The 72,089-nt window shown below is 42.9% G+C and overlaps 1 protein-coding gene and 1 long non-coding RNA gene across 4 annotated transcripts; one reads left to right on the plus strand and one right to left on the minus strand.

Annotated features, from left to right (window-relative positions):
- Positions 1-11,552: 11,552 nt before the first annotated feature.
- Positions 11,553-49,911, plus strand: LOC120517312. Its single transcript, XR_005631020.1, has 4 exons — positions 11,553-11,616; positions 25,634-25,783; positions 30,425-30,532; positions 49,646-49,911. It is a non-coding gene; the product is annotated as an uncharacterized LOC120517312 (long non-coding RNA).
- A 16,048-nt stretch (positions 49,912-65,959) lies between these two features.
- On the minus strand, positions 65,960-68,385 carry LOC120517200. 3 transcript variants are annotated; one of them, XM_039739372.1, is made up of 6 exons: positions 68,342-68,385; positions 68,223-68,258; positions 68,111-68,140; positions 67,724-67,768; positions 66,990-67,052; positions 65,960-66,884 (listed from the first exon to the last, which is right to left on the minus strand). In XM_039739372.1, exons 1-6 carry the CDS (start codon positions 68,358-68,360, stop codon positions 66,271-66,273), a joined length of 807 nt encoding a protein of 268 aa, XP_039595306.1. In that variant the 5' UTR covers positions 68,361-68,385; the 3' UTR covers positions 65,960-66,270. The 3 variants fall into 3 exon arrangements, with proteins under 3 accessions (XP_039595306.1, XP_039595313.1, XP_039595309.1); XM_039739379.1 differs by lacking the exons at positions 67,724-67,768; positions 68,111-68,140; XM_039739375.1 differs by lacking the exons at positions 67,724-67,768; positions 68,111-68,140; positions 68,223-68,258; positions 68,342-68,385 and adding an exon at positions 67,536-67,639.
- Between the last annotated feature and the right edge of the window lie 3,704 nt (positions 68,386-72,089).

Here is a 72,089-nt window from a genome sequence, read left to right on the forward strand (position 1 = left end):
AATCAAATTAATATATTGAACAATTATTATAAAAGTAAAGTTGAATAAATTGGACTCTGCAGCTGCATGAATAAAAAAAAAAACAAAAACTGAGTATGTATTCAGGTAAAATACCACTTCCAGGTGGTGGATTTGGCCCAAAAGTTAATACAGATCTACAATTTTGGTGTAACAACCACATGACGAATTTCATCCATCTATCTTGTAGCGTTTTTGAGTTATTGTGTTTACACACACACACAGACGCACACACACACACACACACACACACACACACACACACAGATATAATTCCAAAAAATGGTATTTTTGGACTCGGAGGTCTATAACGTCAAGATTCAATAAAATAACAAAGTCAGATATTTTCATGATTTCTATACTTTCTCTATACTTTGTATACAAGAAACTAAAAACGATTTCTCCTGTGCGAAGTGGCAGGTGAATTGCTGTCAACAAAAAGCAGTCACCTAAGAAATAAACTGAAACGTTATTCACTTGTGATTTCTCTGTCCATATGGTAAAGTTTTTGTTGACCAGCACATTCCAATTTCAGCCGTTTGAATTACATCTTGATATGCAACAAGAGCAAAGAAAGGCGGCACGTAAATCGCTTTCTATTTCACATGCTTTACGCGCCCGCATTCAGCTCGCTCTGTCTCTGCAAATGCTGTGTGGACACCTGTCCTCTGTCACCAGCCATTGTCCACTGGATGAATACATGCGGGCAGCTCGTGGTGGATGACTTTCTGTTTTACAGTTAAAACGTACAAGGGTTAAAGAGTAATGGCAAGAATATTCATTCAAAACTGAAAACTAAAAAATTTTAGTACATTATTATTATATTTCAGTTAGTCTTTACAGCTACTTTAATAGTTTCATTTAGTTTTAGTTTTTCATTTCGATTTTGTTAATTGTTTTATTTCAGTGTTACGAAAATGTTTTTTTAATAATAGTTTCAGTTTTGATTTTAGTTTTTGTTAACTATAATAACCTTGGACTGGAGTGCCCCCTGACTGCTCAGCACAGCACCTGCACCAGCCTCCTTTCTGATTGTCACACTTCGGTCACCTCACTCCTCATTTCCTAGTGGTTCCTAGGGTCCCTGCAGACCTTTGCCTAAAAGGACCATAAAGCAGACAAATAAAACACATTCCCCCCGTTGGACTATTAGGTGCTGCAATGGCAAGGCGTCCTATCCAGTCCTTCGCTCTGCAGTGCCCCTGATGAATGCTAGGCTGATCTTTCACTCCATTACAAAGGAGAAATTTAGAGTCACCATCCCACTTAACTATCATGACTTTAAAATGTGAGAGAAAATAGCAGTACCTGGAGAAGAAGCCACATGGACTTGATGGGAACATGCTGGTGTGAAGGAGATCTGAACCGCACTGAGCACTGACCTTTCATTTTTTAATGATGTTGATCATCTTCCTTACTTTTGAGGGATTTTATATTATTATTATTATTATTACTATGTTCATTTGATTTTGGAAATCTGTGTCATCTCTTAAATCCATCAATCAATCCAGCAATGCTCCTTGATTATAACGCCTTTTGCGTCTGTAAAGCTCCTAACACCCTCCTTACACCCCTAACAAGGAGGCATGTCAAAATTACCTTTTATTACAAATACTAAACAGTGAAAGGAAGTGGTAGTGGAGTCATATTTTCACATCTTCAAATGTCACCAATGCCGCCCTCCTGCAAGAAATTCTAAGCCACTGAGCTCAGCTGCTGACAAGTGATGAATGGAGACATGCCGGTGCTCTTTGTGGCTCTACTGGCAGGTAAGTGTTTCTCTGGACAATTTGTCATTCTTGGGGGGACTTTAAAGCATGAGAGTGTGACACGAGCTGAGTACTTAAGGAGGTTAGGGAGTACTGATATAAGCCCTTGACATATGTAGTGGGCTAGAATTCAGTATTCTATGTGTTCTGTGTGTTGCTTCGTGTAATGAGCTGGAAACTAGCGTTTTAAAGAAAAGGCAGAAAAATCTGCTCCAGGTTATTGTTGATGGTCATCTGATTAAGTATCTCATCCACACACAATGTGGTGATAACAGAACTGTCTGCTACCTCTGGTCACAATACCATCGTTGCCAAAGTAAATGTGTCTACACTATTTGTTCTAGAGGAGGAAATTTGGCTTGCACCATTGTTTCACTGATTTCCAATGTGGATCTATGCAGAAATTGAAGCATTTATATATTTCTGGTAAAATTAGAATAAAAATTAGAATAGAATAAACAGAGAAGTCTGGTCTGAGACTCGGGACTGCTGCCTGTTTCTTTTATGCTTTGCACCATATTGCTGTGGCTGTGCCCTGTAGCTACAGTGGACTGTACCTGGCCCAGGTTCTCCTAGACCGTGACGCCGGTAACACATATATTTTTAGGAAGTCACTGTGTACTGGGGACAATTGGAAGGACTGAAAAATGGCAAATATTACCCTATCATATAAAACTGTTGAACAGGCAGATCCAAGCAATTAAAGGCCAGTAAGCTTAAAATGCATCACAGAAAAATTAATGGAAGTAATTATTGAGGAGAAGTTTCAGCAGCACATGGCAATGACAGGAGTTATTAGGAACAGTCAGCGTGGGGACAGAAGAGGGAGGTCATGTTTTACCAAGATGCTGGAATTCTGTGAGGAGAAACAAAAGGATACTACCAGAGTGGTGGAGAAGATGAGATTATTTCATGGGAAAGCCTGGGAAAGGAGCTATATAAATAAAATGTACTATCCAACCCGTGGTGTAGCATACACCGCATAATCACGCCGCTTTTTTAATGGTTTTTAAGCACATTGGAAAAAAATGAACATTTGAAATATCCGTAATTTAATAAACCACCAAGAAAAGTAACATTGCAACAATGCACGCTACGAACCAACATACAATTGTCCGTGACTGAAAACTGGAGGACCGCCATCACGCCTTCTCCTCCCACAGCGTATTGCCTGCTCATGTGCCCACCCCCAACTCCTTACCTGAGTCGCTTTTGTCTGTGGTACAGTCTACATGCACCTCTGAGACACGTTGACTTTTCATTGTTCTTTGTGGTTCCGGCTGCTTTTCTATGTATAATCCACCAAGTCACCCAACCATGGTAGTAGCGAGGGGGAGTTGTGTACAAAGGGCAGGGACATAATCAGTGCGAGCGTATGACCCACACGTACTGGGAATTCCTCGTTCATGGGGAACAATTGCAAGCCCCGGTCTTCATCATGAATGGGGTTTAATGGCCTACCCATGCCTCTCGGTGCCAGGTAGACACAGGTTGATCCATTCAGTGTAGCGCACATGCAGTACCCGACATACAAGGGCATCACAGACCTGTTATTGCTCAATCTCATGTGGCTGAAAGCCACTTGTTCCTCTAAGAATTTGGACGCCGACCGCTCTTGGGTCACGTAACTATTTAGCAGGCGGGAGTCTTATTCTTTTTCGGAATTAACCAGCCAAATCGTTCCACCAACTAAGAACGGCCATGCACCACCACCCACAGAATCGAGAAAGAGCTGTCAATCTGTCAATCCTCTCTGTGTCCGGGCCGGGTGAGGTTTCCCGTGTTGAGTCAAATTAAGCCGCAGGCTCCACTCCTGGTGGTGCCCTTCCATCAATTCCTTTAAGTTTCAGCTTTGCAACCTTACTCCCCCCTGAACCCAAAGACTTTGGTTACCTGGTTGGCTGCCCGGCGGGTCATGGGAATGACACCGCCGGATCGCCAGTCGGCATTGTTTATGGTCGGAACTATGACGGTATGTGACCCTCCGACTTTCGTTCTTGATTAATGAAAACATTCTTGGCAAATGCTTTCTCTCTCGCTCAAATTGTTGGCGGGCATGGCTCTGTCGTGCGTGTGCCATGGTCGGCTGCTTAGTGAATTGTTGGTGGGCAGGGCTCTCTCTTGCGTGTGTCTTGTTTGCCATGAACAGTGAATTCTTAGAGTTGGTGGGCATGGCTCTGTGAGTTGTCATCGTATCCCATGATCTTAGCGTTGGTAGATGTTGGTGGGTGGGGCTCCTTGAGTTGGCAGGCGGGGCTCTGTCTTGTGTCTTGCCTGCCCATGATCGGCTGCTTTAGTGAATTATATACAGTATATATTATTATTATTATTATTATTATTATTATTATTATCTGGACTTTTAAAAGACCTTTGATAAGGTGCCACATGAGAGGTTGATCAGCAAACTAAAAGAAGTGGAAGTTCATGGTGTGGAGTGTAGAAGGGTGCAGAATTGGCTCAGACACAGGAAGCAAAAGGTGATGGTGTGAGGAACCTCATCAGAACTGGCTGATGTTAAGAGCGGTGTCAGTGCTGGGTCCGCTGCTATTTTTATTACAGTAATCCCTCCTCAATCGTGGGGGTTGCATTCCAGACCCCCCCGCTATAGGTGAAAATCCACGAAGTAAAAACCATATGTTCATATTGTTATTTTTATATATTTTAAGCCCTTATAAACTCTCCCACACTGTTTATAAATATTCCCTGCACAGTTATACACCATGAACCCTTTGTATTCTCTTATATATTAGGTAAGATTCATTGAAATTATGTATGTAAACACACTGTTTATATACAGTAAAACCTAAATATTATTTTAAAGATATTGAGTGTCTCCGATAGAACATATGTTACAGCCATTACGATAGACAGGCCACCAGCAATAAATATGTACAATGCAAGAAAAATAGTATACAGTAAATGTGTGTACAGTGACACTAAACGCACATACATGTACTAAGTACTGCAAGTAGAAAATTAATTATGGTTACTCCCCAACAATGACACGATGACTTGTCCGATAACGATGACTTTAATTTTACTGCACAACAAAGGAGAGCATTACAGCTTTTCTAAAGGAGCCTCTTCAGGTGACTGTGTAGCACCGCCGTTGTTCTTCTTCCGGCAGTCTTCAATCCAAATTCCTAAAGCAGATTCCATCCGGACTACCGCCTTATTACATCCACTCACAACTTGTTTTGCACCCTGGTTAAAAGGACACTGTGGCCGTAGATCTTATATTCCTTTCCTAGTTTTTAAATAAAAAAAATTTTGTAGCCTCATTGATGCCGTCATGGCGTCCTACAGTGATGTTGCTTTTCTCTTCCTTCAACATATCCAAAACTTTTACCTTTTCGGGAATCATTAACATCTTCCGTTGGCCCCTGGGCATGGCCCCTGAAGCAGTAGCAGGAGCAGATCGTTTTGGTGCCACAATGAAGGGCTTGACTACGCACAAAGATAAACACAAAACAGCACAAAAGTTAACTCTTTACACAGCAAAACATGTTGATGCTGAATGAGCGAGACGAGACTTTCTGGTTAACGCCGCGGAATCGAATTCGCCGCTCCGTTGCTGAGCCATTCAGCACACAGGAACTTAACTGCATGCTCTGATTGGTTAGCTTGTCAGCCATCCGCCAATAGCGTCCCTTGTATGAAATCAACTGGGCAAACCAACTGAGGAAGCATGTACCAGAAGTAAAAAGACCCATTGTCTGCAGAACCCGTGAAGCAGCGAAAAATCCACGTTATATATTTAGATATGCTTACATATAAAATCCGCGATAGAATGAAGCCGCGAAAGTCGAAGCGCGATATAGCGAGGGATTACTGTATATAGAAATGATTTGGAAAGGAATATAAATAACAAGCTGGCTAAGTTTGCAGATGATACCAAGAAAGGTGGACTGGCAAATTATTAAGAATCCATTGGATCATCACAGAGGGACTTGGACATCCTTAGGCAGATTTGTGGCAGATGAAGTTTAATGTCAGGGAATGTAAAGAATTACATGAAAGAAGTTAAAATGTGAGGTTTGAATACACAATGGGAGGTCTGAAAATGAGAGGGATTTAGGAGTCATAATGGACTCTAAGCTAGAGACTTATAGAGTAAAGTCACAGGAGGTTCTGCTCAACCTTTATAACACACTGGTGAGGCCTCATCTGGAGTTCTGTGTGCAGTTTGGGTCTCGAGGACACAAAAAGGACAAAGCAGAACTAGAGAAGGTCCAGAGAAGAGTGACTCGGCTGATTCCAGGGTCACTGGGGATGAATTATGAGGAAAGAGTAAAAGAGCTGAGCCTTTAAGCCAAAGCAGATTAAGAGGATACATGATGGGGAATGTTTAACATTATGAAGGGAATTAGTCCAATGGATGGGGACAGTGACTTTAAAATCAGTTCATCAAGAACACGTGGACACCATTAGAAACTTGTGATGGGTAAATTTCACATAATCATTACAAAGAGATGTAGCTGCTGGTAAGTAACGCAGGATCAAGCATGAGCCAAACACGTACTAAAGGAAATCTCTCAGTCCAAAAAGTTAGTTTTAAAAAGTTTTACTGATATTTCAAAGCAAACAGTCCACACAAGTATAGAGAAAAGTTGTTACACACATAGAATAAAAGGCAAAAAAAAGAAAACTGTTTCTTCTTGTTAAACTTCCATTTGTTTCTACAATTAAGGGTGAGTCATTTCGCTATGCTTTACATCTCATTCAGTACGTTCTAAACGTGTGGCTCAGCACGTACAACTGAGCATGTTAAGGCACGGGTGTCCTCCATGCTTTACTCACAGCAAGGCAGATCACAAACTGAGAACAATCTGAAGTCAGAGGGACAAGAAATCTGGACAAGAAATAATTCAAACATTCAATTTCAATTCAGCTTGTGGGGGTTTAAATGAGCCTTCTATATACTCTGCACTAATTTATAGGCAAACATTTAACATAACTAAGAAAAGTCTTCCATCAGCTTAACATGAGCTAAATATCTGGCAAATGGCTCTTACAAGAGGGCCACAGACACGTGGAATAAGTGACCAACTAGTGGACAGTAAGAATTTAGGAACCTTCAAAGCTCGACTTGATTTTTTTCCAAGCTTTGTTGAGCTGAATGGTCTGTTTTTGTCCAGATTGTTCTAATGTTCGATAAATCAATGTGGTCTTCACTGATGTGTCCTGACCTGAACACGTCAAAGACGCAGTCAGCTGGAATAGCTTTGGACAGACAGACCAGTGGACTTTCTTGCAACTCCTTCTTAATTTTTGAGTTTCTCTGCTGATTTCTCTTTATCTAACCTAAATCAGTTAAGACGTCACACACGCATACACACACACACTGGGGCACCTTAGAATCCCAGATCTTCTTGGGTGAGGGTCGATTTGTTTTGAACCTAGTTTTGTTAAACTTGACTTGCTTGTATGGAATGTTATTTGATTTTAATAAAATTAATAAAATGTTAAAAAAAAAAATCCAGATCTTCTGAACATGGGACACCCGGGCTAGAACCCATGAACTTGGGGATGCTGGGAATTGAACCCAAGTCCCTGCAGCAGGGAGGGGGCAGCTGTTACCAGTGGGTAACATGACTGCAGCTCAGTCAAGTATTTATTCAATAATGTCAGGCACATTTCAAGGCCCACCATGTCCAGGGATCCCAGAACTGGCAGAACAGACCACCAGTGGATGTGTAAGGCAAAATGCAGGCTTAGGAACTGGACAGGTGGATGGGAAGAGAGATAGACATCCTGATGAGTAGCTGGATGGAGGGATGGATGGATGGGTGAAGAGGGCTGAATAAATGGAAGGAAGCATGGGATGTGGGGTGGGTGGATGGATTGATATATAGATGGATGGATGCATGGATAGAAGGAAAGATGGCTGGCTGGAGGAGTTGAAGCATGCTTGGATGAGTGGATGGGTGGATAAAGATATGAAAAAATGGATGGAAAAACGAAAACAGAGATGACACACTTCCACCATTGCTATTGTTATGCATGGTGGACACTGCCATTTTCAATAAGCTGCTGCCTGCTGACGGTGGGTGAGTGTGGGGCATACAGGGTACACCTGTGTACTCTCCTGTCCCTTCTTTATTGTCTGCTGATGCCCAACAAACCAGCAGCCCTTCAAATCCATGAAGGGGCCAACTTGAAATGCTGTCAGACATAATCCAAGTACAAAGACCCCCTGAGACCACCTTGGAGACCAGAATGAGGGAGAGAATTCAAAGAAAGAAAGAACAAGCATTGTGCCCAATAGCCCCCGTGGGTGTCCAACCATCCGGTGCTCTTCACCAATCATTGTATCCTTTGTTTCCTTCACTGCCCACTAAACTGGCAAGTGGGCTATTTCTCTTGGTCCTCTTCGTCTTCCATGTCCATGTCCTTCACCTGCTGCTGGGATATTCAATGGATTTGTATGACGGTCTGTTTCCATTGATGGAGCAGAAATAGACAAACACATTTCAGTCAACAGTCCAATGTCCGACTGATCCAACCAATGCCACCCTGCATTAGACCAGTGGATATGTCTATGCCATACATTAGGTGACCAGTCCTCCACCATCAGGGTGGCCATCTTGAACTCAGCTCAAACATCTCACATCTGACATGTAACCACTCTAGCATGTTTAAAATTTCAAAAGAGTTCAATGGTGAGACCTATTTTTTGGTATTTTTTGGATTATGAAGTTTGACCCATTAAGGTTCCTTTATGTGGGCTGATTTAATCTTTTCATTTTGGATATTTTCATGGGTAGCACTGATGAATCTAGCATATGTGCCAAAGTCAGTGCAGTTGGGCACAAGTTTTGTCATACAGACAGACACACAGACGGCAACAGCAGTAGCTGCTTCTCGTTATACATCTAAAAAGGATGCAAGCCATCACATTGAGCCCTTTTGATGCTCCATCAGTGTTAGTTGACTCATCTCATTGGCCCCAAAATAAAAGGACTAAAAATGATCCTGGACCACTTTGTGATTTGTGATGTGACACATTATTAGAACTGTGTGGATGAGAACAGGTCATTCAGCCCACCAATATAGCCAGTCCTATCCACCGTAGATGCCACATGGGCTGGACGGGTATCCCAGCCAGAAAAGGGAATGGTGCCTTACCTAGACAGGAGGCTCCTAACAGGCAGATAGGCATCCCGGACCATGGAGGAGAAGGGGATCAGCCCATTGAAAAGGGAAGATGTCGCTGGGGGCTTTTTACTTCCCCAGCATGCTAGATGTCAGCGACCCCGGATATCAATGTCCAGTGAGAAGCCAGCAGGGCGTGCTGGGAGATGTAGTACGGCAGAGCACTGGGGTCATGGGTGCCACAAGAGGATGCTGCAGGGAGACAAGCTCTCTGCTGTAATGGCCTTTCACATGACCCAGAATACAACTCCTTAATAGAAGGGGCCGCAGTCCCTTACCCAGGCGACTCAGAGCTGGGAGGAAGGAAGGCAACACTGAACTGGAGGAGGGAATTGTGGTGATTAGAGTATTGTGGAGAGAGGCATTGTGATTTGTAGAGAGAGAGAGAGGGGTATTACTTGTGCTTTTGCTACTTGTGGATGTACTTGGATGAATAAACCACCCCTTATTTGAACCTGAGACTGTGCTTGTGTGTTCGTGTTGAGGGTTGGGGCTTGCTGACGGCCTTGTTTCCATCACACCAACAAAAAAAAAATTCCTCAAATTGAGAGTCCTGCTGTGTGCCGCACCACTCAGTCATTCATTCCATGTGTCTGCAGTTCTGTGTAAAAGGAAAGCTTCAGAGATTTGTATAAAATGTACCCCTAACAAGTCACCGTCAGTGCCCCCGTGTTCTAGTTGAAGAATTTGTTTCAGTGATTTTTTTTTCAGTGATTTTAATCCTTTAATTGCCATATACAATTTCTTGTATCAGGAATTTGTAATTTTTCACATACCCCAACTTACTCTCCACAGACACATGCAGAGTTTTGGGGTCAAAGTGCAGGGTCAGCTATTTATACAGTGAGAGCCCCTGGAGAAATTGTAGGTTAAGGTCCTCGCTTAAGGGCCCATAATAGTAGCACTCCTTCTGTCACTGCCAGAATTTGAACTGGCGACCTTCAAGTTACCAGCCAAGATCCTTTTTCTTAAAGTGACAGGAGGGATACACCATCCTAATTCCCTTCATAATTAGGGAATTAGTTTTTTTATAATTTTTAAAACTTCAATCAGATCTCCTCTAAATGTTCATTTGCCACAACTCTAAAGTTTCATCTCTCCTCAGTTGCTATCCTCTCTGTTATTCCTGAAGGTTGAGAGAAGTGATCGAAAGAGTGGGACCAGGACTTGAAATGTGGTCTAAGTCAGAAAATGGAGTAGGCCAAAATGAGGTTAAAGCAAAAGGCCTGAACAGAAGCAAAAAGTCAAAGTCAAAGGGAAATACAATTAGACAAAAACCTCAATTTGAAAAGTTCAATTAATCCAAGTATCCAGGGAGGTTCTTGAATATAAGAACACACTAAACTCATGTAGGATTTTGAAAGGAATAAGGATTTCCTTTGAAATATTTTTCTTTAAATGTAGTGCTCATGACACTCTGGACTTTCTTTGTGTTTTGTTTGTAACATGGAGACCAAAACTGCCCCAGTACTCCAGGTGTGGCCTCACTGGTGCTTTGCACATCTTAAGGATAACCTGCCTTGAAATGTACTTCCCGTGTCAAGGGCACTAAGTAACCGGACTCCCACTGAGCCTTCTTAGTCACATCTAGTCCACTTCGACTCCCAGGTCTTTCGTGTAAGATGTTCTCTCAAACTTCAAACCTTGCCCTGTGTATTTAAACCTAATATTCATGTTTCGTGTCTCTAACTCTCTTCATTTCCTTACGCTAAACTTCATCTACCACAATCTTGCCCAGATTCTCCCAGGATCCTCTAATGATTTCACTGATTCCTGTTCCTCCTAGTTTGGTATCATCATCACATGATCTTATTCAGATTGTTTACATCTCTTAAGAAGAGCAGCGGCCTTGGCACTGACCCCACAGGACCCCTTTGCCTAATTCGTTAAAGGTTGTCTCCCTGTAAATAAATCTGCATTCATTTCTACACTGCACCTTGAGCTCCCCCTTTTTTAAGTTTGATCACAAGCTTCTATTTCCATAAATCTGGTTCAACACTTTCCTTTGCACTTCTCTGTGTGTCTGCTTATTCATGAATTCCAGCATAGTAGTAAAACGAGACCTCCCTGTCTGACCCACGCTGGCAGATCACTAGCACACCTTCTCTCGACTTGTAACACTCCATCTTTTACTTCATCATTTCTTCCATTAACTCACACGTGATACATGTTAAGCTTACTGACTTGTGGGTAACCTGGCTGAACCGGTGTCCCTTTTTATCTAATGACATCACATCTACTTTCCTTCAGAACTTAAAAATTGACTCTGTGTGCAGAGATTTTTTACAAATGACATGTCCACGGTTTCTCTCTGCACTTGCTCACCTACTTTAGGACTCCATGATGAATGTTATGCGGTCCCAGTGAGACTTATTAGATTCCAGGCCCCCATCTTGTCAGACCCTATGATTACTGGAGGTTATCAACGTCCTCACATGTGTGAACTTCAGAAAATGTTAACTGATGAGTGACATTTGTCCAGCCAAAAGGACTACTGAGAATGGAAATGTGCTTTTATTGGTCTCACACCCCTGAATGAAGTCTCTTCTTTTGACAGGATCAAATTCTTTGGTCTGCAACACCTGCATCAGCTCCATCCCTGGCCTGTGTAGACCTCGGCTCTGTTATCCTTCATTCACCGCCTGTGGGAGTTTTGCACTGCAAGTCGTGGAGAGTAAGTTGATCTGAGGCCTTTCAGCAATAATCCATTAAGAACAGGTTGGGTCTGCCTGATTGGCACTTTATTTCACTTCTTTAGGGGGCTGGGTGTGGTAAGTGAAGGGGGTCTGCTTGCATTGTGTGTGTTTTTATCTTTCTTTACTTTTAGGGTTTCTGGCTTTTGAGAGTTTCCATTTGCTTAGAGCCAGCAGTGAACTCCTTAACCAAATGAAAGTTGGTTGTCCTCCAGCAGCCATTGCTATTCCTCCCTAACCCTAATAAACCTCTCGGTCACAACATTCTTAGCCTCTGTGATGGATCTGTGACAATCAGTTTTGACATTCAGCTTGTGTGATGGGCTTGTGCGCTTGTGATTTGAGGGTGGGTCAAGTTATTGGTGAGTGTGGAAAGAAAATGTTTTAACAAGCACCGTTTTATCTGTTAAGCAGGAATGGTCCCATTTGTGCTCTCTTGGCATTTGACACATACTTTGTCATGTGGGGTGTGAAATGATGTGTCCGGCCCTACAAACACCCAGGCAGCGGCAGTCTTGCAGTCCTGTGGTTGGAATGGCCGTTTATGACAGGACTGAGCCCAGAGTCCACACCTCTCGGAGTTCACATCATCACTTTAAAGTTGGAGATCAATAAATAAGAACCAGACCTGGGCTGGCCATGGCCCACTAGGGAAAGCAGAGCTGATTCAAGTCATAAATGGACTAAAGGCATCAAGCAAGCAAAACAGACATGTGAAACCAGAATCGCTAAGATGAATAACTTGATAATGAAGTTATGGGCTAAATACGGGGACAGGGAGGTCTGTCTAAACCACAAGAACAAATGACACCCTTGTGTGCACTGTTTCCTCTAAGGAGTAGCATATACTGAGCAAAAAACATTGTTTATGAGCGACATTTTGTTTAAGCCAAAAATTTATGAGCACCAATTTTCGCAATAAGTACGAGCGACGCCGTTGGAATGAGCGACCGTGCGGGAAGTATGAGCATCGCTCTGAATCCGTGTGTTGCCATTAAAATTGAATGAAGATGTTTTCTTACTCAGACATCATGCTTGTTATGTAATTAGAACATTAGAACATTAGAACACTCTGGACGAGAACAGGCCATTCAGCCCAACAAAGCTCGCCAGTCCTATCCACTTATTTCCTCCAAGAAAACATCAAGTTGAGTTTTGAAAGTCCCTAACGTCTTACTGTCTACCACACTACTTGGTCGCTTATTCCAAGTGTTTATCGTTCTTTGTGTAAAGAAAAACTTCCTAATGTCTGTGTGAAATTTACCCTAACAGGTTTCCAACTGTGTCCCCGTGTTCTTGATGAACTCATTTTAAAATACAAGTCTTGATCCACTGGACTAATTCCCTTCATCATTTTAAACACTTCAATCATGTCACCTCTTAATCTTCTTTTGCTTAAACTGTAAAGGCTCAGCTCTTTTAATCTTTCCTCATAATTCAACCCCTGTAGCCCTGAATCAGCCTAGTCGCTCTTCTCTGGATCTTTTCAAGTGCTGCTATGTCCTTTTTGTAGCCTGGAGACCAAAACTGCACACAGTACTCAAGATGAGGCCTCACCAGTGCATTATAAAGGTTGAGCAGAACCTCCTTGGACTTGTACTTCACAGATCGTGTTATATATCCTAATATTCTGTTAGTCTTCTTAATGGCTTCTGAACACTGTCAGGAAGTTGATAGCTTAGAGTCCACTACGACACCGAATCCTTCTCATAAGGTGTACTCTCGATTTTCCGACTGCCCATTGTGTATTCAAACCTCACATTTTTACTTCCTATGTGTAATTTTTTACATTTACTGATATTTCATCTGCCACAAATCTGCCCAAGCCTGTATGCTATCTAAGTCCTTCTGTGATGATATAATGGATTTCAAATTATCTGCTAATCCACTTATCCTGGTATCATCTGCAAACTTAAATTAATGGTTACATTAGAAAATTGTTAGAAATGGTTAAACCTTTTAGGATAACAGTAAGCATAAAATGTTTCATGAATGAAAGTTAAAATAAAAAATAAGGAAGTATTAATGATTTTGAAGAAATATGTATCTTCATTTTTTCACAGTAATTTGTGGGTTACTAAATTTAAATAGAAAAAAAATGGAAATATTATACCTGTCCCAGGGAGGATCTGAACAAAACGTGGTCAGAATGGAATTTACCACATGTCTGCATGGAGGCGTCCCTGAGCAGTTTTGGTAGAACTGCTTAAATAAGATTTGATATCAGGCAGACATCTTGAAGCAGAGTGGAAGGAGCTGTTCAGTTATTGTCAGCTTACAAAGGTAAGGATGTCTCGGCTTTGCCTCTAGGATTGGCCTTCAATGGCTCCTACCATCTGAGCTCTAGAAGTAGACATTAGCCTACACAACCACAAACAGCAGCGCAGAGACACCATTGACCAAGTCACAGCTGTTGATTAGCTCTATGAATCTACAATTGATCGCCTACTAAACCACGTAACTCAAAGGAATGCCTCCTAAGTTCTTCCAGTAAAACCTGTGAGGCTATCGCTGTATTTTTCAATCAAAAAATTAATGATATTAGAAATAACATAGTATATCTCCCAAACACTAAGGATCCTCCTAAACCCCAGCAACCTGTTATAAACAAATTAAAATCTTTCACTAGGATAGATTTACCTGATTTAAAGAAAATAATCTCTCAACTGAGACCCTCCACCTGCGTCCTTGACCCGATACCAATAAGGTTTTTCAAAGAAGTATCAGGCGTGCTAATTGATAATGTTCTGGACATAGTAAATTCGTCATTAGATACGGGGGTCTTCCCAGACTGTCTTAAGACTGCTGTAGTTAAACCCCTTCTTAAGAAACATAATCTTGACCCCTCTGCCTTTGAAAATTTTAGCCCCATCTCTAACCTGCCCTTCTTAAGTAAAGTTCTAGAGAAGGCAGTCATTATGCAGTTAAATGACCACCTCAATAAACCTGCTATTCTTGATAAATTTCAGTCAGGTTTTAGAACAAATCACAGCACAGAAACTGCACTCGTTAAAGTAGTAAATGACTTGCAGGTGAATGCAGACAGAGGCCATTTATCTGTTCTCATCCTCTTAGATCTGAGTGCTGCATTTGACACCATTGATCACAACATTCTTAGAAATCGCCTTAGTCAATGGGTGGGCCTCTCTGGCAGGGTCTTAAATTGGTTTGAATCCTACCTGACAGGGAGAAAATATTTTGTTAGTTGTGGGAATTACAACTCAAAGACAGATGATATCCAATATGGTGTTCCTCAATGCTTCCGTTAGGTCAGATTATCTCAGTGCACAACGTGAGCTACCACAGCTATGCTGATGACACACAGCTGTACTTATCAATACAACAACAACAACAACATTTATTTCTATAGCACATTTTCATACAAACAGTAGCTCAAAGTGCTTTACATAATGAAGAATAGAAAAATAAGAGACACAGTAAGAAAATAAAATAAGTCAACATTAATTAACATAGAATAAGAGTAAGGTCCAATGGCCAGGGGACAGAAAAAAAAAAAAACTCCAGACGGCGGAGAAAAAATAAAATCTGCAGGGATTCCAGACCATGAGACCGCCCAGTCCCCTCTGGGCAATCTACCTAACATAAATGAAACAGTCCTCTTTGTATTTATGGTTTTCACGGAAGGAGTTGATGATGATGATCACGTGGATTTCTGGCTTTTAGTCCATCAATGCTGGGGCATCATGGTGCTTTGAGTGGGTTGGTGGTGGCGCAGGCCACCACAGAGAAACCGGAAAAAGAAACAGAAGAGAGAGTAGGGGTCAGTACGGATTTTAGAGCCACCATGAATAGTTATTATGATGAATTGAACATACAGAGTATCAGGATTAAGTTAAAGTGAAGTTATAAAAGGCCATGTTAAAGTAATGTGTTTTCAGCAGTGTTTTAAAGTGCTCTACTGTATCAGCCTGGCGAATTCCTATTGGCAGGCTATTCCAGATTTTAGGTGCATAACAGCAGAAGGCCGCCTCACCACTTCTTTTAAGTTTTGTTCTTGGAATTCTAAGGAGACACTCATTTGAGGATCTGAGGTTACGATTTGGAATATAAGGTGTCAGACATTCCGATATATAAGATGGAGCGAGATTATTTAAGGCTTTATAAACCATAAGCAGAATTTTAAAGTCAATTCTGAATGACACAGGTAACCAGTGTAGTGACATCAAAACTGGAGAAATGTGTTCATTTTCTTTTCCTAGTTAGGATTCTAGCAGCTGCATTCTGCACTCGTTGCAAATGATTTATGTCTTTTTTGGGTAGTCCTGAGAGGAGTGCGTTACAGTAATCTAGTCGACTGAAAACAAAGCGCGTGAATTAATTTCTCAGCATCTTTCAATGATATAAGAGGTCTAACTTTTGCTATGTTTCTTAAGTGAAAAATGCTGTCCTAGTGGTCTGATGAATATGTGATTTAAAATTCAGATTACAGTCAACAGTTACCCCTAAATTTTTACTTCCGTCTTAACTTTTAATCCTAATGCATCAAGTTTATTTCTGAAAACCTCATTGAATCCATTATTGCCAATCAATACAATTTCAGTTTTCTCTTTATTTAACTTGAGAAAATTACTATTCATCCATTCAGAGATACCAGTAAGGCATTGTGTTAGTGAATCAAGAGAATCAGGGTCATCAGATGCTACTGATAAGTACAGCTGTGTGTCATCAGCATAGCTGTGGTAGCTCACGTTGTAACCTGAGATAATCTGACCTAACGGAAGCATGTAGATTGAGAAGAGCAGCGGACCCAGGATAGAGCCTTGTGGAACACCATATAGATATCATGTGTCTTTGAGTTGTGATTACCACAACTAACAAAGAATTTTCTCCCTGCCTGGTAGGATTCAAACCAATTTAAGACACTGCCAGAGAGGCCCACCCATTGACTAAGGCGATTTCTAAGAATATTGTGATCAATGGTGTCAAATGCAGCACTCAGATCTAAGAGGATGAGAACAGATAAATGGCCTCTGTCTGCATTTACCCGCAAGTCATTTACTACTTTAACGAGTGCAGTTTCTGTGCTGTGATTTGTTCTAAAACCTGACTGAAATTTATCAAGAATAGCATGTTTATTGAGGTGGTCATTTAACTGCATAATGACTGCCTTCTCTAGAATTTTACTTAAGAAGGGCAGGTTAGAGATGGGTCTAAAATTTTCAAAGCAGAGGGGTCAAGATTATTTTTCTTGAGTAGGGGTTTAACTACAGCAGTCTTAAGACAGTCTGGGAAGACCCCCGTATCTAATGATGAATTTACTATGTCAGAATATTATCAATTAGCGCCTGATACTTCTTTGAAAAACCTTGTTGGTATTAGGTCAAGGACGCAGGTAGAGGGTTTCAGTTGAGAGATTATACTAAGTAATTCAGGTAAATCTATCCTGGTGAAAACATTTAATTTGTTTATAACGGAGTACTGGGGCTTAGGAGGTTCCAGTGTTGGGGAGATATACTATGTTATTTCTAATATCATTAATTTTTGATTGAAAAATACAGCAATGTTCTCACAGGTTTCACTGGAAGTATTATGGGGCATTCCTTTGAGTTACCTGGGTTTAGCAGACGATCAATTGTAGAAAATAAGACTCTGGGATTACTAGCATTGTTATTTATAATCTTAGAGAAATAGCAGCGCCTCTCAAGACGGACTGTGTTATTGTATTCTGTTATTTTAACTTTTAATATTTCATAGTGGATAGTTAGTTTAGTCTTCCTCCATTTACGCTCAGCTCTACGACATGTTCTCTTTAAATCAGACACTCTTTGGGTCTTCCATGGTATAACAATGCTAGAAGATTTTTAACCGTCTTTTCAGGTGTAACTATGTCAACAGCAGTTCTTACTTTAGAATTAAATCTTTCCACTTTACTATTTACATTATCCTCGCTATTATAGTTGGCACTATAAACGGACTGATTGCTTAGAATGTTTGTAAGTTTTAAAGCTGCTGATGAGTCAAAGAAGCGTTTTTTAACAATATGCTTCTCATGAATGTTTTCTATCATTATTTCTATATTAAAAAGTAGAAGAAAATGGTCTGATAGACCAATATCAATGATCTGCTTTATATCAACTTTAGTCCTTTGGTGATAATTAAGTCTAACGTATGACCTGCTTTATGTGTAGGCTGATTAACGAGCTGTCTCAAATCAAAAGAGTCCAGGAGGTTCATAAATTCCTTTACTTTTAGGTCACACTGATTATCGATATGAAAGTTAAAGTCACCTACAATTAAGAGTGTGTCATAATTGTAATTAAAATTGACATTAAGTCAGAGAATTCCTCAAGAAAGACGTTAAATTTAGGAGGTCTATACACGGATAAAACTAGAACGTGAGAATCTCCATGAATAACAACGGCGAGATACTCAAAGGACTTAAATTTACCAAAACTAACATCTTTACATTTTAACCGCTCGAGTAAATGTTTGCCAAGCCTCCCCTTTTTCCTGGCGGTCTGCACGAGTAAAACTGTAATCTGGAGGCGCAGATTCGATTAAAACAGCTGTGCCGTTTGTGCTGAGCCATGTTTCACTTAGTGCAATAAAATCAATGTTTCTATCACTAATAAGATTATTGATAAAAAACGTCTTGTTAGTTAAAGCTCTAACATTTAATAGTGCCGTATTTAATGTTTGGGGGGGCAGAGCTGAATTCTATGCGCGTTATTAGTTATTGGAACAGAAACTAAATTATTTTTGTTAGCGCTCTGTGTGTATTTTTATGTAATCTACAATCTGTTTTATAGTTTTAATGCATTGTTGATCTAAAGTAGTAATTGCAACTAAATTATTGGTGTTTATGCCGCACTGCCTAGATTTTACGTGCATTAAGACTGGTTATTAAAGTATTAATGTTTTCTTTTACAGAAGACTGTATTAAGCCATTATGTCCTAGCAAAGCAGTAGTATTATGGAGGGAGTTTAAAGTAGAAACAGACAGTCAAGATAGACGAATTACCTTAGCGATGTTTTCAGGGAGGACCCGGCAAAAATCTATTGAACCCGGGTGCTTTAAGCCATCCCGCTTGAAAAAACGCGGTCTTTCCCAAAAAAGGTCCCAATTATCGATGAACCCGATGTCTTGAGTCTCGCAGAAGCCTTTCAGCCAGTTGTTTAATCCCAGCAGACAACTATAGTATTTATTTGATCGTCTGACGAGAGGTAGTGGACCCGAGATGAAAATTTTTGCCGATGGGGTCCTCTCCTTCGTGTCTTTAATTAGTGCTGCGAAGTCAGCCTTGAGAATCTCAGACTGTCGGTGCCTTATGTCATTTACGCCGGAGTGTAAAATGATGGATCCAACTGCCCTCTTGTGTTTCTCGAAGATGGTCGGCGCCCGTCTCATCATGTCTCGGACTCGAGCACCGGGAAAACAAGAAACGAAAGATTTTTGATTAGGGCATGTGATATTAAGGTTTCGTACTATCGAATCACCTACCACGATTACATCACCCGGGGTTGAAGGCAAACTGGGGACGCGGAGAGGGTCGAACCGGTTCTGGATTGGGATGCTCGCCTGTGCCGATGGAGGTGTTCTAGCCTTGAACCCCCGCCTGCATGTCTGAAATACGCCAAGGTCTTCATCGGCGTCGTCGTCGCTCCTTCAAGGCGCAGGGGTGAAGCTTACTTGTCCTTGAAATTGGGCGGCTAATGTTGCGTCGACATCAAATGTCGAGGATGGTTTATCCTGCAGCCGAGCCTTCAAACCTCTGAGGTACCTTCTTCTGAACAGGAATTTCTGAATCTGCTTGTCAAATGCCTGGAGTTCTTCGACGATGACGGCAACACTATTCGTCTCACTGTCGGCCATTGTGTGCTTGTACTTCCGCTTCCGCTTCGTGACCTAGGAAAGAAAGAAAGAGAGAGTGTGAACAAGCAATAGCACCTGATGACCCCGATTCTATTGATTCACTAACAAAATGTCTGACTTGTATCTCAGAATGGATGAATAGTAACTTTCTCAAGTTAAATAAAGAGAAAACTGAAATCTTAGTGATTAGCAGTAATGGATACAATGAGGCTATTAGAAATAAACTGGATACATTAGGATTAAAAGTCAAGACGGAGGTAAAAAGCTTAGGGGTAATTGTTGACTGTAATCTGAATTTTAAATCGCATATTAATCAGATCATTAGGACAGCATTTTTTAACTTAAGAAACATAAGTAAAGTTAGACCTCTTATATCACTGCAAGATGCTGAGAAATTAGTTCACACGTTTGTTTTCAGTCGACTAGATTACTGTGATTAGTGAGGTTATCAAAAATAAACTTGACGCATTAGGATTAGAAGTTAAGATGGAAGTAAAAAATTTAGGGGTAACCGTTAACTGTAACCTGAATTTTAAATCACATATTCATCAGACCACTAGGACAGCATTTTTTCACTTAAGAAATATAGCAAAAGTTAGACATCTTATATCATTGAAAGATGCTGAGAAATTAATTCACGCTTTTGTTTTTAGTCGATTAGATTACTGTAATGCACTCCTCTCAGGACTACCCAAAAAAGACACAAATCGTTTGCAACTATTGCAGAATGCAGCTGCTAGAATCCTAACTAGGAAAAGAAAATCCGAACACATTTCTCCAGTTTTAATGTCACTACACTGGTTACCTGTGTCATTCAGGATTGACTTTAAAATACTGCGTATGGTTTATAAAGCCTTAAATAATCTCGCTCCATCTTATATATCGGAATGTCTGACACCTTATATTCCAAATCGTAACTTCAGATCCTCAAATGAGTGTCTCCTTAGAATTCCAAGAACAAAACTTAAAAGAAGTGGTGAGGCGGGCGGCCTTCTGCTGCTATTCACCTAAAATCTGGAATAGCCTGCCAATAGGAATTCACCAGGCTGATACAGTAGAGCACTTTAAAACACTGCTGAAAACACATTACTTTAACATGGCCTTTTTATAACTTCAATTTAACTTAATTTAACTTAATCCTGATACTCTGTATGTTCAATTCATTATAATAACTATTCATGGTGGCTCTAAAATCCGTACTGACCCCTACTCTCTTTCTGTTTCTTTTGCCTGCGCCACCTCCACCTACTCAAAGCATCATGATGCTCCAACAATGATGGATGGATTAAAAGGCAGAATTCTACGTGACCATCATCATCAAGTCCTTCCGTGAGAACCCTAAATCCAAAGAGGACTGTTTCATTTATGTTAGGTAGAATGCCCAGAGGGGACTGGTCAGGGGGTCTCATGGTCTGGAATCCCTACAGATTTTATTTTTTCTCCAGCCGTCTGGAGTTTTTTTGTTTTTTCTGTCCCCCCTGGCCATTGAACCTTACTCTTATTCGATGTTAATTAATGTTGATTTATTTTGTTTTCTTATTGTGTCTTTTATTTTTCTATTCTTTATTATGTAAAGCACTTTGAGCTACTGTGTGTATGAAAATGTGCTATAGAAATAAATGATGTTGTTGTTGTTGTTGTTGTTGTTGACAGGTCATTGCAGAAAGCTACCTTTCATCGTGCTTATGAGTTACTAATAAACGAGATCCTGAGGCCAAAATGATTTTTCTCTATTAGTGCCAAAATTTATTTAAATATTTAAAAATTTTCAATAAATACAAAACAATCTAAGATGGAGATGAAACAATAAAATCTTCTGGCCCTAAATAGGTAACCAATGTTCTTTGACAATCTCAAAAATGTATTGACTTTGGAAAAACTGATAAAAACAGCAAGAAAGGTAACAAGATCTGCCTAAAGATAAAATCCTCAAAAAGCCGATTGAAAGCCAGAAATACAATACAATACAGTTTATTTTTGTATAGCCCAAAACCACACAGGAAGTGCTGCAATGGGCTTTAACAGGCCCTGCCTCTTGACAGCCCCCCAGCCTTGACTCTCTGAGAAGACAAGGAAAAACTCCCAATAAAAACCTTGTAGGGAAAAATGGAAGAAACCTTGGGAAAGGCAGTTCAAAGAGAGACCCCTTTCCAGGTAGGTTGGGCGTGCAGTGGGTGTCAAAAGTAGGGGGTCAATACAATACAATATACACAGAACAGAACAATTCCTTAAGACAGCATAATAATAAAAATTTTAGAAGTACAGAGCAGAATTTAACAGTCGATGATATCACATAATAAGATTTGGATATTTTTAGAGTCCTGGAGACCTCATCCATCAAGCTGCCTCCCCATTTGGCCATTCCACGGCTGAAACGTTGCTCGGCCAGCCAATCCGATGAAAGGACCCCTCTTTCCCATGATTCCTGTGATCCTCCATCAGGGATGACTTTACCATAGGCAGGCAAACAACTTGGCAGGTGGGCCGTGGCACCAATTGCCACATTTGAGTACCGAGAAAGAAACAGAATAGGTGAGGGTTAGTATACAAATTATAATTATCATGTTACTTATGTTTGAGTGCTAATGACTGACAACAGAGATGCAGTCTGTACAGTTAATCAGCAGCTCTAGTCAGGATATGCTAAACTGAAGTAGTGAGTCTTCAGCCGGGATTTAAAGGCTGAGACTGAAGGGGCATCTCTATAGTGGCAAGCAGACCACCCCACAGTTTAGGGGCCCTGTAACTAAAAGCTCGACCTCCCACTGTTATTTTATTAATCCTTGGAATCCTAAGCAGACCGGCATCTTGAGATCTTAATGTTTGTAAGTCATGATAAGTTCAGACAAGTAAGCCGGACCTCGGCCATTTAATGCTTTATATGTTAAAAGGAGGATTTTGAAATCTGCCCTAAACTTAACTGGGAGCCAGTGTAAAGATTTAAGAACTGGAGTTATGTGTTCATATTTTCTTGTTCTTGTAATAATTCTTGCAGCCGCATTTTGGATTAACTGGAGGCTGTATAGAGAACAGTTTGAACAGCCAGTGAACACCGCATTGAATTAATTTCTCAGAATCCTGTTTATTTAGAAAGCTCCTTAATTTCCTAACATTTTTAAGATGGAAGAAACATGTTTTGGACAACTTTGTAATATGTGCTTTAAATGACATGCTAGAATCAAAGATAACTCCTGATTCAGTAAAATTAATTGGGATTCCAACTGAGTTAAATGATGACAAAATATTGCTGTGATCAGCGTCATTCCCTCCAACAATTAACATCTCTGTTTTATCTGTATTTAAAGACAAGTAGTTCTCATTCATCCATTCCTTTAATTCACTAACACAACTAATTAAAGACAACATCGGAGAAACTTCATTTGATTTAAATGAAAGGTATAACTGGGTGTCATCTGCATACGAGTGAAAATTAACATTATGTTTCCTAATGAGAGATCCCAGTGGAAGCATGTAAAGTGAAAACAGTAAAGGTCCCAGTACTGAGCCCCCGGACACCATATTGAACTTCTGTGTATAATGATGGAGTACTGTCAGCACATTTCTGTACATATTGGAATCGATTTGATAAATAAGAACTGAACCAAGCGAGCACGGGGCCTGTAAGCCCAACATCATTTTCTAGCCTGTGCAGTAAAATAGAATGGTCAATGGTGTCAAATGCTGCACTTAAGTCCAACAACATAATTACAGTGGAGTTTCCTTCATCAGAGGATATCAGAATGTCATTTACAACCCGTGTTAGTGCAGTTTCTGTACTATGACCAGTGCGAAAGCCAGACTGGAATTTCTCAAATAAATTGTAATGCGTAAGGTGTGACTGAAGCTGACTGGCGACTACTTTTTCTAGTATTTTAGAGAGAAATGGTAAATTTGAAATAGGCCTATAATTATTTAGTATGTGTGGGTCTAGGTCTGACTTTTAAGTAAAGGTTTAATGACTGACACTTTTAGTGCATCAGGTACGTGCCATGCAGTAATGAACTATTGATAACGGTTAGAATAGGCTGCAAGAACATCCATTGCACTTTTACTAGTTTTGTTGGCACTGGATCTAGGGAACAAGTAGTGGGCTTCATTTTAGTAATTAAAGTTAAGACTTCCTGGTGAGTTACAGGATTAAAATTATTAAAGTGCTGAATGCAATGTGCGGCAGGGTCTGCTAAGCTAGTATTTGGTTTGTACTGTGATGCTGAGATCTGGGATCTTATATTTTTAATTTTCTCATTGAAGAAGTTCATAAAGTCTGTACTGCTAATATCTGTTGGTATTTTGCACTGTTGATCTGAATTTCCATTTGTTAATTTAGCCACTGTTCTAAACAGTACCCAGGATTTTTATTATTGCTATCTATTAATGTAGAATAGTATTCTGAGCGAGCTTTAAAGAGGGCTTTTTTATATTTATTTACACTCTCTGTCCATGCAATTTGAAAGACATGTAGCTTTGTTGTTCTCCATCTGCGCTCCAGTTTTCGACACTCTAATTTAAGAGCTCAAGTATTTTCATTAAACCAGGGAGAGTTTCTATGTGCTTTGATCACTTTTGTTTTAAGGGGAGCCACTGTGTCCAGAGCATCTCTCAAGGTCTCATTATAATGTGATATTAGCTGATCTAAATTGTTTTCCACGTTTACATTTGATGTTAACTGATCTAAATGGTTTTCCACAATTACACTCGACTTACTCAAGGTATCTATAAATTTTGAAGCAGAATTACTACTAATCTAGATGTCGCACTGTCTTTGTTTTAATCTGTGAGAAACACAAGAGGTCAAAAGCAGAAACTTCCAGAAAGTGTTTATTAAGATCAACTGCCAAGCTAAGAGAAAGTCAAGGCTAAAACCACAATCTGAGCCTCACTGATCAGAAGAGACAAGTAAAATAATTGAGAAACATAGATTCCAGAAAAACAAGATACAAAACAAAAGAAAAGATTTAATAACACTATGAAATACAAAAGGATATTTTAAAGACGACAAAAAGATTCAATAAAAAGTAAACACACCTGAGCCCAGATATGACCGTGCTGAACGAGAACCTGACTTGGCATCGTGGCGCTCCATCGTCATCTTTATTACTGATATTTTAACTGCATTACAGAGGTGAGCAGTTTCAGTGGACAAGAATCTCTAGCCTTTTATTTGGCATTCACCATCCTTAACTTTTCAGTTTTGTGTTTTAATCAATAAGATCAAATCTTTTCATGTTCATGTGCGCTAGATTGGGGTGTCACTGAAGGATTCAGCAGGTCAGGAATGTGAACTACAGGATTAGAGTGTCGTTAGGGACACTCCAAGGAAACCGGCCTGCCATTGTGCCATCACTAGGTCTGGAACTGCATGGTGAACCTTAACAGCCCTAAGGTGACCACTGCCTGCAGTTCTATCACCCTTTAGCCAGACAGGCGAATAATCAGGGTGTCCCCAAAATAACAAATAATCTCCAGACACCACACATGTCACTTCACACCACCCTGCTGAAATTCTTCCTCCACCTCAACAACAGGCCAGTGATGTCACTGCTGCCATCTTCATGAAGTTGAAAACTTCATTTAATGATGTGATTGTTTTGAAGCTCCAACGTAAAAGTCTGACTGTTCCCCTTCAAGAAGAAATAAATGGCACTTAAGTAAAATGGACAACAAGATGTACATTTTTAGTAGACACCATGAAGTTGTAAGAGTCGGTGCTGGCACGCGGCTCCTTCGGGAGTTTTGTTAATCTGTGTTCTTTTATGCAAAGTGTCACTGCGTGCGTCAACGTCATGGGGACATCTTCTGGTTGTAAATTACATGTCTGCTTAAACTGGCGCCTGGACTTTGCTCTCGGCCCAAGGAGGTGTCTGCCATGGCTCCTGATCCAAGCAGCCTCTTCATTTTTTGGTATTTTAATGGTTTTCATTTCTCTGGTTCATCCTGCTTAACATTCTGAACTTTATCCCTGTACTTGGCTCCCCTGTGTGGGATTGTGTGTCTTCCCGTTGAAGTGACCAGCAATCCCCAACTTGTCTTTATGTGTGTGACTGTAATGCCGTATGAATGCTTGACAAAACTACATTTTATGTTTTTATTAGCTAAAGGATGGCCTCATTGATCACCTAAATATCCTGACACTGAAGCCGCTGCACTGTTCTCTCTCTCTACAGATGGCACGTCCAGCACGGAGTATTTTCAGAGGTGCACCTACCCTGGAATCTGCAATTCCTCCTTTTCCTTTAACTTTGAGGTCCTCAGTGCCAATCTCAATGCCCAGTGCTGCACGACAAGCCTCTGCATCCCGGTGAACTCAGTAACAGGTAACGGTCAGCCATGACAGCACCTCCTTCTTTCACGTCTTTAGTGAGGTTTAGCCTGTGTGTAATTTTGTGTGAAATGCTCCTTCTGCACTGAACATCTTGCCCTCTGTCTAGGGGCAGCATTATAGCGCCTGGTCTCCAGTGGGTGGAGTGTGGTCTGTTATTCCTGTACTCCTCCAATTTTTCCCATGAAGTTGACCTGTCACCTAAAATGCCACTGAGTGGTTATGGTAGGGTGAAGTCAAACTCTTGTCTTGTACCCTTTGGTTTGTGTGATGGCACAAGCTGGTCAGTGTCTACACATTTTTCATCTATTCATTTTGATTTTTTCTTTTTCTTTTACCTCCACATCCTAAAGATATTCAAGAGTGGTGAGACCTTAAATCTGATGTGAGTGTGCCCACCAGCAACATGTCATTCAGTTGATTCTTGGTCCGTTGCATTCCAAAAGGATACCATTTAGGTAGACTGTAACCTTTTAGGGGGTAAAACCAGTTTACAAAATGGATAGGATGTTGAGACACCCAATGTATGAGTGCGTACTTTAGATCCACCAAAGGATGAATTCTAAGCAAAATTTCATGAAATTAAATAGGAGATGGACAATGACCAAAAGCAGGGTCACAGGGGACTAGAGCCCATCCCAGCAGTACTAAGTACAAGGCTGGAAACAGCCCCAGCCAAGGTACCATTGAGTGCCCAGCCAAACTCCCATAATGACACACACACATACACACATACTCCACAGAACATGGCAAATGGACCAGTTGGCACTGCCAAGCTCCACTTGACTACTGTGCTCCAGCCTACAAATGAGTTGAGTCCTGGTCTTTGTAAGAACGAAGGGCATATGTCACGTCAAGTCAGCTCTGGACATAAAGTTCATCACAGGTGCCAGACGCACTGGGCATTGCTGGTGAAGAGGAAGAGGCTGAACCAATGTGCAGAAAGATCAAGGCAAAGAGAATGCAGACACTCATTCTTTGAGGTTTTTCTCTGATCCAAAGTGGCACACCATTTGTGCCAATTCCCTCACCTGACTCAATCTCAAATATGAATTCTATGTTGTGAGTAAATGAGGCACAAAAAAGCCGTGGGTGCCACCACCTCCTTCTCTGTCTGGTCATCTTTCTGGGAGTCTGAGCGGACTGATCACACAACTCCAAACCCCAGCAGCACTCTTCAGAAATGACCAGGGGCCTCATGTATAACGCTGTGCATAGAATTCGCACTATAACATGACGTAAGCACAAAAGCCGAAATGTGCTTACACACAGAAAATTCCAGATGCAGGAATCTGTGCGTACTCCAACTTCAGTGTTCTTCCGCTCCATAAATCCCGATCAGCGTGAAAACTAACACACGTGCACGCGCCTTCTGTCCCACCCGTCTCCTCCCAGAATTACGCCTCTTTGAATATGCAAATCAATATAAACAGATCTTAAGTTCAGCCTTCTGTGAAAAGACAATGGGAAAAGCAAGAGGGAAAATATAAGAATTTCAGCGAATACCAAGTGGAGGGAAATGAAAAACGTACTATTTGTTGGTTTAAACAGTGGAATAAACAACAAAAGGAAGTTGATCGAGTGACATAGCATGTTGGAGAAACAAGCTCAAGTTCACAAAGTCGCACAGTGCCCGACAAAAAAAAGAAGTTTTCAGATATCAAAGTCGCTGTGAAAAGCCCACCATCTGAGTGTCATATGAAAGCTTATTAGGGTACAGTGAGAAAAAAAAAGGCACACAGTGGGGAAAAAACACGAAATGTTAACTTCAATCTCGAAATATCCACTTTAATCACGTAGTTTATTTTGTCATTCATCTTAAAATCATTTAATTTACTAGTTTCTCAAATCCCATTGTAACTAAAGTAGCACGTTAAATGCTTTGTTTGGTATTTGATCTTCAATGTGCTCTATGTGTGTGAATCACTACGTGCTTCCGTTCTTTCTCTTTCTCCGACAGGACACAGAATCCATTACATTTGTGATATTACAGCTCTCTGAATAATTAAAATACTGAGATGTATACGTGATATCATTTTCATGATGATTGGAATGAAAGCATGTTATTAAACATGAGAACACAGTGGCACAGTGATTGTTCATGTCTCATACAAGATGCTGCTGTGCCATGTGCGACCTTCAATGAAATAATTCATTGCAGCAGTCCTGTCTCTTTCAAACGTACTAACCTTCAATTCTTGTCCTTACTTTTCTTTCTCCAAATACCCAATCGGCACACAATCAGCTCTGTAACAGACGTTAAGCCATCTGTAAGCTAACAACGATGATTCTTCAAAACTTTTTAAGTTAAAGTTTTACCTGTATAATATAATAAACATATTTTGCTGAATGATATCGTCATCATATGTAAATACGCGCTTTATAAAGTGGCTCAGGTTGTGAGATATTATAACTGTAGTGCAAGTTTACAGTGAGGTGATTGTACTTATAAGTACAAACAGTTCTACAAGGAGCAATTGATTGAGTGCATTTAAAGTTCTTGGGATGAAACTGTTTCTGAACCGCAAGGTCCGTACAGGAAAGGCTTTGAAACGTTTTGCCGTGGCTGAGACAGCGTGTCCTTGAAGCTGTATACCGATAATTCTCTTTCCGATCAGCTGCTGCTGTGATTCACACTCTGATACAGTGATATAAATACTCCGAGTCGTGCAGTGAGAGTAATATGGAAAAAGATGATCTGCTGTGGCAACTCCTAACGGGAGGAGCTGAAAGAAGAAGAAGAAGAAGAAGAAGAACAACACTAAAGCAGTTATGGTATTTGGAATACTATGGCTGTTCCCTGGCCCATTATATTGTTACGAGTTAATTACAATCAGATGCATTACACTAATAAACAATATGCGGTTAGTTTCAGTGTATTTATAAAGCCGCGTCAGGAAAATAAGGTGTAACCACACAGGAACAGTAGCACTGCTTTGACGCTGGGTGCCGCCAGTCTGCAAAACCGAGCAGAGAACTTGCGTACGTCAAGGTATGAGGTACAAGTGCATGGCTTTACGCCAAGTGTAGGTTTTATACATCGCAATTTGAACGTGGAACACTTCTTATGCAACATTTCTGTGCATACGCACCGTTCATACATGAGGCCCCAGGTGATCCCATATTGGGGTCCACGCCTCTCAAATCCGTCTCAGTCTGCTCCCAATGGGCCGTGTCCATCGTCAAACCATTGTGAGTGACAGAGCTCCACAGCACTTCATTTAGACCAGTGGTTCTCAAACTGTGGGGCGGGCCCCCCTAGGGGGGCGTAAAGTAACATAAAGGGGGATGCGAAGGTGTGAAAAAAAGAAAACAAGAATCAAAAATATGAAAAATACATCTATTGAAACCAAAACAAATTAACTTAAACTACATTCTGATACTAGAAAAATAAATATAGAGTTATATAAATGTCAATAAAAGTTAAGTAGGTATAATAAAATATGCATCTATGATATATCATAAATTTAAAAAGAACAAATTGGTATTAGTGGGCTCCTTTCAAAAAACGTTAGGGAGGCGCAATTAAAACTGTTATGAAAACTCGGGTCGCAAATACTTAAAGGTTGAGAAACTCTGATTTAGACATTGTGACCCCAACCAGCATTCTGACTTCTTCAGTGACATCCTAGAGCACATGACCACAGGTGACAGTTAGAACAACAACAACAACAACAACATTTATTTCTATAGCACATTTTCATACAAACAGTAGCTCAAAGTGCTTTACATATTAAAGAATAGAAAAATAAAAGACACAATAATAAAACAAAATAAATCAACATTAATTAACATCGAATAAGAGTAAGGTCCAATGACCAGGGGGGACAGACGGCTGGAGAAAAAATAAAATCTGTAGGGATTCCAGACCATGAGACCACCCAGTCCCCTCTGGGCATTCTACCTCACATAAATCAAACAGTCCTCTTAGGATTTAGGGTTCTCACAGAAAGGCTTGATGAAGATGGTCACGTAGAATTCTGCCTTTTAATTCCGTCCATCATTGTTGGACCATCATGAAGTTTTGAGTAGGTGGAGGTGGCGCAGGCCACCACCACAAAGAAACCGGAAAAAGAAACAGAAGAGAGAGTAGGGGTCAGTACAGATTTTAGAGCCACCATGAGTAGTTATTATGAAGAAATTGAACATACAGAGTATCAGGATTAAGTTAAATTGAAGTTATAAGAAGGCCATGTTACAGTAATGTGTTTTCAGCAGTGTTTTAAAGTGCTCTACTGTATCAGCCTGGTGAATTCCTATTGGCAGGCTATTCCAGATTTTAGGTGCATAACAGCAGAAGGCCAACCGCCTCACCACTTCTTTTAAGTTTTGTTCTTGGAATTCTAAGGAGACACTCATTTCAGGATCTGAGGTTACGATTTAGAATATAACGTGTCAGACATTCCGATATATAAGATGGAGCGAGATTATTTAAGGCTTTATAAACCATAAGCAGAATTTTAAAGTCAGAACAGAAATGTCCACAAGTGGACTCTTCATGGGGCTAAATGATTTGTCAATTTTTCTGCCATTTGCTTTTTTGTCATACAGTTTGGTACATTGTCAGAGTTTAACTGCGGAAGGCTAGTGTGCTTCTTTATTGCATTTCTCTGATTTTGTCATTCTTATATTTTAGTGTCTCCACAAACTCTGAATTCTCTGACGTGCTATTTTGGAGTAAACGGCAACATCAATGGGACTATCCAGTGTAAAGGAAGTGAAACTCTGTGCTTCACAATTGGATGTAAGTAGAGTGTAACGTGTCATGATCTTGGTGGGTGGTGACCATGAATGCTAACAAACACATGGGAGACTCCACATGTCCATCACACGTCCATCACATGTGCTTCACTAACTAATAATCCTGTTTACATTAATACAAGAAGAGAGTAGAAGTAAAAGCAAGGCAGAGCACCTTGTCACAGTTTAGGGCAGCAAAAAACAACTCACCATTCAGGGTCGCTTAGGACAAGACGTGGACCATAGCAGAGCTCTTGATGTCAAGGTGGAGGAGGTAGGTCTCTGAGTCTTGGACATGTCAACAGACGTCCAACTCATAGAGACTCCGCACTGCTTTATGCTCGAATACCCAAGGAGGAAAACCTTAAGGTGGATTTTTGAAAACTCTGGAGGCTGGCAAATGATATCCCATGTGAAAAAAAGCATATTCAGCATGCCCAGTTTCTCAAGGATAACTTTAAGAATTACTTGCCATCATTTTGGAAACTGTTACTCATAATTCTTATCTTAAGTTAAATGAAGGCACCATCGTGCTATTCTCTTAGTCAGTTAAGATTTTTCAGGTTAGAGTTAGGGTGATGACAGAACATTGCCCTGACACGGGAGCGTGGCTTAGATTGTCGCTCATTATGATGTCATTAACATGGCACTTTATAAGCCAGAACCATCTGTGGAGTACTGTAACGGTTGCTACATATTGTGTGTGCTGTGTCTGTTTCTGCCCCTTGTTCTCTTTAGAATATATGTCCTAGGGATTAAGTATTTTAAGGATATTTCTTTAAGGGGAGCAGGGGGCCAAACCATGCCTGTGGGTCCCTGAATAAATGCACTGGTGAGTGTTGCAAGAGGCTGGACCGACTTCAAAAAGAAAAAGAGGCGCATTTTGAAAAGGAGAGGAGAAGGAGCTGGGAAAGAGGAATACAAAGGGAGCGATCTGAAAGGCACGAAATGCTCAGTATCTAGATTAGTTTGGATGCACGCAAAAATGAGTAATGGCTGACAAGGGGAGGTCATCAGTGTGTACGGCGCTGCCTTTTACTTGTGACGCTTGCGTCTTCCATTGAGGGTCATTAACACCATCACACCCGGGTGAGGCAGACTTTGGCATCCAGGATAATACTTGTCTACAAGCCGGTGAGAATGCTCCTTTAACACTAGAAATACAAAAAGCCTACGAAAAACTCAAAAATCCGTCCCACCTTAAATCGCTGCTTAAATCTGTTTGCACCTCTCCGCCAGCGTCTTTTGTCCTGTAAATGTGCTGATAAAGACACGCAGCAAGCAGCTGGCTATTTCATCCCCCCACAGACTTAGAACGTGCACAAACCTCTCCCAGCTCATGCCTTGATTGATTATCTGGGAGTGAAGTGGAGTTTTAGAGTGGAAATAATAGATCATTATTTGGAATACACGCATTTCACGTGTATTCCGTTTCTACAGTAATCTGTGTAAACACATTGTTAAAACAGAAACGTTTTTCATATTCTAGTAGTAAATGACAAAATGTAGGCATAAACTATATAGTGTATGAAGCCTGAAGTCCAAATATCAAAGAAACACTTTCACAAAAGGTTCAAATATAACAGAACAAATGCGCATTTATTAAAAAATATAACTGCAGAAAAAAAAGCCGTGTTAGCATGCCATATTCACATGCAATTGTTACAACTTCCTCGGTGGTATAATGGCATCAACTCCTGTCTGGTACACAAAAGGTCACAAGTTCGATCCTGCATGACTCCGTTTTGAGAAGTGAGCTGCTCTTATTCTCACTATTTTAGAATAAAAACACATTTGATTTCAGTCTGTAACAGTCGCTGTAATTTATGATACTTGTAAAGGTTAGCTTTGTTTTTTTTTATTCACTTTTCATTCTCTCAGTCGTGTTCAGGATCCTTCCCTAAACCCCCAACCCCCTTTGAGACACAGTTGCGAACGTATTGAAGAAGCGGTTTAAGGTGGGGCGGATCTACGAGTTTTTTCGTAGGCTCTGGTAATTCTAGTGTTAAACTGTACAGGGCAAACGTGTCATTGGTATATTTTACCAGTGCGCTGAATTTAGCAGTGAAATTCCCAGCCCAGTTGGATCCAAAGCCAAAAGGTACAATCTTAAAGGGACTGGGGCATGTGGATGGGGTGTATGTTTGATTTATATATATTTACTATCTATATGCTGTGAATATTCTTGTTCTGCCTGTGAGTAGTCATATTTCTGTTTTTGTTTGTCTCATTTCCTTTTCTGCTTTGACATTTTTCTGTGTAGTTGATTATAAAGGGTTCGTTCAGGTGTGTGGTCATATTAATTAATATCTGTTTACTTTGTGGAGATCTCGTACCCAGACACAGACAGGCAGACATAGAATGTCCCAAAACACACACGTTTATTTTACAACCCCTTTTCCCAACACAACACACAGTGCATTAAGCACCACTAAGAGTCCTTTAGACCTCCTTCTCTCTCTTCTGCCCCCTCCAACTCCTCACTCTCAAGCTCCGTCCTCTTCCACCTGACTCTGGCTTCGCGAATGGAGTGAGGTGGCCCTTTTTATAGCACACCCGAATGTGCTCCACAATTAACATCCGCCAGCACTTCCGGGTGTGGTGGAAGTGCCGCCTCGGCATCCAGTCCTCTTCTGGGTGTGGCGGAAGTGCTGCAGACCACAGTTCCGGAGCTGTCCAGGCACCCCGTGGTGGTGGCCATGTCTCTCCATAGGGTTGAGCTTCCAAGCTCTGTGGCCCCCATGTAATCCAGGGAGGTCGCCCTCTTGTGGTCCAGGAAAGATACTGCCCTTTTCCCAGTCCTTCCCTTCTCCTAGTGTCCCGGTGGGGCAAGGTCCCTGGATTTTGGCACAGCTTGTTCAGTTTTCTTTTATGTAGGATTTTCTAAAGGGGAATATGTTTATAGTTTTTGTTTGGGTTTTCATAATATGTACTCTGTTTGTTTAATCAACTTAATTGGTCTGGTGGTTATTTCTGCAGTTCATAAAGGACACCTCCATCAAAGGGGATCAAATTAGGGCTAAGGTTTGGAACCTGCTATAATTAGCCTCTGACTAGGAGTAGGAGGTTCTCGTGTGTGTTGGGCTCCTCATATTGCGTTTGGAGAAACTCGATACAGTATGGTCTAATTTTTTGGAAATACTCTCAGAAAGAAAGAAAGAAAGAAAGAAAGAAAGAAAGAAAGAAAGAAAGAAAGAAAGAAAGAGTTTAAGTGTGAATTTCTTTCTCTCTGGCTGAAATCTTTCTCTCTTACAATCTGTTTAAAACTGAAGACCTCCTTCCGGCAGCTGGGGGGTTTTATAGACGAGGAACTGGAAGGGGTGGAGTCAGTTGCCCTTACTGGCCATCTTGTTGGTACTGTGGAGGGAAGAAAAGAGGAGAATGTTAGCATGAGACCCCGGCTCAGCCTGTCTCAGATGGGCTTGGAGGGTGAATCACAGACGCACCTGCATGACAACAGGAAAACAACGTGTATCTTATTTCTGCTGAGGTTCCCACCTTACATTTTAGGTTTAGTAATTTGATTCTTGCCTTCCAGTTTGGATTCCTGTTAGTTTTTTGCGTACTTTTCTTGGTCCTCTCATAGCAGAAGAGATTGTGCAGAGCACAAATCAAGGGAGGCTCGTGAAAGATGTTGAATGAGGTCTCATCCGGAGTGCTGAGTGGCCTCCATATTACAAAACGACAGGAATAGAGTAACAAGCTGTTTAAGTTTTCAGATGATACCAAGATAGGTGGATTAGCAGATATTTTGAATCCGTTATATCATCACAGAAGGACTTGGATAGCAGATAGGCTTGAGCGGATTTATGGACGATGAAATTTAATGTCAGTAAATGTAAAGAATTACACTTAGGGGGTGGCACGGTGGCGCAGTGGTAGCGCTGCTGCCTCGCAGTTAGGAGACCCGGGTTCGCTTCCCGGGTCCTCCCTGCGTGGGTTTCCTCCCACAGTCCAAAGACATGCAGGTTAGGTGGATTGGCGATTCTAAATTGGCTCTAGTGTGTGTTTGTGTGTGTCCTGCGGTGGGTTGGCACGCTGCCTGGGATTGGTTCATGCCTTGTGCCCTGTGTTGGCTGGGATTGGCTCCAGCAGACCCCGTGATCCTGTGTTCAGATTCAGCGGGTTGGAAAATGGATGAATGGATGGATTACACATAGGAAGTCAAAATGTGAGGTTTGAATACACAATGGGTGGTCGGAAAATCAAGAGTACACCTTATGAGCAGATTTTAGGAGTCGAAGTGGACTGTAAGCTATCGACTACCAGTGTTCAGAAGCCATTAAGAAGGCAAACAGAATGTCAGGTTATATAGCGCCTTGATCTGTGGAGTACAAGTCACAGGAGGTTCTGCTCAACCTTTATAACACACTGGTGAGGCCTCATCTGGAGTACTGTGTGCAGTTTTGGTCTCCAGGCTACAAAAAGAACATAGCAGCACTAGAAAAGGTCCAGAGAAGAGCGACTAGGCTGATTACGGGCTACAGGGGTTGAATTATGAGGAAAGATTAAAAGAGCTGAGCCTTTACAGTTTAAACAAAAGAAGAGGTGACATGATTGAAGTGTTTAAAATTATGAAGGTAATTAGTCCAGTGGATCGAGACTTGTATTTTAAAATGAGTTCATCAAGAACACAGGGACACAGTTGGAAACTTGTGAAGGGGAAATTTCGCACAAATATTAGGAAGTTTTTCTTTACACAAAAAACGACAGACACTTTGAATAAGCTACCAAGTAGTGTGGTAGACAGTAAGACGTTAGGAACTTTCAAAACTCGACTTGATGTTTTGTTAGGAGGGGACAGGACTGAAGTAGTTCATTGGACCCCAGCTGTGATCATAAAATGAGTTCTTTAACAGAAACACGTGGACACAGTTTGCATCTTCCATCCATCCATTATCCAACCCACTATATCCCAACTACAGGGTCACGGGGGTCTGCTGGAGCCAATCCCAGCCAACACAGGGCGCAAGGCAGGAAACAAACCCCGGGCAGGGTGCCAGCCCACCGGAGCCTTTGAATATGTAAATCAATATAAATAGCCATTAAGCTCTGATTTCTGTGAAAAAAGCACGGGGGAAGAATTTCAGCGAATATCAAGTGGAGGCAAAGAAAAACGTACCATTTGTTGGTTTAAACAGTGATATAAACAAAAACAGGAAGTTGATCGAGTGACAGAGTGTCGGAGAAACTCGAAAGCTCAAGTTCACAAAGTCGCACAGTGCCAAAATAAGTCACATATCAAAGTTGCTGTGAAAAGGTGAGTAGTAGCCCACCGTCTGAGTGTCACATGAAAGCTTATTAGGGTACAGAGAAAAGAAAAAAAATATGAACATATTCAGACAAAAGCTCAAAATGTCAACTTTAATCTCAAAATTTCCACTTTAATCAGGTAGTTTATTTTCTCATTAAAGTAGAACATCATAAACTTAATCTTAAAATCATTTAATTTACTAGTTTCTCAAATCCCATCGTAACTAAAGTAGCACGTTAAAAGTTTGTTTTGTATTTGATCTTCAATGTGCTGTATGTGTGTGAATCACTATGTGCTTCTTAAACAGAATCCATTACATTCATGATATTACAGTTCTCTGAATAATTAAAAGGCTGAGATGTATATGTGATATCATTTTCATGATGATAGGAGTTAAAGCATGTTATTAAACATGGGCACACGGTGCCGCAGTGATAGTGATGAGCTGGTGCCTCGTCCACAGATTCTCCCTGCTTCACGCAAGACTCTTGCTGTGCCGCGCGCAACCTTCGATAAAATAATTTATTGTAGCAGTCCTGCCTCTTTCAAAAGTACTAACCTCCAATTCCTGTCCTTCCTTTTCTTTCTCCAAATACCCAGTTGCCACACAATCAGCTCTGTAATAGATGTTAAGCCATCTGTAAGCTTAGAACTCCGATTCTTTGAAAGTTTTAAAGATTTTGAAATATCTTCGTAGTACGTGTTGAATTATTCTATTCATCCAGTGTCATGTCAGCACCAGAAAGAATACAGCGGGATTCAGGAACAATCGGGGCGCCAGCTCCTTGCTAGCATTGCAGCACCGTGTCCTCACATGTTTACTTATTAACAATACAGATTTTTTTTTTTTTTACCGTGTCCTGTTCGGCTGTGAAGCAATCAGAATTGATGTCTGAATGCTGGCGACTAGCCTTACAGTTTTTCTCTCAGGTGAAGCGTTACAGCTTCTGCTAACGTCACGCCTGATACTAAAACTTTATTAGAAATATTTTCAGATGTTTTTAAGATTCGAACCGGACACGGAGACAAAAGTGAAAGAAAAAGAAGAGAGAAAAGGAAGAGATGGAGGTAAAGGGGGAAGGGGGGGTTTTCATATAGAATAAACAATAAATGAACCAGAATCCGCTTCTAGACCTGCAGAAAGAGAGGATTGGGAAAATACAAGACAAAAACATTGCTGCATCAGCTACATGAAGATATATAAAAGTAAAAATGTTTGCTGACAATCATACAGTAATTATTACTAAGACATTTAGGGCCAACCACAGCCTTAGGTCATGTGCTGAAGACGTCCAAGTCATACTTATGAAAGCACCAAGTGAGCACCTGTGTGCGTACGCACGCTTGTATGTGTAGGGTTTCTCTATAGGAGCATCCAATAGTGAGTGTGAAGGGCCACAGACCTGCCCCCAAAAACGTGCAGAAGATGGAGGGATTTCCAAGCCCAGAGATCCAGAGGTCACCCCAGAGCGCGGAGACCTCAGGGAGACCGTCACCAGAGAAGCCCCAACCCCCCCTCAAGAGGCGCAGAGGATCACCCCGGGGGGTCACAACCAGCAGCCGGCAGAGTCCCGGGAGATATCAGCGGCAAGCCCCAGGCCCGCCCACAGCCGCTCACCCCCGAGTCGGCCGGGCCCGGAACCCAGCAGCCCGGGACCCAAGGGCGACCCACCCCGCTGAGGACCCAACACAGCCCAGGGACCCAGATCCCATCAGGCAGCCACCGGGAGCGACCAGACAGATGCCTAAAAAAAAAATGTGGCAGGGGGAGGGTAGGCGAAGATGTTGTAGAATTGCCAGATGTCCCAGGAGAGGGGAGGAGTCCAAAACCCCACCTGACATATCCAGTCACACACAAACACAGTCATACACTCCCTCCCTCATGCTCCCACATACACATACAACCCAAGACTTACAAGGATGTACGCCAGACACCCATTCACACTTCCCATACACACCCTACTAACTCTGGTCCCGGTGCTGCCATACCTGAGGTACAGCCATTCCTGGACGTCAGAGTTAGCCCCGTTCCGCAGGGGTAATAGTGAGCAGGCACCCCCGTCCAACACAGAGCAAAGCAACCCACCACTCCAGACCGCAGGCAGACGGCCAGCTCCCACTCCTAGCCTCCAGTCCCGGGCAGCTAACTGAGAACAGAGGTGTAATAAGACCTCTAGTCTCCCTCTGCCTGCTCTAATGTAGTGTTGGTGTGTGTTGATAAGGTGCATTTTGTGATTGGGGGGGCGCGGGCAGTGCTGGCATCATGTGGCCTACACCAGCTGATGCCAACACACAGCCCCACTTCCCCCCCAAAACTCTCCGTGACTAGGTGCAGTTTAAAATTGGAAGTGGGCACCGGCACTCGGAGTGAGGCTGAAATTTCCCCCCACCGGATGCCGTTGAGTGAGCTCAATCCCAAGACCCTAAGTGTGCATTTGTGTGGAATGTTGTTTGTGGAAGTGTTTAATGTGCAAATAAAATTGGGGTGTATCCTGCCACAGGACTGCAGATTATTTAAATGAAGTTAAAGATTTATCTGTATAATATAATCAACATATTTTGCTGCATTTCATCTTACAAATGATCTCGTCATCATATGTAAATACGCGCTTTATAAAGTTGTAACGGTTGTCACATGTTTTCATGGTTGTGTATTCTTTTAACCGTTTCTGCCTCATGCTTCCTTTAGGGTGTATGCCCAGAGGAATTATTGACTGGGGAATATTTCTTTAAGGGGAGTAGGGGTCCAAACAGCGCCTGTGGGTCCTGGCTAAAATCTTCCTTAAAAGGCAAGGAGGGCGTAGTTTAAGGGAGAGAGAAGAAAAAGAAAGGAAGCGAGGAGGGCGGAGGAAGAAGAAAGGTTGTTAAAAGAAGAAGCTGGGAAGGTGAACGGAATTTGTAAAAGAAGCGCCTGGTAAAAGCACGGAAGGCTCCGAAGTTCACGGTTGGACGCAACAAAAAGGAGTGTGGGCTAACAGGAAAGCATCTTCGGAGTGCACGGCTTCAAGTATATTTTTGTTGAGGGTAGCGGCCATGGAAGGACGTTAACGCTCAGACTCCCGGGTGAGACGGATTTCATCTCTTAACGAAGGATCGTCCCCAAGCCGGTGAGATCGCTCCTTTTACTTATAAATCAGATTACTAGGCAACGGAACGGAGTTGTCTAGATTACTGGACTATTCACGGACTTCCCAGGCCGTGTGGCTAGACTCTTTAAATCAACCTTATATAAAAGGGAATGGGGAACATGTGGGGATTGTGACTCTGTGGGTATAATTTTATATTTGTATATATGTGTATATATGTGTATTGCTATAGATATCTATTTTGAATATACGGGGGTGTTGTTAAAAGGATATATCTTTGGTGCTTTTCTGGGCTTTCTTTCTTGCTGTCTGTCTGTATAGTATATAAGGGTAAAAGGGGTTGGTCTATTACTGGGTGTATATTTTTTGGATAAGGAGTGACTTAAATGAAGGGTTATTACTGGTGTGCTTTATAATATATATATATTTTTTTTTGGTTAAACAATTGTTAGGTGTTTATTTCTTTTTTTGATATAAACAACTCCATCTGGGGAACATCAAAGTTGGGTCTAAGGTTCTGTCGGTGCTCGGACATTATAATAATAATTTCCTATTAGAAGGAGTTTTTTGTGTGTCGGACTCCTCAACCTTCAATTAGTGGAGTTAAGCTACATAAGTGGTGGCCCGTACGGGGACCGATTTGAACCGGGTTTAATTTATTTGATTTCTTTTTTTTTTCTTCCTGTTTGTGGATTTATATACTTAGCTAGTTACCAGTTATGGCTACTGAGGCTTTAGAGCAGGGGCTCGATGGTGATGAAGATCTGCTGGCCGAAGAATCCATGGTCTTGGGCCCACACGTCACTGTCAGGGCTTGCGAAAGAGTCAGAGAAGTTACGGGCATGTTGCAACGTTTGTATATGGATGACACCCTAGGAACTAACAGATCAGACATCAGTCTTCCATCTCCAATAACAGAGTTATTCGATAGGGTCCAGAGAATTGAAGGAAGGTTGGACCAGATGGTGGACACGCTGATGGCACGAGAGGAATCTCTTAGGGAATATATGGATACCACCTTTTCTCATTTGGAAGAGGCTATGGTTTGCCAGGCAGAAGATATTCTTAAAGAAACTGTGGCCTGTTTCAACGAAGAGATAAGAAGTGGCAGTCAGAATTGCAGGATGTGGTTCATCAGAGTACTCAAGGAAGGTGGCGTCCATTTAGCCATTCAACTCCATCGGGGCAGACTATATTGAGACCAGCAGTGTTGCCTGCTCCATCGGCAGCATTGCGCATGGACTTTCCCAAGATTGGGGAAGCTTATACCACCGATGACATTCTACGATTTGTGGAGCAGGGGGATGCCTTTATGGAGGTGCACTCTCTGACATCCAGTGAACTTATGGGGGTTTTGAATGCCTCTCTACACGGAGCAGTCGGTTGTTGGTGGCAGGCTGCCAAACGGACTATTGCGGATTGGGCTTCATTTAAGACAGCTTTTTTAGATGCCTTTCTACCCTCCGATTACTATGAAGAATTGGAACGGAGAGTACGGGAAATGGAACAGCAACCAGGGCAGGCCATTGGGACTTTGCATATGAGTTCCAGGCCTTATGTCTTAAATGGAAACCAGACATAACCGACGAAGAAATCTTATGCCGCTTATTGGGAGCATGCAACTCGAGACTGGCGGGGACACTCAGGGGCATGGTGAGGACGGTGGATGATCTCGTCAAACTGGGATCCATGGTGGAATGAGACTGGGCGGCTAAAAGAGGGTTTAGGCCGTCAAAAACAAAATCGGGGGAATCAACCAATACCGGTAATAAATACCAGAAGAAAGAGCCAATAGATGGTCAGCTAGCAACTGTGTTTGGTCAACCTTCCCTTCTGGTGGTTCCAGTTCAGCTGAGAGGCTTATGGGGAGAAGCCATAGTGGATACAGGGAGCACGTTTACCCTCATGCGCCTCAGTATGTGGCAAAAGATTAAGACCTCGGAGGACGAACTGACAGAGTCCACTTCGGTCAAGTTTATACTGGCGGATGGCAGAAGAGGGGTCGCTCTGGGAAAGGTTCAGATCAAATACCAATTACAGCAGACGATATGGAAGACTGACACTTTCATACTGGATGATGCCCACCTGGCCATGCCCTTACTTCTAGGGTTGGACTCCATTATGGCTGCACAGATGACCATTTGCCCTTCTCGAGGAGAGTATAGCTTGCCTGGGGGTGGGGTGTTCCAGTTTGGAAGAAAGGATCGGAAGAGCTTGGCCAACCCATCTCCCAGTTTTATTTAGCGGTGGCAGAGGTCCTGGACAAGGCCATGGACCCACTTATAATTAATCAACGGAAGAGGTACGTCCATTGTTAGGCAGATGGCCATCAGTATGGACAGACCAATTGGGGACTACTCAGATTGTCTCCCATGTTATTTATACAACTGACGAGTTGCCCATTAAACATCGGGTTTATAGAGCCTCTCCCCAAAAACTTCAAATTATTAGGGAAGAGCTTGCTAAGATGCTGCAGGCTGGCATAATTGAGCCATCATCTTCTCCATGGGCTTCGCCAGTGGTGTTGGTTCGAAAGGGGATGGATCACATCGGTTCTGTGTGGACTACCGAGCCCTAAACGCTAAAACCCGAGTGGATGCTTATCCTATGCCCCTAGTCCATGACATTCTGGAATCGCTCCATGGGGCAACAGTATTTTCCACCTTGGATCTACGCTCGGTATTGGCAGGTACGGATGGGTGAAGACAGCGTACAGAAGACGGCAGTGATAACTCCGGAGGGTTTGTACCAATTTCGGGTTATGCCCTTTGGGTTGGTCAATGCCGGAGCTACATTCCAGAGGTTAATGGAACAAGTCCTGAAGGGGCTACTGCGGAAAATTTGTTTTGTATATATAGACGACATCATTGTATTCTCACCAACAAAGATCAACACTTGCTGGATTTAGAAACAGTGTTTCGTCGTCTCCATCAAGCCAACCTGACCTTGCACTTAAAGAAGTGCCATCTGATGCGATCCCAATTGACCTTCCTTGGCCATGTGGTTTCAGCAAGAGGAGTGGAGGTGGATCCCGAAAAGACCATCGCCATACGGGACTATCCAACCCCTACCAACGTGAAAGATCTGCAGAGGTTTTGGGGATGATAGGGTGGTATCATAAATTTATACCAAACATGGCAGACAGGGCAGCTCCTTTGCATCACCTCACCAAGAAGGGAGCCCCGTGGAAATGGTCACCCGAATGCCAGGAGGCAGTAGACAGGCTGAAGACCGCTCTGCAGGAGCCGCCCATCTTGGCACAGCCGGATCCACAACTACAGTTTCGGGTAAATACTGACGCAAGTAATGTGGGACTGGGGGCGGTGCTTACACAGTGTCATACCAGTGGGGAGCATGTCATTGCCTATGCCTCAAGGAAATTAAGGGGACCTGAGCTTAACTACTCAGCCAGTGAAAAGGAATGTTTGGCTGTAATTTGGGCTGTGGAGAAGTGGCGGCACTATTTAGAGGGGACAGTATTCAGCGTTTATACTGATCATAATGCTTTGACCTGGGCTTTCAAGTGCTCAAAAACTTCTTCCAGGCTTACGAGATGGGTGCTTCGCTCCAAGAATTCAAATTCCAGGTTTACTACCGGAAGGGTCATGGCAATATAGTACCAGATGCGTTGTCTCGGATTCCTGAAGAGTCCCAAGAGGTACTGGTGGCTGTGGTCAAACCCTCTGTGTCTGAACTGCCCCTAGACTTGCAGGTAATCGCTCGAGCTCAAACAACTTGTTCTGTTTGTCAGGGGTGCAGGGAAGGTTCAGGAGTAGATCTGGGCATATCAGATATGAAGAACTTCAAGGGGTGCTGTATCGAGTGATCCCTCGAGACTTGGAGGCCACAAGTATCAGCTAGTGGTTCCCCAAGAGCTAACTTCCGAATTTCTCCAATACTTCCATGACAGTCCTTTTGGGGGTCACCTGGGGAAGACCAAGACCTTATTACGGATCCTGGAGGTAGCCTGGTGGCCCACCATTCGTAAGGATGTCTGGTACCATGTTAAAAACTGTCAGATATGTCAACAGTATAAGATTCCTCCAGGAAAACCGGCTGGTTTATGCCAATCCACAGTGGTGAAGGAACCAGGAGAAATGGTGGGAGTGGATTTGATGGGTCCTTTCCCTAGGTCCAAGAATAAAAGACTGTATTATTAGTAGTGGTGGATTATTATTCCAAATGGGTGGAACTGTTTGCTTTGGCTAATGCAAAAGCAGGGAAGATATGCTCCATTCTTAGGGAAGACATCTTCACTCGGTGGGGTGTACCAAAATACATGGTGTCTGACAGAGGACCACAGTTTACCTGTGGTTTGATGGAAAACTTATGTTCCAGATGGGGGGTGATGAAAAAATTGACAACAGCCTATCATCCCCAAACGAACATGACTGAACGGGTAAACAAAACCCTTAAAACTATGATTGCATCATATGTGGGGAAGAACCATCAAGACTGGGACCGCTGGTTGCCGGAGCTTCGATTTGCGCCAATACTGCAGTACACGAAGTTACCGGAGAGACCCTGCTCTATTGGCTGTTGGTAGGCAGATCAAGGGACCCCTGGAGCGTCTCATTAAAGCCCCACACCCTAATTCAGTGTCTTATCTGACGATACATCAGCTAGTCACCTTAAAGAAGCAAGTGGAGAGTCGTGTGGCAAAGGCCAAAGCCAGGCAAGCCAGATCTTACAATAAACGTAGGAAAGAGGCCCACTACGATGTAGGGGATCTGGTCTGGATTAGGTCTCACCCACAATCCTCTAGAATAGATCAGTTTGCTTCCAAGCTTGCGCCAAAATATATTGGTCCGGCAAAAATACTAAAAATTTTAGGACCTAATAATTACAGGGTTCAGTTTGAGACGGAACAGAGTCTAAAAGTGACACTATGCATATAGTGAACCTAAAGCCCTACTTTGGTCCCTCTCCAGAGGGGGGGGTGGGGACTATGTAACGGTTGTCACATGTTTTCATGGTTGTGTATTCTTTTAACCGTTTCTGCCTCATGCTTCCTTTAGGGTGTATGCCCAGAGGAATTATTGACTGGGGAATATTTCTTTAAGGGGAGTAGGGGTCCAAACAGCGCCTGTGGGTCCTGGCTAAAATCTTCCTTAAAAGGCAAGGAGGGCGTAGTTTAAGGGAGAGAGAAGAAAAAGAAAGGAAGCGAGGAGGGCGGAGGAAGAAGAAAGGTTGTTAAAAGAAGAAGCTGGGAAGGTGAACGGAATTTGTAAAAGAAGCGCCTGGTAAAAGCACGGAAGGCTCCGAAGTTCACGGTTGGACGCAACAAAAAGGAGTGTGGGCTAACAGGAAAGCATCTTCGGAGTGCACGGCTTCAAGTATATTTTTGTTGAGGGTAGCGGCCATGGAAGGACGTTAACGCTCAGACTCGGTGAGAAGGATTTCATCTCTTAACGAAGGATCGTCCCAAGCCGGTGAGATCGCTCCTTTTACTTATAAATCAGATTACTAGGCAACGGAACGGAGTTGTCTAGATTACTGGACTATTCACGGACTTCCCAGGCCGTGTGGCTAGACTCTTTAAATCAACCTTATATAAAAGGGAATGGGGAACATGTGGGGATTGTGACTCTGTGGGTATAATTTTATATTTGTATATATGTGTATATATGTGTATTGCTATAGATATCTATTTTGAATATAGGGGGGGTGTTGTTAAAAGGATATATCTTTGGTGCTTTTCTGGGCTTTCTTTCTTGCTGTCTGTCTGTATAGTATATAAGGGTAAAAGGGGTTGGTCTATTACTGGGTGTATATTTTTGGATAAGGAGTGACTTAAATGAAGGGTTATTACTGGTGTGCTTTATAATATATATATATATATTTTTTTGGTTAAACAATTGTTAGGTGTTTATTTCTTTTTTTGATATAAACAACTCCATCTGGGGAACATCAAAGTTGGGTCTAAGGTTCTGTCGGTGCTCGGACATTATTGCCCTTACTTCTAGGGTTGGACTCCATTATGGCTGCACAGATGACCATTTGCCCTTCTCGAGGAGAGTATAGCTTGCCTGGGGGTGGGGTGTTCCAGTTTGGAAGAAAAGGATCGGAAGAGCTTGGCCAACCCATCTCCCAGTTTTATTTAGCGGTGGCAGAGGTCCTGGACAAGGCCATGGACCCACTTATAATTAATCAACGGAAGAGGTACGTCCATTGTTAGGCAGATGGCCATCAGTATGGACAGACCAATTGGGGACTACTCAGATTGTCTCCCATGTTATTTATACAACTGACGAGTTGCCCATTAAACATCGGGTTTATAGAGCCTCTCCCCAAAAACTTCAAATTATTAGGGAAGAGCTTGCTAAGATGCTGCAGGCTGGCATAATTGAGCCATCATCTTCTCCATGGGCTTCGCCAGTGGTGTTGGTTCGGAAAGGGGATGGATCACATCGGTTCTGTGTGGACTACCGAGCCCTAAACGCTAAAACCCGAGTGGATGCTTATCCTATGCCCTAGTCCATGACATTCTGGAATCGCTCCATGGGGCAACAGTATTTTCCACCTTGGATCTACGCTACGGGTATTGGCAGGTACGGATGGGTGAAGACAGCGTACAGAAGGCGGCAGTGATAACTCCGGAGGGTTTGTACCAATTTCGGGTTATGCCCTTTGGGTTGGTCAATGCCGGAGCTACATTCCAGAGGTTAATGGAACAAGTCCTGAAGGGGCTACTGCGGAAAATTTGTTTTGTATATATAGACGACATCATTGTATTCTCACCAACAAAAGATCAACACTTGCTGGATTTAGAAACAGTGTTTCGTCGTCTCCATCAAGCCAACCTGACCTTGCACTTAAAGAAGTGCCATCTGATGCGATCCCAATTGACCTTCCTTGGCCATGTGGTTTCAGCAAGAGGAGTGGAGGTGGATCCCGAAAAGACCATCGCCATACGGGACTATCAACCCCTACCAACGTGAAAGATCTGCAGAGGTTTTTGGGGATGATAGGGTGGTATCATAAATTTATACCAAACATGGCAGACAGGGCAGCTCCTTTGCATCACCTCACCAAGAAGGGAGCCCCTGGAAATGGTCACCGAATGCCAGGAGGCAGTAGACAGGCTGAAGACCGCTCTGCAGGAGCCGCCCATCTTGGCACAGCCGGATCCACAACTACAGTTTCGGGTAAATACTGGCGCAAGTAATGTGGGACTGGGGCGGTGCTTACACAGTGTCATACCAGTGGGGAGCATGTCATCGCTTATGCCTCAAGGAAATTAAGGGGACCTGACTTTAACTACACAGCCAGTGAAAAGAAATGTTTGGCTGTAATTTGGACTGTGGAGAAGTGGCGGCACTATTTAGAGGGGACAGTATTCAGCGTTTATACTGATCATAATGCTTTGACCTGGGCTTTCAAGTGCTCAAAAACTTCTTCCAGGCTTACGAGATGGGTGCTTCGGCTCCAAGAATTCAAATTCCAGGTTTACTACCGGAAGGGTCATGGCAATATAGTACCAGATGCGTTGTCTCGGATTCCTGAAGAGTCCCAAGAGGTACTGGTGGCTGTGGTCAAACCCTCTGTGTCTGAACTGCCCTAGACTTGCAGGTAATTGCTCGAGCTCAAACAACTTGTTCTGTTTGTCAGGGGGTGCAGGGAAGGTTCAGGGAGTAGATCTGGGCATATCAGATATGAAGAACTTCAAGGGGTGCTGTATCGAGTGATCCCCTCGAGACTTGGAGGCCACAAGTATCAGCTAGTGGTTCCCCAAGAGCTAACTTCCGAATTTCTCCAATACTTCCATGACAGTCCTTTTGGGGGTCACCTGGGGAAGACCAAGACCTTATTACGGATCCTGGAGGTAGCCTGGTGGCCCACCATTCGTAAGGATGTCTGGTACCATGTTAAAAACTGTCAGATATGTCAACAGTATAAGATTCCTCCAGGAAAACCGGCTGGTTTATGCCAATCCACAGTGGTGAAGGAACCAGGAGAAATGGTGGGAGTGGATTTGATGGGTCCTTTCCCTAGGTCCAAGAATAAAAGACTGTTTTATTAGTAGTGGTGGATTATTATTCCAAATGGGTGGAACTGTTTGCTTTGGCTAATGCAAAAGCAGGGAAGATATGCTCCATTCTTAGGGAAGACATCTTCACTCGGTGGGGTGTACCAAAATTCATGGTGTCTGACAGAGGACCACAGTTTACCTGTGGTTTGATGGAAAACTTATGTTCCAGATGGGGGGTGATGAAAAAATTGACAACAGCCTATCATCCCCAAACGAACATGACTGAACGGGTAAACAAAACCCTTAAAACTATGATTGCATCATATGTGGGGAAGAACCATCAAGACTGGGACCGCTGGTTGCCAGAGCTTCGATTTGCGCTCAATACTGCAGTACACGAAGTTACCGGAGAGACCCTGCTCTATTGGCTGTTGGTAGGCAGATCAAGGGACCCCTGGAGCGTCTCATTAAAGCCCCACACCCTAATTCAGTGTCTTATCTGACGATACATCAGCTAGTCACCTTAAAGAAGCAAGTGGAAAGTCGTGTGGCAAAGGCCAAAGCCAGGCAAGCCAGATCTTACAATAAACGTAGGAAAGAGGCCCACTACGATGTAGGGGATCTGGTCTGGATTAGGTCTCACCCACAATCCTCTAGAATAGATCAGTTTGCTTCCAAGCTTGCGCCAAAATATATTGGTCCAGCAAAAATACTAAAAATTTTAGGACCTAATAATTACAGGATTCAGTTTGAGACGGGAACAGAGTCTAAAAGTGACACTATGCATATAGTGAACCTAAAGCCCTACTTTGGTCCCTCTCCAGAGGGGGGGGTGGGGACTATGTAACGGTTGTCACATGTTTTCATGGTTGTGTATTCTTTTAACCGTTTCTGCCTCATGCTTCCTTTAGGGTGTATGCCCAGAGGAATTATTGACTGGGGAATATTTCTTTAAGGGGAGTAGGGGTCCAAACAGCGCCTGTGGGTCCTGGCTAAAATCTTCCTTAAAAGGCAAGGAGGGCGTAGTTTAAGGGAGAGAGAAGAAAAAGAAAGGAAGCGAGGAGGGCGGAGGAAGAAGAAAGGTTGTTAAAAGAAGAAGCTGGGAAGGTGAACGGAATTTGTAAAAGAAGCGCCTGGTAAAAGCACGGAAGGCTCCGAAGTTCACGGTTGGACGCAACAAAAGGAGTGTGGGCTAACAGGAAAGCATCTTGAGTGCACGGCTTCAAGTATATTTTTGTTGAGGGTAGCGGCCATGGAAGGACGCGTTAGCGCTCAGACTCGGTGAGACGGATTTCATCTCTTAACGAAGGATCGTCCCAAGCGGTGAGATCGCTCCTTTTACTTATAAATCAGATTACTAGGCAGCGGAACGGAGTTGTCTAGATTACTGGACTATTCACGGACTTCCCAGCCGTGTGGCTAGACTCTTTAAATCAACCTTATATAAAAGGGAATGGGGAACATGTGGGGATTGTGACTCTGTGGGTATAATTTTATATTTGTATATATGTGTATATATGTGTATTGCTATAGATATCTATTTTGAATATAGGGGTGTTGTTAAAAGGATATATCTTTGGTGCTTTTCTGGGCTTTCTTTCTTGCTGTCTGTCTGTATAGTATATAAGGGTAAAAGGGGTTGGTCTATTACTGGGTGTATATTTTTGGATAAGGAGTGACTTAAATGAAGGGTTATTACTGGTGTGCTTTATAATATATATATATTTTTTTTGGTTAAACAATTGTTAGGTGTTTATTTCTTTTTTTGATATAAACAACTCCATCTGGGGAACATCAAAGTTGGGTCTAAGGTTCTGTCGGTGCTCGGACATTATAATAATAATTTCCTATTAGAAGGAGTTTTTTGTGTGTGTCGGACTCCTCAACCTTCAATTAGTGGAGTTCGCTACAAAGTGGCACAGGTTGTGTAATATTATAACTGTAGTGCAAGTTTACAGTGAGGTGATTGTACTTATAAGTCCAAACAGTTCTACAAGGAGCACTTGATGGACTGATTGAGTGCGTTTAGAGCTTTGGGGAAGAAACTCTTTGTGAACTGCGAGGTCCGAATAGGAAAGGCTCTGAAGTGTTTGTCGTATGGCAGCAGTTCAAATAGATAGTATGGCTGAAGCAGCGTGTGCTCGAAGCTGTAAACCGATAAGAGCTGTGATTCTACACTCAGATACGGTAATATAAATACTTGAGAGTTACAACACTAAAGCAGTTATGGTATTTAGAATAGTTTGGACATTCCATGGACCATTATATTGTTACAGGTTAATTACAATCAGATGCCTTAAACTATTAAACGATATGCAGTTAATTTCAGTGTATTTATAAAGCCGCGTCAGGGATGTGGATCTAAAAAAAGAAAGTTACACCACACTGGGACAAAAGCACTGCTTTGACGGTGGGTGCCGCCAGTTTGCAAAACCAAGCGGATAATTTGGGAATGCCAGGGTTTGAGCTGGCATTAAAAGGTCTGTGGCTTTATGCCAAGTTTGGGTTTTATACATCGTAATGTGAGCGTGGAAACGGGAGGACGCCACATTTCTGTGCGTATGCACCATTTATACATGAGGCCCCAGGACTTTCAGAACCTTCACAATCTGATTCTGCTGTATTTTGAAGAAATGAGGTGAATAGGATCGGTGAGGGTTGCTGGTCTGACTGGCCTCTTCTTGTCCAAATTGCTTGAATGGTTTTAATGGGGGCTTTAGTTCAAACAATATGGTGAATATTCAAGAGGTGGTTGGTAACATCACTAGTTTTCTTGGCTACATGACTCTTCTCCATCTTTTTCAGTGAATAGCACAGGAATTATCAGAGGATGCACTTCAAAGAGTGGCTGTGACAACTATGAAACAGTCATCGGCTTCTTTGATGACACCCCGACAACAAAACCCACGTGCTGCAGTGAAAACTTATGCAATAGCAGCTGGAGGCCAAGATGGAGTCCCATTTTGTATCTGCTTGTGCTGACAGCAGTGACCTTCTTTTACTAAATTTGTGCAGACCTAAGATGGTCATGGAAGGCTGGCCTCTGTCACCTGGCACCCCATTGATTCTGCATGCTGAACTTTTTCCTTTGACTTGTCACATGTAATTAATTGCTTTTAAAATTTGTGATTTTTCTGTAATTGAGTAGTCTGTAAAAGGCACTTAAATAAACATTAACAGTATATGCTGATTAAAAAACAAAAGGCAGCTGTGGGTTGATTTGAAATCCTCTGGCCGTGTAATGTTAGTAAAAGATGGCGTACACGTTACATGTGAGTGTGTCCTATGTGTGTCCTGATCAGAGCAAGAAGATGGTGGAGTAGATAACCTACACAACACCATTGCATCAGATGAGATGGGAAGGCCTGTGTCACTCAGTGTCCATATGTTGGGCTTGGAATGTCCCTATGAGCGTCACTGTCACTGTATGGGCAGGATCAAATATCTTTGGCATCTTCTGGGCAGCTTGTTGTCAGCTAGCACAAGTCCAATAGCTCCTGAACACCAGACAAGACCTCCTGGAATCTGCAGCTACAGGAAGCACCACGTAATCTGCTTGAAGCAGCAGTTGGTCCACAAATCAGGCTTCACCCCTTCTGCTGCCATGAATCTCTCGTGTCATTTCAACTCTTTCTCAGGTTAGATAAGTTCTGAAAGGAGAAGAATGTTACTGACTCCACGCTAGTCCATCATTAGACTAAACTTTAAGAAGGTATCCGTGGATTAAGTCTCATTCGGAGCCTTTAGAATGTCCTCCAGGGTCCCACAGGAGTAGTTTGTTCCTGATTCCCACGAATGTTCATGCGGTGAAGTGCTTTCTCATCTTACATACACATCCCTTTGAGTCCACTAGGGGTTGTCAAGTAAGCCTGATCTGGCTCAGCTTTATCGGTGCCTTTGAAAACTCGATGAGGGCCCCAGGTTGTTCTCACTTCTCTTCTCCAAACTCCCCTAAGACTCTCACATTTAGATAAACCTTTAAGCCCCAGGAGGCACTTGGCTGCTGTCCTCTGCACAGCTGGCATTGATGCTGCATACTGTGGAAAAATGGAACTTGTTCTAAAAAGGAACTGCAAGATGAAGGGCTGAGAAACAGAGAAGTCTGATACTGGACAGATGGTGACAATAAACAAGACAAAGATTGAACAAAGATAAGTCAAGACCAAAATTGAAATTAATTAATAAATAAAGGTGAACACAAAAATGACACAGAAGCACCAACTTATAGGTTACTGGTCCTACCCACTTAAGGATCAAATAAAGACCAATACAGTACATCAAAGAGCTAATTCACAAGAAGTAACTCACTGATGGAGTTCAACTCATCTTCCTCCAGCCTTTTACAAACTCTTAGCAGCTCAGAGTGACAAGTGACAAAGACACTGTGGGCATCCTTACAGGAGCAAACATGTTAAGGGGACTCATGAAGGTGAAATGGCACAAGTCAGGGCATACCAACAGGGCAGAGGACCAGACAGAGGTGAAGAGCGAGACATCCACGCATTTCAGGGTAAAACAAAGTAAAAGTGTAGATCACAGGTAAGGAAGAGTCTTTGACCCCATCCTGATAGCCTCTGACTTTGTGCATTTTTCACAAGTGGCTTCAGAAAAACACACTGCATTACACGAATTGGAGGAAACACAGAACGCCATTTCAAAACTGAATATATTTAAGCAATAAAGTTATCCAACACCTGCATTGCCCCTTAGTTACTCCCTCAAACTGCTGACCGATGCGCTCTGCTGCCCAAATGTCAACGTCACCACAGCCGTCAAGTAGTCACCAAGAGGTTCTGCAAGAACAGCAGCCCTCAGTCAAAGGAAACTGCAGTTGGTCTGCCTCTCTCTCAAGAAGCCGTACAAATACTTAGAAGGAATCTTCCAGACTTAAGCTTGGAGCAGAATGCCAGGAAAATCTGTAAGGAAATAGAATTGTGATAAAAAAGACTTTTATAATCTTTTATTGAATCAGCTGTCACATTAAATTTTATAGGGGGTCTCACCGGGTGGTATGGTGAAGCTGCAACCGAACTACAAGGAGGCCAAGGTTCAAATCTCAGGTGCTCACTATGTGGAGTCTCCATGTTCTCTCCGCGTCTCCATGGGTTTCTTCAAAGTGCTTTGTTTTCCTCCCAAAGACATGAAGGTCAGGTGGATTAAACTGTCCATATTGGAAATACAAGTGTCAGTGTGCCAAATTTACATTGTGTGGAAATAAACTCTGATCACGGCTCTGTGCAAAAAGAAGCCTCATTAACTAATATTGCTCTGTTTAACTCGAGATCTCTTAATGGCAAAGCATTGGTGCTGTCAGAACTCATCACTGACACCAAACTTGATATACTGTATTTAACGGAGACTTGGCAAAAACCAAACGAATTGACGTCTCTCACGGAGGCGACTCCACCTGGTTTCACTTTCCATACAGAACCTCGCAGCTCTAGACAAGGAGGTGGGCTAGCGGTGATTATCAGAGCAGACTTAAACATCAAACGAATCCCAATTGACTGTCCACTGTCTTTTGAGTGCCTGGCTCTTAAACTAATAACGGAAACAGGTCCTGTCTCACTCGTTGTTCTTTATCGTCCCCCAAAATACAATGCATCCTTCTTATCTGATCTGATTGAACTTTTAACCCATCTAAGCTCTTATTCTCAGAGAATTATCCTTCTTGGTGATTTCAACATCCATATTGACACTACTACATCTAAACTGAGAAATGAATTCCTATCCTTACTGGACTGTTTTGACTTGACACAACATGTTGATTTTCCCACCCGCTCTGGTGGTCACATACTGGATCTGATCTGCACTTCTGGACCATCTGATGCCAACATTTACAGCACTGATTTGGGACTCTCTGACCATAAAGCAGTATTTTTTACTGTCTCACTGCCTTTACCTCCTCTTACCTGTAAACGACAAATCTCTTACAGAAACCTTAAAAATATCTGTCCCTCTATCCTTGCTGGATCCATTTCTGATCTTTTACTGTCTGCACCTATTCCGTCAACACTAGATAATCTTGTTGACCACTATAACTCAGCCCATCATTCAGCATTAGATAAAACAGCTCCTTTAAAACATAAGGAGGTTTCCTTTAAACGTTCAGCTCCTTGGTATAATTCAGAGCTACGATCTATGAAAGCAGCTGGCCGACGTCTTGAGAGAATGTCACGTAAGACTGGCCTCACCGTGCACATCCAGGCTTTCTCTGACCACCAAAGAGCTTACAGAGAAGCACTGACTGCTGCTGAGAACACCCACTATAGCAGAATAATAAAAAGTGGCCACAATAACCCAAGGGTTTTGTTTTCTGTAGTTAATAATCTACTTGACTCCGCATCTGGCCCAACTACCTCTTCTACTGAAGTCTGTGAGGATTTCCTCCACTTTTTTCGTAACAAAATTAAAGATCTAAATAATTCAACTAACATAAATACATCATCTGTTTATATCTCTCCCTGTTTTCCCACTCCATCCAGCTCCTTCTCTAAGTTCTCACCAGTCACATCTGCTCTGTAAGATGAGGCTGACTACTTGTGTACTGGACCTCATCACCACACACTACTTCAATCCTGCCTTCATGCCATAATCCCGACTGTTACAACAATAATAAACTCATCCCTTGACACTGGCTCTGTGCCGCTCACTTTTAAAATCGCTTCTGTAACCCCAATGTTAAAAAAGTCTGGTCTTGATGCTGACAATCCTAACAATTTCCGGCCTATTTCCCACTTACCTTTCCTGTCAAAAGTTCTTGAGCGTGTTGTACCTTCCCAACTCGCCAACTACTTAACCACTAATAACTTGATGGCACCCTTTCAGTCTGGTTTCAGGGCACAGCACAGCTGTGAAGCTGCTCTGCTACGGGTAACAAACGATCTGCTTATGGCAGCAGACTCTGGACAAACCAGCATATTAATTCTATTAGACCCCAGTGCAGCATTTGACACTGTCAGACATGACATTCTACTGTCTAGAATGGAGAATATGCTGGGTATCTCTGGCACTGCCCTCACTAGAGGTACTAGTGAAGGTGCGCCGCTTGTGTGCCCATTAGTAGTATAATGTCAGGCGCTTCTGTCAAAATTTAATCCGAGTTTGATTGATGAGATTAAACCACGCCCTTTTAATCGAAGACCGGAAGTCCCGCCCCACCCACCATCTGTTGTTAGTTGACCTTGATGACCTTTCAGGAAGTCCCTCCCCACCCCGGTTGTTTTGTTGACCTTGGATGACCTTGATCCGGGCCCCTGTTGATTAATGACAGGAAGTCCCTCCCCAACCACCTGTTGTTTGTTGACCTTTAGCCCAGCCATCTGTTGTCCCCAGGAAGCTGTCAAGGGCAATTTGATGGATGCCCCCCACCCTCCTTGAACCCCCACCACCCGCCCCTGCTTGGCCACCTGCATTGCCCCATCTCACTAGGGCAAGTTCAGACATGCCCAAGGGCTGCCTAGGCCCCCCTTGAACCCATCACCACCCCCACCACTTCCCAGCCCCCCACCCCTCTTCCAAAGACAGGTTCAGGCATGCTGCAGCCGGTCCCTGGACAAGTTCAGGCATGTTCCTATCCATACCCAGACTGAATGGCCTGCCTAAGCCTCACTGCAGCACATGATGTCTGGCCCCCCGTGACACTTCTGAAACTGTTGTATAAAAGTCGGCATTTTCCTCAGTTCTAAACACTCTGTGAAGAAAAATGGAATCTATGACCGACGCCCGTGAAGCATCAGTTCCGTAGGCTCTATTCTAAGGATCGTTTGAAAAGGTTAAAAGATGTTTGGTTCCTGAGTTTCTTCAAGCTGGAGCGACCGACGAGGAACGGGTCAAGTTGTGCTAAACAATGGTAGAATCATGCGCGATCGATAAGGAAAATGTCATCAGCCTGTAGTATTCAAGGACTGAATTCTGCAAGCTGAAGACGGCCGGTAAAGGACTAACTGGTTGAAACATCGCTCGAATCGACGACGAATTGTAAAACCCCCCTTTATTTACGCCACGCCCCATCCCTCTTACCATAAATACTCAGTCTGTCAACGGATCCAGACAAAGGATCAGACCGTTTCAGAATTCTTTGAAGCTTTTAAAAGCTCTCGGCATATAGTCAACTCCGGACTCTGAAATGACGGATGCCGCGTAACAGCCTCGGGTTTCCGCCTAAGACTCCAAAGACTGCAGCTTCAAGACCTGAATCTTACCATTTCTATAACTCTGGCCGGATGGATTGCCTTCAGGACCACCAAGAATCTGACCCGTTATTTTACTATACGGCCTGATTACACTCTCTGGTCAAGAGACCTTGAGACAGACAGCGGATTCCAGTTTCCTTGGTCTAGTCGTAAGGCCCCCCGTCACAGCCAATGGTGATCAGCCGGACACTGGCGTCTCCGTTAATGGCGATCAGACAGAAACCTCTTACCTAGCTCCAGGACAGCCTTGGGTGCACAAACAAGTTCGAGGAGCCGATGTTGATAGGACTTTCTGAGACAAATATGGATTGCCCCGATGGGGTACTGCCAGAAACCTGGAAAAGGCCCTGCAGCTTGTTAAAGGTCTGATGACTTCTCTGCTGGACATTATTGTCTACTGCGACCAGAAAAAAGAATGTCAAGGCTGTGGTATAAATCACCCTGCCCAGGTAAGGCATACATGCCTCTTTGAACCTGAAATCGGCTACCGTCAAGGTCGCTTTCAGAAGATTCTGAATATTTTCCGTAAATATTGGCTGAAACGACTAGCTGTTAAAGTTCTCGGTATTTTAATATTCTACTGCCGATTCCCAAAATATGTGTAGTGGTTGAAAAGACTGTAGATGAATTTGAAAGTACCAGCTCTATTCATGATACTGTAATGCAGTCATTTTATGAAATGGATGAATACTCCTACTGTGTAACCCGCCGTGTGGCAAATGAGTTTTGTGAAATATTAATCATGAGGGTCATATGAATCTGTGGACCAAATATGACCTGGAACTTGATGATATGATAGAGCTGATGGGTCTTTCTGAGCCTGAAAACACAAACGCCTGAAAAATTCAGACTCTTAAATAAAGGTTTTCTAATTTTTAACTGGTGTCAGTGTCTGTTTTATCACCGGCGATGGAGCAGGTCTTGGAAAAACATATTATAACTCTGAGAATCCCGGATCCTTGGGGGTAAGGATTCCTTGAAAAGAGCTCTCGCAAGCGGGTCACCATATTGGGTCCCAAGAAGTGTCAGATTGGTTATCTGGGCAATACACCTACACGATACATAAACCGCCAGAATCCATTTTAAAAGGAATAAGGTGTATGTTTCCAATATTGACGGCCAATGGCAGGTCGATCTGGCGGATATGACAAACCTGTCCGAGTATAACAGAGGTTACAAGTATCTACTGACTTGTATAGATATTCTTTCTAAATACGCTTGGGTCAGGGTTCTGAAAAACAAAACGGGTAAAGAAGTAACCAGGGCTTTTCGAGAAATTTTGGAGGAGGAAGAGTACCCGTCAAACTTCAGACGGATAGCGGTAAAGAGTTTCTCAATCGGGAATTTCAAAGCCTGATCAACAAACACGGGATAAAACATTTCACCACAGCTAGTGAATTAAAGGCTTCGTGGTGGAGAGGTTCAATCGAACTCTGAAGACCAAAATGTGGCGTTATTTCAGCTCCCGGAATACCGGTCCTATCTGCCGGGCTACAGGACTTGGTGAAATCTTATAATCTCAGCTATCACCGAGGTATAAAATGGCCCCTGCTGAGGTGAGTAGTTCCAATTCTTGGAAAGTCTTTAAAAACTTATACGGCCTAACTAAAACCAAAAGAAATCTAAAATATAAATTCAAAGTCGGCGATACGGTCAGAGTATCAAAATCCCGGAATCCTTTTACCAAGGGCTACGAACAAACCTTTTCAGACGAGGTATTTACCGTTTCTGAACTAGTCCCCAGGGATCCGCCGCCTACAAGCTCAAGGATTATGACGGTGAAGACATTATAGGTTCGTTTTTACGCCGAGTTACAAAAGATTCGAGGTACGGACGCCTTTAGGATTGAAAAGATTTTGGCAAAAAAATATCCGTAGAAAAAGCATATTTTGGTGAAATGGTTCGGTGGCCCAAAAGTTTAACAGTTGGATCCCTGAAAGCTATGCGCAAGACGTTAAATACTGAGAATCAAAATTAGTATTTCATTCACGGTCTGATCACAATGGAGAGAAAAAGCTTTTACGTTGTACTACCCAGCAATTCTTCCCAAGATGTTTTCCCTAATAATACCATCCGAATTTACGTCAAATTATCCGCCCCAATCGAACTACAGGGCCCCTGGGAAGTTGGATTGGCGAAATTCAGTATCCGCACACCTGGAATACCCTAGACAAACCGGATAATGAATTTATGTTGGTGAATCCGCTAATAGCTAAATTTTATAGTATTCCCGGGCTATTACTCTAGTGTCGAAAGTGTCAGACAAGATGAATGAAGTGGTGTTGAAAGATTCGAAATTCTTGGAGTCCCGTTCATCAGACCCTGCGAAATTCGCTATAGCTCTAAAGCGTAGATTCTATTTCTCAAACACTGTGAAGGATGAAACTCTGCATGTCAAGGGACAATTAGGTAGGATTCTAGGAGCTCATCCGACAAAACTATTGGTCTGGTGAATGAAGCTCCTTACCCGCTGGATATCAGAGCGGGTTTTATTCCTTGTACGCCTACAGCGACATTGTTTCTCACCAAAGAGTCGGAGACAGCTACGTCCCTCTCTTGAGATGCGTACATATTGAGGATGAGATGAATAAGATTACCACAATCACCTACGACAAACCGCACTACGTTCCGGTTAGCAAGAATCAGTTTGATACTTTGACCATTGAAATAAAGACGGATCAGAACAAAGCGGTTCCATTTCAGTTTGGCAAGGTCCTAGTCAAGTTACATTTCAGACCCTCCAAGAGGTGTATACACGACTAATACTGAGATGAGATCTTACCTGGACCCCAACCCTTACGCATTATTATGAAGCCCAAGCCGTAACGGACTCCCGGTTCTCTGGGTCCCCAGTGATGTACGGCTCTGGGATCGGAGGGATATTTCGAGGGCTATTTAGAAGAGCTTTGCCTCTCCTGAAAAGAGGATTCGAAATTGTCAAGCCACACATTAAATCAGCCGCTAAGAATATTGTCAAAGACGTGGTGGCTGGAGCCGTGTCAGGAGCGATGACTCGAGGAAACGAAGAAAATCAAGCTGGGGCTGGCCTAATGGTGATGAGGAAAACTAAACGTAAGAGGCCTCCCGGGTCACGACCAGCCCCGATCATCAAAAAGACGCCGCTCAGCTTTTACTTCATTTTCTTCTCTCCGCCACAAGGATAAGTCCAGCCGCAGAAAAAGAAATCGAAAAACATTTTTAACTCAAGATGTCTTTCGCTCATCGAATGTCTCAAGAGTGTGTGAAATCCGAACTGGACTTGTTTACGGTACCCTATACTCAGACTAGTGTAGAAAAAGCATCTATGTCGAGGTCCCCTCTCTCAGCTCTATCTGAAGTCGCCCGCTGGAGTTTCTGATTACCGGAATGGGGAAGACTACTTGGACCTGAATAACACGCTTCTACACGTCCGCTGCAAAATCGTCAATGCCGACGGAACTAATCCACCCCCCGTGGCCAAGGTAGCCTTTGTTAATTATCCGATAGCCGCTTTATTCTCACAAGTGGATGTAACCCTGGGAGATCGCTAATATCCCAGAGTTCCAACCTTTACCCGTATAGGGCCCTTTTGAGGGATTGTTAAATTACAGCAGTGAAACTCTCAAGTACCAATTTGGTACGGGTCTTTTTACAAAGACTCGGCCATAACATGAAAACACAACCTTGGACGGTCCGAATGAGGGGTTCAAAAAGAAACGGTTATACGCCCAGGGTAAGACAGTAGAACTCCTTGGATCTATTCATTCTGACCTATTTTTTCAAGAAAAATTAATTCTAAACGGAGTGGACGTCAGAATAAAAATGGTGCGTAGCAAAAATGAATTCTGTCTGATGTCCGGAGATGCCGAGCGTTACAAAGTAAACATTTTAGCCGCCTCTTTTGTCAAGAAAGTTAAAGTTTCAGCGGCGGTGAAATTGGGGCACGACACGCACTCACAAACGCCAACGCCAAGTACCCCTTGGAAAGAGTGAATATGAAAGTTCTCAGTTTACCGGCCGGGATTCGGGTGAGCAATCAGGAGAATTTGTTCTTGGGACAATTACCCAAGTACGTGGTCCTAGGCATGGTGGATAATGACGCCTTTTCCGGGGATTACGCCAGAAACCCCTTCAATTTCAAACATAACCATGTGGAATTCCTGGCCTTGTATTTGGACGGAGAACAGATTCCCGCCAAACCATTTCAGCCCAATTTTGCTAATGACACCACCGCTCGAGAATATTACAACCTGGTGTTGGCCACCGGAAAACACTTGAAAGACCAGCCTCTAGCCATCAGCCGTTCTGAATTCTCTAAAGGTTACACCCTGTTTGCCTTTGATTTGACGCCAGATCAAGAATGCGGGGACCATTTCTCATTGATGAAAACAGGGAACATGAGATTTGAAATCCGCTGCAGCCCCTACCCCATACTGTGAATCTAATAGTGTACGCGGTCTTTGACAACATTATTGAAATAAACCAGAGAAGAAATATACTTTATGATTACTAAAAAGCATGAATACCCTGCAGATCAACAAACTCATGTCCAGTAATCCGTACACAGAAAATCTGTTTTACGGAGTGTTGGCTTGACGAACTGCCTAAAAGATACTTACGGAGCTCCCGACCATGATCATCGCCAATACTCACCGTCAAAACAACCCGGAGAACACTGGTTGGCGATACATCTCAGAGAAGACGGAATTGGAGAATTTTTTGATTCCTATGGAGCTCCACCAGACTTTATCTATTTTCCTGAGGAAATATACAGTTTTAAACAGAAACTGTAAAGAAATTATTCACCATACCCGCAGCTTCAAAACTGGTTTTCCACCGCTCTGGACAACACTGTATTTTTTCCTGCACCATAGAGGAAAAGGACGCTCTTATCAAGAGGTCATGAACCTGTATTTTAATGAAGTCACCAAGAACGATGATATGGTTCAAAATTTTGTCAACACCTTGTCTAAGAACACTTTAAGAAGCTTTCAGGATCAACCCTGCATGCAAAGTTCTGGACCCTGTAATTATCTTAATAAAGAATAGGCAAACTGTGTAAAAAAATAATATTTTATTAAACAAAAATATAATTACATTTCAATAAGGAATCCATTCATTCTTTTGTGAGATCTGGTTTTCCTGCCAACAGGTGTATCGGTAGCAGACGCCGGCAGCAGAGGCAGCAGAGACAGCAGAAGCTGCCTGGGGAGGTTGGTTTGAAACTCTCTAGAAGTTCTCTAGTGTCCATGTTTGGTACGGCCGATGTCGGAATGTTCAAGCCGCCAGGGCCTTAATAAATTCTTTCCAACCCCTAGGTCTCCGATAGGATGGTATGTTATGACGGGCTGTTAAGTTCCGCATTAGATCAACCATATTCGTTCCGGGTAACGACTCTCCACGAAACACAAACTCTCCCAAGCCATTCCAATAGGTTGTATTAGGGTGATGCGTCATTTTCTGTAAAATTATTTCAGTATATTTCTTTGATTTATCCGAGCACTTTTAAAATCTCGTCGTACACCCGTTCTTCTGGGGTACTAGGTGCATCTTTGAGTGCCTCTGGCGGCACCTCCTGGTTCTCGACAGGCATCAATAATGTCAGAGAACCGGTTTCTTTATCCGCTTTTTTCACAAAGGTAAGGTATCTTTGCAAGACGGCCGTATAAAGATTTACTTTTGCATCGACGCCAAATCATCGCGTTCAAGTATGTGTTTCATCTGTTTATCCAGATCGCTTTCCGTAGCGCTTAAAATGTCGTTGGAAGTCTGGGGTTTCTGATGCCACTGAGTCATTTGTTGTTGAGGGACCAGGTACATCTTACGCGTATATTCCATATTTATACTCTCGAAGCTATTAAACTAGTAATAAAAGGAATGGCCACGCTTAGCAGGGCTCCGAGAAAACCTCCTTTCTGATTTAAAAGGGCTTTTTCTTTTAACGGGCAGTTTTTATCGCTGAGTTTTTTAACGGCGCAACGATGCTTCTTCAGCAACTTGAACTGCCTAGAAGTCAGGGGGACATGGCCTTTTAAAGTATTGAGAGCTATTTCGCCAGAGCATAAATGAAATCGTCAGGAGCCTCGCCAGCATCGCTTGGCGACAGGAGACCCTGTGCAGGGTCTTGAGCAAAGGGAGATTTCTTTTATTCTGCACGACATGCCGCCTGTTTTTCAAATACCGAAAATCGCCCGCCTTTATCTTTTCACACGCACGCCACAGGCCAGCCGGGGAAACATACCGCACGTAAACGAAATTGCCAGGCGCCTGGGCTTTCAGATCCACCAACAGATAACCGTAAGGTTGTCGCAGAAGGCCCTCAAAGGCCTCCAAGAAAAATTTCACCCTACCGGGGTACATTTGACGCGCTAAATTAGTGATTTGCAGCTTATCTCTCGGGTTTTTGAAAAGGGTGATGTAATTGGCATTCAGATTTATCGTTCTACTTTTCTTGCCTTGAAAAAATAAATTTTGGACCAAGTAAATGATGGACAAATTCCTGTGATGAGTATATTTTGTGAAGGCCCTCTCTATCTCTTGGCTATGGCTCGCCTGTTCCATCAAATCGCCGACGATCACCAAGTTAACTCGATCAGGCGGTAGTAGTTCATCGTCGTTTAAGGAAGCGGGTAATCCCTCCAAAAATTTGATTTTGGGAAATCTGGCTAGTAGTTCGTCGTACAGAGGCTGCCAACAACTATAAAACCAGACTATATTGTCAGGGCGGCGAGAAAGCACATGGTCTGTGTGTTCCAAAAGCTTTTTCACATAATGCGATTTGCCCAACAGGAGGGTCCCGAGACTATTTTTGAGAACGGGTGTTGAAGTCTTACATCAAAGCCCTCTTTAGTATCCATAGGGTAGAGATGTGTAATCAGGCAAGAGAACCCTTTTGTTGTACACCACTCTGAATCTCTTTCTGAGTGGGCGATTTTGCAACGCCAGGGTCTTTTGTTCCTATGAATCTGCGTACCATGAACGGTTATTTCTTTTGTGAGATCGTTTTCTACAAAACTATGCACTAGATCCATTAACGAATATAGGTTTACCTCTTGAGCCGTTTGGTGATTGAGAGTAATACCCTTTACTTTCATGCAGACCTTGCCTTTGAACGTTTTGTACGCGTACGTTTTTGGACCTCCAGAAACAAATTCTTCAATGTAGTCATCAGGATCTAGTTCGCTGGTGAGTTCGCCTAAATAGTCGCCGACGGTGTGTACTGTCCGGCGATGCTGTGAAGATAATGGAATCTGTATCATGATACAGAATCCTCGGTCCTAAACGATCCAGCAATTGCACAATTCTAGCCGAGCATAGGCCGTGGTGAAAGCGGCGATCACCACATTGACAGGGCGGGTACCACGTGATCGGTCATCCGCATACCTCCACTGCACCTGAGCGATTTCGCTGACAAAGCCAAAATAGGAGACCTGATACATGTATGAGAACAGGTAATCAAAGAATTCTTGGGTGTGTTTAACAAACGTCGTGGTCAATTGGTTAGGCTTCTGACCGAATTTTCCCCAAAGAGAATTCAGAAATAACTTGGAAATTTGTCTCTTGGCGGGTTGGAGGCTATATTTTCACGCCCAATAAGACGCCTTCTTTTAAGAAATAGTCGTCAACATAGCGCCGACGCCGCCCACGCCCAAGATGGCCATCCAGAGGCCTCCTGTTTGCCTTTCAGATGAATTTTGATGTACTCGGAAAATAAATCTGCGGTACTCTGCTCGTAGTGCCATATCTCATGAATTTTAAAACTTTGTACCCTTTATCTAAGGCCTTGAGTATTTCGACACTGCACCAGGTTCCTGTTAAAGACCTTTCCCGATCATTGTGATGGCAAAGGCCGGTGGTTGTCTGGGTTTCTGCACACGTACAGCACAAAACGAACATCAATTTATTGCAAATTCTTAAAGGGAGGACCGGAAAATACAAATTGCGTGGGGCGAGCATGGTGATTTTAATGAGCCCGAAGTATTGCTTAAGATCGCCAAACTCCTCAAAAATAAAGGTCGGATGGCCGATCGGGTAGGTTTTGTTTTGTTGACGTAGGGGTACAGACTTGTAAAATCGTAATATTGCATTTGCTCGTCACCTTGGACTTTATGGTATAATTTGATCGCGTTGGTGCGCCTCCATAAAGGGCATCACGGGATTGATAGGTTCAGGAAACTCAAAGCGTCTTAAGAAATCTTGAAGCTCGTCCTCTTTTTCATGCGCTCCCAAGCGTGTTCCCAAAGCACTTTCACCGTCAGATTAAAGTTTTCCCGCAATTTAATGAGTTTATCGTTAAACGTTTTAAACAATTCTGCATAAGACGTCCCCGTAAGAGGGTGTTTGGCTTGCGATCGTAGCACTCTGGACATCCGTGATAAAAGCAGCCAGCAAACTCAAAGGCCGTCGGGACACCCTGAACTTCGGCGTAACCATCTAGATAAAAGGACCCCATCTTGACTTCACCGTGATTCCGCGCATGTCGAATGTTTATTTTTTCCTTCTCGGAAAGAAACATTAGCCACTGAATAGAAGCATTAGAATAAGCTTTGTGAGTGCTTTTGTAATGGTCAGTAGGAATGATTCCAATTGCATTATCAGGCATGCAGTTTTGTCTGTACATGGACATACAGAGAGAAGCTAGGGTCATACACTGAAAAGGATCAATATTACCGATCCCGATCACTTCATCTCTAAATTTCATACAGGCAGTTCTCAAAATAACCACGTCGCTTCGACAATAGTACGCCATTTCTTGTCTAAAGTTGAAGGTTCCGCTTTTAATAGAGTCGTACCAAGACAAAAACTCCTCTCTTTCCTGGCTCATCATGTGTTGAATGCCGTAATATTTAGGCTCGGGTATGGGCGATGTAATTTTGATTTTCAGCGGTATTAAAGAAATGGGGAAAGTACCCTTTTTGAGCCTGGAATCCCAGGGCTTTGGGCATACTGCTCAATTTCATAGGTAAGAAGTTCAACGAGTCGATAAATCTCAAGTTGTAATCTTCTTCTATAAAGCACATTAATTTACAACCCTGAGATGTAACAAATGGAGTTTGCCCGCTTTCGATGAGATATTTCATGAGGAAATATCCATCATACCCCTTAGAATTGTGAGCTATGAACGTGTAATCTTTGTATTTCGGACATCGATATCTGTGAAAGAATTTTGCTACGCAGTCCTCGCCGGCCCATCTCCATGATCGACCGTTCCAATGCATGCAGTGGATGTAATTGGGGATGTGTGTACCAGCATCTTGACGGCACTCAAAATCGTAGAACACGTATTTTTCATGGTTTGGTCTTTGCGGTAAGCTTTGAATAAAACACTGATGGTTTTCATCCGACTCTTTTACGACTGCTCTACAAACGCGACAGTGTTTGGGTCGACACTTGTGAGGTTTTGAACCGTCAAGCTGTATCTCTCGTAACAGAGAACACAGACTTTAAGGACGTCGCATATACTTTCAGACCGACGTCTTTTCATTCCATTTCGGGGTTTTGTGGATTTCGAAGCAAACCCCTGATCGACAGAAACGACGACAATCGGGACATCGTAAAGCCTCCTCGTCAACTAATAGACAGTTTGTAGATAAACAGACATCACAGTGTTGTTCAGCGATGCCGTGGACGGTATAGAATATCCCGTGTAACAGAAATCGCAGACGTAGGAAAACCCCAGAAAACCTTTTAGATTCAAAATACCGTAATAATGATCCTGGTGCAAAAACAGGAACGCCGTCTTTGTTTTTCTAACCTGGGTTGCTTCAAATTTTAATAGAGCGATGGTGTTCGGTTCCCTGTACCAGGCGATGATTTTAATACCTAGTAGCCTCTCAAATTTTTCGACATCTGAAAACGTTACTTTCTGATCCGTTGATAAACCGACCCCAGCGTGCAGACGGCGGGCCTCTTGTTCACACAATTTCTGATTGTTTCTGAACTTATCGTTTAATACAGCCAGCAAACCCCTGGCAAAACAGCACTGATCATCCCGGTTAAAGGAGTTCCATAGGTGCTTCCGTTTCTTTTGAAGGATTACATCGTTGAATAGGGAACAGGCTTTACGCCTAGCCCGCCGCCACCAGATGGAACCCTGACCACCTGAACGATTAACGTCAGACTGGAATCGGCTAAAATAGTAGCGTGACTCTGGAGAAGTAATTCAATTTGATTAAAAAAGTCTTCAACAGAAAGCAGGCCAGCTGGGGTTAGGGAGAAAACACTGGGGTTGAGAGATTCGGCACGTAATTCTAACTGAACTAGATCCATAGGATTCAAAGTGTTCGTAAAACTGTCTAATATTTGCTGAAGGGTCTCGTGTATATGATTAAAAACTTCGGCGAATGAATCAAGTGTGTAGGCCTCTGAAAAATTGAAGCGGTGTCTAATCTCGATATTGTTAAATTTTGGACGATCCGTTATAGACAAATTATTTAATCGAGAGGTAGAGGGTTGTGGGGAAATTACTGACGGATTCCCCGTGTGCGGTGTAGAGGGTTTGTGGGGAACTTACTGGCGGCTCTGGAGACGATGGATTCACCGTATGCGAGGTAGATGGCTGTGGAGAGTTGGTTTCGAGACTCAAGTTTACCCCGGACGAATTAGTCACTCCTGATCCTGTCTGAGGATGTGGGGAGGAAGTATCCGGCTCTTTTAAGTCGTCAACAGGTGGGTGTTGAAGACTGGCCTTACTAGGTCCCAGATTCCTGAGGTAGAAGGCTGTGGGGATTCTACATACATGTTTAGGGCAATTGGTTGTTGTGAAGGGCCTGATGACGTTCTGTCCTGAGAAGAGGTATTCTTCAAAAGCTCCAACAGAGCGTTAACTACGGCTATTTCATCAGAATTTAGAACCTGGAGCGATGTATCAATGAGATCAAAATTGTCAATAGGATGTGTCACTGGGGTTGGTGAATGAACAATTTCAGGTGATCGCGGAGGGTAGGTATTTTAGGGGGTTTTATAGAATATTCAAGGTTATCAGACATCTCTTTTAATAGTCTCAGGTTTTCACTGGACGGCCTTTTCCTACCTTTGCGCCCTACAGGATGTTCACGGAAGCTGTCTGTTCCACTGTCGTTGCTGCTGTCACTGCTGTCGCGTTCACGGAAGCTGTCTGTTTCACTGTCGTTGCTGCTGTCACTGCTGTCGCGTTCTTTGCTGCTGCCGCTAGACCCGTTTTCAGGCATGACCTAAATTTAAGCAAAGGTTACAGTTATAAGCACAGAAAATAAAAATTTGCATTCAATGTTATTCTTATCGAAAGAAAAAAAAAGTAAATATAAAACCTATTCCTGAATTTCTGGGTAGAACCTTGGAAAAAGTATACAGATGCAGCAAATGTAAACTCATGTCGGGTACGGAATTGTACCCAGGAGACTCTAATTCTATAAATTGTTCAAATGCCCAGCGAAGAACGTCACCCAACAGAACCAGTCTTTCGCGATGTCTCCGGTCGTGGTCAGGCTGATGGGAATATCGGGGTGAATAACGACTTCTTCGCCGAGATCCTCGCTCAGAATGAGGCGATGTCGGTAAAGTTCCCCACCTGGGGGATGAACGGCGTCTAGAATTAGAAGACGCCGGCGATTGCGCTGGAGAATACCCACGGCTGCTCTGGCTGGGTGCCGGAGAATGCCCTCGGCTGCTCTGGCTGGGTGCCGGAGAATGCCCTCGGCTGCTCTGAGAGGCTGCTGGAGAATACCCCGTGATGCTCCGAGGCTGCCCTCGGCTGCTCTGAGAGGCTGCTGGAGAATACCCCCTGATGCTCTGAGAAGTTGTGGTTGGTTCTGGATCCTCCCAGTTTTTGTAGAGTTCTAGAGTGTCTGAACCTTGCAGCAATTGTGTTAAAACACCCGGGAAAGTTGAATCTGAAAATAAAATTATAACCTTCTCAGTTAAAGGACTCTTTACACAAAATCTGCAGATAAGTGTGTTCCCCAAAGTTTCATCCATAAATTGAAAAGGCCACTTACCGTGACTGTACAAATCAGCGTAATCCCTTTGAGAATCTGTTTGGTTTTGTACAGAATTTTCGTCTACAAAACAAAATACACCCCTATTTAAAATAACATTTCCCAATCCCTGCTCTTGCAGCAGCTGAACCAAATGACCAAGCACCAATCCAGACACCCACATACATACACAAGCTGCTCTACACGTGCTCTTGCAGCAGCTGAACCAAATGACCAAGCACCAATCCAGACACCCACATACATACACAAGCTGCTCTACGTGCTTACGCGCATGCATGCATGCACGCCTCAAACGGTTAATTATCACACAACGCTTTAATATGCATCACCCCTATTCAACCCGATAGGCTTCTTGTAACTACCCGAAGCACTTTAACAAACTGCATGAGCAATCCCTAAACTAAATTGGGTAAATCATTTTCAAAATAATCGGGTCTCAAGGTAATAAAATATAATCTCATAAATACAGAAACACGCTATAATATTCATTTACCCGATGATTCAACAATACTTTTGACACGTCTAAAGCACCTTAGTACGTCTTACATTTCATTTTAGCAACGCTCGGGGGCTTCCGAACGCTAGTAATTACATGCACGCCTGCGCACATGCACGACGGTGCACACACCAGAGTGCGCGTGCGCACACGACCGCTCATAGACCGTGGTCGTGCGCTCACATGACCGCCATAGACACTTTGTAAACATTTTATCATTTTAATAAAAAAATCTCACCTTGAATATCGAAATCGATTGGCGAGTCTATCTGTATAAATAATTCTAAAGAAAAATAAATAAATAAAAATAAAGGAATCAACGCACGTCTTGAAATAACTTTATTGTATTCCAAGACATTTTCCATTACATCCCAGTAATTATACGCAAATATTCACTCACGCACGTCGTTCATGCGGTTAGTTGAGACACTTTTATAGACTCCTCAAACCATTTCATGAACGGATCAGCCCAGAAGAAACATGTTATAAACAGTTTTATATTGACAAACACATAACGCTTATACATGCACGCTGCTACCAAGAGCCCTCCGATACACGAAGGCTCCGCCTAAATGCTAATAAGCATGCCGTGCGAATTAAACAAGATATATTAAAAAGGTTTTACCATTTTGCGAATCGACGGGTATGAACAGCTCTAAGGATAAAATATAAGAATTCAGCCCTCAGTTTTTAAAGCATATTCATTTAAAGCATATAAGATTCATGAATAGCCTTACCTGGGTGTTCATTGATTGCTGCTGCTGCAGTTTCGTCTGTATGAAGAATAATTAGATTTCATTTAGATGTATTCATTAAAATTATAATATATAATTTTAATAAAATCGTTCTGACAAACCGTGCTGGGAGAAATTCATCTTTCTTGTTCTGAACGATCCGTAGAGAAAATGGGGCTTGGGGTCCGACCGCTTATTTATAGATCCAAGAAGCGGGTGTTTTACAATGTGCCCCAATCATTTAAATCGGACATCCGTATAAGGACCTTTGTCCAGTGTGGTCCGGAATTCGCCTAATAGATTTGTTTAAACATCTGTACGTATCTCCAAGACCTTTTCACCTTTGCAAAAATTTTGATCCGTCACAAAGTTAATGGTTATCCGGAATTCGCCTAATAGATTTGTTTAAACATCTGTACGTATCTCCGCAAGCCCTTTTCACCTTTGCAAAAATTTTGATCCGTCACAAAGTTAAGGGTTATCCGAATTTGATTAATAGATTCCGTTGTAACTCGTAGATTTGATTAAACAGACGCATTCTGTTTTGCTCCGAGGTTAAAGGACGCCAGCGGCCTGACCCCTGTCCTAAGAGCGTAAGGGTGATTCGATACGAATCACCAGCGACCCCTATCAACTCCAGACGGCCGGATGTGGGGTGAGGTGTTGTGAGGTGGGGTTAGGTTTGGAGGTGAGGGTGAGGGCTTTGGAAAACCTGTTTTGACAAAGAGTTTTAAAGTTCCTTTCTCTAGCCCGAGATATCCGCTCTGATTAAGCCATTCAAACTTTTAGAAAAACTATCCAGATTTCTTCATGAGGGAGGATTAACAGGGGTAGAAAAAGGGTTGTTTTAGATCGATTTAAATACAAATTATAAATATATTAATTCATTTAGCATTTAGACGTCTCCAACGTGAATTATAAGGGAACTGCTGCATCTTATTTAACTGTGTGATTTTTAAAGGTCTTATAGCGAACTAGTTATCTCGGTTTTACACGTTATCATGAAAGCCTTTAACTTTTAAAGACCCATGCGTCTTGGGAATGGAAGAACGGGGCTTACGCTCAGCTGTTGACAAGCCTGCGCGCCTGGACTGAATCAGCGGAGCTGTCAGGGGAGGAGGTGAACTTACACACAGCTCCACCCATATGGCATGCACTGACGGCTCTAACTGCGCTCCGGACTCAGTGTGAACAGAGAGAAAGATCCTTTCTGTGTGCTTTGGGAATGACCAGCTCGCGGATGCGCGCAGGGACTGCTAAAAGCCAGGCTGCGCAGAGGGTGCCGGGCAGCTTGTATTTCAACGTGCTTTGAACTACAAGCACACGCTCTGGGCTACTAAAAGCTAGACTGCTTGTCTTTCTGTGCGCTGCTGAATGCTTTTAAACTCAGAGCCTGTCTGTGAAAGGATTTTCACGGAGATGGGAAGGAAAAGGCTGTTTTGTCTTAGATAAAATACAAGGGAGTTTACAAATGATATAGCAACGATTAGATAGATAGATATTTTTAAAATAATTGTTACATAGATACAGGGATTCTTACCTAAAGCAATATTGGCAGGAACGGCGACAAGTTAGATCGGTCCAACGGAGCCTGTATGTGTATGTCCCAGGAAGAAGGGGACCAGACATCATGTGCTGCAGTGAGGCTTAGGCAGGCCATTCAGTCTGGGTATGGATAGGAACATGCCTGAACTTGTCCAGGGACCGCTGCAGCATGCCTGAACCTGTCTTTGGAAGAGGGGTGGGGGCTGGGAAGTGGTGGGGTGTGGTGATGGGTTCAAGGGTGGCCTAGGCAGCCCTTGGGCATGTCTGAACTTGCCCTAGTGCGATGGGGCAATGCAGGTGGCCAAGCAGGGGCGGGGTGGTGGGGGTTCAAGGAGGGTGGGGGCATCCATCAAATTGCCCTTGACAGCTTCCTGGGAAAACAGATGGCTGGGCTAAAGGTCAACAAACAACAGGTGGTTGGGGAGGGACTTCCTGTCATTAATCAACAGGGGCCCGGATCAAGGTCATCCAAGGTCAACAAAACATCCGGGGTGTGGGAGGGACTTCCTGAAAGGTCAACAAAGGTCAACTAACAACAGATGGTGGGTGGGGCGGACTTCCGGTCTTCGATTAAAAGGGGCGTGGTTTAATCTCATCAATCAAACTCGGATTAAATTTTGACAGAAGCCGCCTGACATTATACTACTCCCATTTCAGAAAGTCGTCCACAGCTTCAGTCGGTCTGTCAACCCTGCAGCAGCGCTTGCGGCTTTCAGCTCACCGACTGTTGTGTGACCTGAGCACGCGCTGGAACTCTACGTTCTACATGTTGGCCAGGCTTTGTGAGCAGCAGAGGGCAACATGCAACATGGTCGTCGCCTTTCCAGTCAACTGCCACTATTCACAAGCGAGGAGTGAGCATTGATGTCAGACCTATGTGAAATTTTAAAAAACTTTGATGAATCCACAAAGATGGTTAGTGGTGATAACGCTATCATCAGTGTAACCATCCCACTGCTGTGTCCACTGCTCACAATTAAGGAGGACGCTCTGAATGTGGCAGACGAGGTAAATGGGGAGGAGATGACACAGGGTGATAGCGAGACCACCCACAGTTTGGCTTCACAGCGCGACTTGGACCATGAAGAGGAGGAGGAGGAGAAGCTTCTGGAGACTGTTTCCTCTGCTACAGAGGGTAGTAGTACCACGTAACTTTAATTACATCTGCTCAGCGTGGATGGGAAGAGGAGGAGGAGGAGGAGGAGGAGGAGGAGGAGATGGAGAGTCATCCAGATGTCGACATCAACGTCTTGTCTGTTGGTACTCTGGCTCACATGGCTGACCTATACGTATTTTAGATAACACAGATTACTGGGTGTTCACCCTTCTCGACCCCCGCTACAAAGAGAACTTCTCATCTCTCATTCCTGTGGCGGAGAGGACGAGTAAAATGGTGCAATACCAGAAGGTACTTGTGGAGAGATTGCTCCAAAGTTTTCCGTCTGACAACGCTGCCGGCACAGTCCGTACTTCCTTATGCAACCGAGGAAGGGAGACAAGGGGAACACACAGCAGTTCCAACAAAGGCAGAGCAACACTATCCAAGGCATGGGACACTTTCATGACACCCCGCCAGCAACCTCACCCTGAAGCGCGGCCTAGTGGTACAAGGAGGGAAAAGTTTTGGAAGATGGTGAAGGAATACATAGCAGACCGTGTCAGCGTCTTAAATGATCCATCAGTGCCGTACAACTACTGGGTGTCCAAGCTGGACACGTGGCACGAACTTGCGCTCTACGCCTTGGAGGTGCTGCCGCCAGCGTTTTATCTGAGCGTGTATTTAGTGCTGCTGGTGGCATTATAACAGATAAGCGTATCCGCTTGTCCACTGGCAATGCTGACAGGTTGATGCAGATAAAAATGAACAAGGCCTGGATTGCTCCTGATTTCTCAACTCCACCACAGGAGAGCTGAGCTAATAAAGGCAATTTCAAAATATCTTTTATTATGGACTTTAAAATGCACCACACAAGGTATGTGGTTGACTCTTGTTGTCTCCTCTTCCTCCTCCTCTTCCTCATCCAGAGTCTATATATTCCCTGCACTCTCATTTTTTAATAGGGTCAGCTCAAGTGCAGGCCCTCAACTCAAATTTTTTATAGGGTGCGCTGAACAGCGTGCACTCGCATCTAATGTTACAGAGCGTCAGCTCATCTGCCGGCACTCACATATGTTTTAGAGCGTCAGCTCACCTGCAGGCATTGGCATATAATGTTTTAGAGCAGCAGCTGAACAGCATGCACTCACATATAATGTTTTAGAGCGTCAGCTCACCTGCAGGCACTGGCATGTAATGTTTTAGAGTGTCATTTTTCCTGTAAAATT

Source organism: Polypterus senegalus, chromosome 1, assembly GCF_016835505.1.
Source record: "Polypterus senegalus isolate Bchr_013 chromosome 1, ASM1683550v1, whole genome shotgun sequence".
NCBI classification, from domain to species: Eukaryota; Metazoa; Chordata; class Cladistia; order Polypteriformes; family Polypteridae; genus Polypterus; species Polypterus senegalus.

What these genes read in the sequence shown, in the direction of transcription:
- LOC120517200 (XM_039739372.1), bottom strand. An exon ending in AGCAATCAATGAACACCCAG is followed by an intron (nt 68,141 to 68,222) that starts GTAAGGCTATTC and finishes TTTTATCCTTAG; the next exon opens with AGCTGTTCATACCCGTCGAT. An exon ending in AATCGATTTCGATATTCAAG is followed by an intron (nt 67,053 to 67,723) that starts GTGAGATTTTTT and finishes TTTGTTTTGTAG; the next exon opens with ACGAAAATTCTGTACAAAAC.